Genomic DNA, 72,089 nt, shown 5'->3' on the forward strand with positions numbered 1-72,089 from the left:
CGCTGGCCTGCGGAGCGGGGCTGAAGGTCGGGAACTTCCCGCTAGCTGAGGGCGGGTGTCGAAGCTCCTTTCTATGATCTGCGCCTTTGCTAGGACTGCCGAATATGTCTCGAGCTCCATCACCAACAAGTGCTGTCTGATCGCCGGGCGGAGACCCCACTGGAATTTCCTGGCCTTTCGGCCCTCATCCAACAATGTCTCCGGGGCATGTCGGCCCAGCTCCAGGAACTTGCGGGCATATTCCGACACTGTCATATTACCCTGGACCAACTGAGCAAATTCCATTTCCTTTAAATGTTGGATGTGTTTAGGGAGATACTCCGCATGGAAAGCCGCTAGGAACTGCTCCCAAGTAACTGGTACAGGCAGGGTGGCCCGCTTGAGCTCCCACCAGCGTACTGCTTCCCCTACCAGCATGTAGGAGGCAATGGCAGCCCTCTGCTCAGGAATTACTCCCAAGGTCTCAAAGGCTCTCTCAGTCTCCGCCAGCCAGTATTGGGCCTCTTCGAAAGAGGATCCCCCTGAAAAAGTAGAAGGGTTCAGTCTCCTGTACCTCTCTATGAAGCCGGGGTCGATCAAGGAGGGAGCGGGGTCCCGAGGTAAAGGAACTGGGGCCGGCTGAGGGTGAACTGGGGGACCCTGTGGTGGCGCCTGCTGATGGGGTGGGGGCACTGGAATATGCTGTGGCGGTACCTGTTGGTACTGTGGCTGTGGTACCGGGTCGTACCGCGGCTGTGGTGCCGGGTGGTACTGTGGAGGAACAGGCTCCTGCCGGGGTGGCTCGGGATCAGCCTGCTGTAACGGGGGCTCAACCTGCGCTAGCGGAGGAGGTCCGGGTAACTCCCTTCTCTCCTCTTGTCTTCGCTGGGCAGCTACGAGAGCTTCCACCATCTCATATAATCTGTCCAAATCCTCCCGAAGTGAATTATCTTGTGCCGCTCGGTTTAGTGGGGGCCTTCCTCTCCTCATTTCTGTGTACCTGCATTTACAAGGAATGGTTGAGTAACGACCCATCGGTGAGTATTTTTTTTTTTGAAGGACTATAGTGTAAGGGATGGGTCCGAGGAAACGCGGCTCTGATACCAACTGTAACGGCCCCGGAAAATATTAAAATGAAATGAGTATTTAAATCATATCGAATGCGGAAGCGAGATCAAAATTTCATTTAACATCCCTTACACAAAAAACCAAACAAACGTACTTAAAATATAAAAGGTTAAACTAACTAAGAAAGGAAACTCGAAAATAAACTATGCGTATGACTACAGAGTCTCTAGGCATCCCCTTCGTCGTCCTCCTGCGGAACGGGCTCGGGAACCATGTCTTCCTGATCTGAAATGGTTAATTAAGGAGTGAGCTACACTAGCCCAGTAAGAACATCACGATATCTCACCGTCACGGAGATAAAGGTGGGTAGAAAACCACAAAAAGACCAATGGAGCATAATTTACAATAAACTCGTTTATTAACATGAAAACCTTTACCATCCACTTACCTTGGTGGAATTTATGAAAACAATATGAGAAAAACAATAACATCATCATAATCATTGAATAATCTAAGCTGTAAAACATAACACTTATCACGCCTCTTGTAATTCAATCATTGTACAACATATCCCTTTTTCTCATTTACCAGCCTGACTAGATATCCTGGGAGATGGTGGACGGACCGGGTCCGTAGGGAACCCTACCGGGATTGTGGTCTCACATGCCGGACGGGGTATGGAGATCTTATGGTTTTGGCGCCCATACCGGACGGGGTATGGGGACGGCCCGTTTCACCCTCATACCGGACGGGGTATTGAGGTTTATGATTTTGGCGCCCATACCGGACGGGGTATGGGGACGGCCCGTTTCACCCTCATACCGGACGGGGTATTGAGGTTCATGGTTTTGGCGCCCATACCGGACGGGGTATGGGGACGGCCCTGGAAACTGATTATGAATGTTAAAGGTTAACGGGTAGCGGAACCCCTATGGACCCCCATGGATACTAGTAGGCTGGTAAATGAGAAAAAGGGATATGTTGTACAATGATTGAATTACAAGAGGCGTGATAAGTGTTATGTTTTACAGCTTAGATTATTCAATGATTATGATGATGTTATTGTTTTTCTCATATTGTTTTCATAAATTCCACCAAGGTAAGTGGATGGTAAAGGTTTTCATGTTAATAAACGAGTTTATTGTAAATTATGCTCCATTGGTCTTTTTGTGGTTTTCTACCCACCTTTATCTCCGTGACGGTGAGATATCGTGATGTTCTTACTGGGCTAGTGTAGCTCACTCCTTAATTAACCATTTCAGATCAGGAAGACATGGTTCCCGAGCCCGTTCCGCAGGAGGACGACGAAGGGGATGCCTAGAGACTCTGTAGTCATACGCATAGTTTATTTTCGAGTTTCCTTTCTTAGTTAGTTTAACCTTTTATATTTTAAGTACGTTTGTTTAGTTTTTTGTGTAAGGGATGTTAAATGAAATTTTGATCTCGCTTCCGCATTCGATATGATTTAAATACTCATTTCATTTTAATATTTTCCGGGGCCGTTACAAATTTACAATTGTATTCTTATACGTAAACTCTTAAGGAGTAATTGTTTGTTGATTAATTTACTTCAGCAGCAAATTCTTAGGCACGATCAATTGAAATTCAAATCAGTTTAAACAATACATTTTTTTTTTTAAAAAACTTTCTTATAATCTTTTAAAAAAATTTAAATATTTTATTAAATTAATTATCAAAAACATTTAAACTAAAAGAAAAAAATAATTAATTATTTATATTTTAATATTACTGAAAAGGAATAATCTCACCAAACATATAAAATCAGCACTATTAATTACTAGTTACCTACACAATATACTTGGCATTTGTTTTTGTTTTTATTTTTTTTTATAAGAAATACTATTTCAAAGCACTCTCTTTGCAAGATGAAGAGAAACAAACAAATTGGCACATGATGAACCACACTTTGACTAGCTACAATAGAAATAGTCTCCTAGATAAAGTGTTGTGTAATACAAATTAATTATAAAAAAATAACAATAACTATTGGAACCTCAACTTAGTTGCTACCATCAAAATTATAAATAGATATGAAATGGTTGAGGAGTTTTCTCACAACAGTTGTTATGTTATACAATATAAAACTAAACTCTATATTACTCACTTTCTTAATTAATTTGTTTTAGAAGACATCAATAACATGACTCTCCATGGAAAGTTAGAAGCTCATGTAGAGATTAAGGCCCCGACTGAAAAGTTTCATGAAATATTCACTCACAGACCTCATTATATCTCCAACGTTAGCATCAACAATGTTCATGGCTGTGACTTCCACTCCCGACTTGCCAAACTAGAAATTTTGATTTTTGCAGGGGGTGATCTGACTGAATGGATCAGTTGGGTGGAGCAATTCTTTGATTACCAAGCCATCATCGACGAATAGAAAGTGCAGCTAGCGTCTTTCTACCTGGAGAGCAAAGCCAACCAGTGGTGACAATAGCTTTGCCGAACTTATTAAGAAGAAAGGAAGTTGGTGACATGGACTGGGTTTGTAGAAGAACTTTGGGTTCGTTTTGGGCCAATAGAGGCGGAAGACTTTGATGAGGCATTATCTAAAATTAGATAGGTTGGCCCATTGAGAGAGTACCAAAAAGAATTCGAACGGTTTAGCAGTTGAGTCCAAAGTTGGACCCAGAAAACTTTAATTGGAACCTTCATGGGCGGGCTTCAGCCTAAGATAGTAGATGGGATAAGGATGTTCTAGCCCAGGACCTTGAAGGATGCAATAAACCTGACCCGCATGCATGAGGAGCAGTTGGATCGTCAAAACAGGTTGGACTGGGCAGGGCGAACTCAACTTGACCCACGAGCACGCTCTCTATTTGACCAGACCCTGTGAGATCTAACAGCAACAGTCATCGCTTCCAAACGGTTATCCTGGGAAGAAGCACAACGCCGGGGAGCACAAGGTCTGTGCTTCCACTAAGACGAAAAATTTGCCACAGATGATGTCGATCCCAACTATTACTTTTGGAAGTTGATAAGAGGAAGAGGGTGCTAAACAGGTGAAGCCTGGCTGAGCGAAGAGACAAGGTTGCTCACAAAGGGGGGAGTGGTGTTTGGATTACAGGTCATTAGTGGAGTTAGAATCGGTTAGTTCATAGTCATTTTGATTTCCTATTTATTTTTCTGTATTGCCTATATTTGTTTACTATTATACTGCGCGTAACTCAATTGATGATTTTTAGGGTCTTTTTGGTTATTTTGTTATTTGTTTCCCTTGCATTGTGTGCTGGTATTCTGGTTATTAGTTATTTAGCTGTATTAAACTATATTGTTATTTAAGTGGATGGTGAATATAAAATGAGATAGAGTTATTGCATGGTTAATTGTTATGCTGATGAAAATCTGTATAGGGAACCCTACCGTAAACGTTACCTCAGTTGGACGGGGATGGGAAGTCTCTTACGAGTAAGGTTTAGGAGATATAGTTCACTTTCATATCAGATGTGGTATCAAAATGGAGGCATGTTTAGCATTGATACCGAACGGGGTATGGGGACGGCTGGTTAACTGTTTAATTGGATACTGGGTTCACGAGTAGGAGGATATCCCTATGGATTCCCAAAGGTATCGATAAGCAGGTAAAAATGTAAAATGATCGTTTCTTGTTATCTTTTATGTGATAAATAATAGTACATGAATATGAGTTTTCATAATTTGTTATTGAGAACGACTTGTTACACAAATATAGAATAAATAATTTTCTTTATAGTAAATAAATTTACATTAAATTAAGGGCTCCATTGGTTGTTTTTCTGATTTATACCAATCTTTAGTTTTCCGTATATGTGATTAGTGTGATATTTTTACTGGAATAGTGTAGCTCACCCATTCATTAACTATTTTAGATCAAGAAGACCAAGATTCAGATCTCAATCAACAAGGTGTTTTAAATAGTTCACCACCCAGACTCCCTTCAAGAGTCAGTGAAGGTCGTACTAGGATTGCTTAGTTATTTATTTTTCGTTTATTTCTTTGATTTTTATTTGTTTTTTTAGAATGAACATTCATGTAGCCCTATTGGGAATTCTAAAGTATTGTGTAAGGAATCTAAACCATAACTCTATTATTTTGCTTCCGTATTTAATTTATGATTTTATTTCTATTTAAGTTCTGGTATCTTTATAGTTGGTATCAGAGTTGCGTTTCTCGAAACTATTTCTTACACAAAGACTTAAAAATATCAAATACAAAATTATCACTCAACATTTCCTTGTGAAATGCAGGTACAGATAAATGAGGAGCGGAAGACCCCCACTAAACCCAGCAGCCCGAGAGGATTCGTTTCGAGAGGATATTGACCGACTATTTGAAATGCTAGAGAGACTCATCACTGCCCAGTAGGCCTAGAAGGAAAAGAGGGAGCTACCTGATCCTCCTCCGCTCCCACAATTTAAGCCACCCCTACAGTAGGAGGATCTTGAGCCACTCCGGTACAACTTTGCTCCTCCACAGTACCATCCGGCACCATCACAGTATAGTCTGATGCCCACACTGCATCACCTGGCACTACCACAGTACAATCTGATGCCTCCACTGTTTCATCTAGTACCATCATAGGGTCATCCGGTCCCTCTTCAGTATAATCAAGTCCCTCTTTCACAGGACCTAGTTCCACCCATGATGGACCCAGGCTACATTGAGAGGTACAAAAGACTAAACTCATCTATTTTTGCAGGGACATCCTCATTTGAAGAAGTTGAGTACTGGTTAGCTGAGACAGAGAAGACTTTCACGACTCTTGTGGTGGTTCCCGAATAGAGAGTTATACTTTCCACCTACATGCTAGTGGGTGAGGCAGGTCGCTGGTGACAGCTCAAGTAGGCCACCCTGCCCATTCCAATCATTTGAAAACAGTTCCTGATGGCCTTCAATGCAGAGTATCTCTCAAAGTATCTTTGACATCTGAAGGAAATGGAGTTTGGACACTTAATTCAGAGTGATATGACTGTGTCAGACTATGCCCGAAAGTTTCTAGAGTTGGAAGAGTATGATGTTTGAAGGCAAAAAGGCAAGAAAGTTCGAGTAGGGCCTCCATCCTGAGATTAAACAACAGTTGTATATGTTCGAACTCAGTATTTACTCAGCTGTTCTAGCCAAGACATAGCTGGTGGAGAGAAACCTTCACATTTTTTCTCAAGCAGTGGGGAACCTTAGGCCCTCGGTTTCATACTGCAGATCAGTAGCCACTGCACCTGTTCAGCAGAATAAGAGACCTAGGTCAGTGACTCAGGCTCCTCCTCAAATTTTAATAATAGGACGCGGTAGGACTTGCCAGCACTGTTGCAAGGATTATGGGGACCGACCCTACTATCGTTTTAACAATACTTGCTGTATATGTGGGAGTGCCCAACACTACACGAGAGAGTACCTGATGAATCAAAACCATATTAGACCTCCTATCCATGGCAGAGCTTACAACCTCAATTAGCAAGATGCCGAAACCAATCCAGACGTGACACATGGCAAACATAAGAAAAAAATTTGCATTTGAGAGATTTTGGTAGTCCGAGACTTCCTGGATGTGTTTCCTAATGAACTACTCGGACTGTTAGTTGACAGAGAAGTTGAATTCACTATAGATCTTCAGCCAGACACCTAGTCTATTTCCATTGCCCTTTACCGTATGAGTCGTGTTGAGATGGAAGAGTTGAGGAAACAGATCAATGAATTGCAGGATAGTGGATTCATTCGACATAGTATGTCCCCTTGGGATGCTGGAGTCACATTTATAAGGAAGGAAGATGAGATGTTAAGGTTGTGTATTGACTACAAGGGACTGAACAAGGTCATGATCAAGAACAAGTACTCCCTCCCTAAGATCGATGACATTTTTGATTAGTTGCAGGGTACCCAAGTCTTTTCTAAAATAGACATGTGTTCAGGTTACCATCAGGTAAAGATCAAGGAAAAAGACATTCCCAAAATAGCTTTCCAAACCAAATAAAAACACTACGAGTTCCTGATCATACCATTTGGAGTAACCAGTGCACCAGCCATCTTTATGGATTTGATGAACAGGGTTTTCAGACAATTCTTGGATCAATTCTTCATTATATTTGTTGATGATATCTTGGTCTATTTAAAAAGTAGAGAGGAACACGCTCACCATCTGACTCAGGTTTTGTAGGTTCTCAGAAAAAAAAAATTGTATGTAAAGTTGAGTAAGTATGGATTCTTGCTCGAGCAGACTACCTTCATAGGACACATCATATCAATGGATAAAGTGTTAGTGAACCGTAAGGCAGTTCTTGGTTGGGAGAAATTGACATCAGTCAAGAAGATTCGTAGCTTTTTGAAAATGGTAGGTTATTACCGCAGGTTTGTTGAGAGATTTTATAGTCTAACTGCTCATTTGACTCGACTCATAAAGAAAAACGTCAAGTTTGAGTGGAACGAGAACTGTGAAATGAGCTTTTCAGAACTAAAGAAGTTGTTGACTACTACACCCGTGTTAGCCTTGCCGAGTAGGATAGGTGGATATACAGTTTATAGTGATGCCTCCTACCTGGGGTTGGGTTGTATTCTGATGCAGCATGGGAATGTCATAGCCTATAGACTTAGGCAGTTGAAGAGTTATGAGAAAAACTACCTTACCCACGACTTAGAACTTGCCGCGATTATCTACGTCTTGAAGACTTTGCGCCATTACTTGTATGGAGAGACTTTTTAGATCTATACCGACCATAAGAGCTTGAAACATATATTCACTCAAAAGGATCTCAACATATGTCAGAGATGATGGATAGAACTCCTCAATAGCTACGACTGCAACATTTTGTACCACTCGGATAAGGGCAATGTGGTAGCCAACACACTTAGTAAAAAAAGTGCAGATATGTTAGCTTACCTAATAGTTTTAGAATGCAGAGTAATTGGGGCCACACAACAGATACGACTTCAGGACCTGAAGAGAGTTACATGTTTGACTCACCTAATTGTTTAACTTGAGTTGATCCAAAGAATAAAGGAAGACCAATCCGCCAATTCCACTTTAGCAGCTTTGAAAAATGCAGAGTAGGGAGTAAATTCAGAATTTCGAGTCTCTGCCGATAGGACCCCAAGTTCACTTCTCAGTTCTGGTCTAGTTTTCAGTAAGTTATGAGAACGAAACTGTCTCTTAGTACCGTATTCCACTCTCAAACCGATGGACAATCAGAAAGGACGATTCACACACTAGAGGATGCTTCAAGCTTGTATTCTTGATTTTGGGGGCCATTGGGATGATCATTTATCCTTAATAGAGTTCACCTACAATAACAACTACCAGACAAGTATCAGCATGGCTCCGTACGAGGCGTTGTATGGTCACCCCTGCAGATCACTGATATATTGGGAAGAGATGAGTGATAGAAAATTATTCGGCCTATATATTATGGAGGAGACTACAGCCAAAATAGTTAAGATTATGAAGAACATCTAGACAGCTCAGAGCAGACATAAAGGTTATGTGAACACTCGAAGGAGGGATTTAGAATTTAAGGAAGATAATTGAGTGTTCCTCAAGGTCACCTATTTCAAAGAAATCAGTAGGTTCAGCAAGATAGAAAAAATAAATCCCCAGTTTATTAGGTCATTTGAGATCTTAGACAGAATTGGTACTGCAGCCTACAAACTGACAATACCTCCAGAGCTATCCAAGGTCCATAATGTGTTCCATGTGTCCATACTATGTAAATACAACTAAAACTCCTCTCACATCTTGGCCCACGAGCCCCTTTCACTCTAGGAGAATTTATCCTATGAGAAGATATCAGTGGGCAGTATAGACCAAAAGAGCAGAGTACTCTGCAACAGGAAAATTTCCTTTGTTAAGGTCTTATGACAGAATCACACACAGAGAGTAGCCACATAGGAGTTAGAATCAAACTTTAAAGCCTAGTATTCCCAACTATTTGATTAAGTAAGAGGGAGATAAATTTGAGGGATCAAACATGCCACGCAGATGATTCGTATGCCCAGCGATTGAATTGTTAAGGATCGATCTTGCGCGCGTGGACGGCTCAGATTTTTTCTCCCTTTAAACATGATCGAACGGTCAAGATCAAATTATGATGAACGATCTAGATTCATTTCTTTCTTAAATGCGATGGGACGATCGAGATCAAATGTGATGAATGACCTAGATTCGTTTCCTCCTTAAGCGCGATCAAACAATCGAGATCAAACGCGATGAGCAGTTTAGATTAATTCAAGATGAGTATAAGTATTTGGCATCAACTGAATCCGAACCCTAGCTTCCAGCCTCCTGCCGGAGAAGAAGAACCAGTCGCCGAATAAGGGAGTCGACCACCGACCAATATCGTACCAGAGCCACCTCCGACTGCCAAAGAAGGTAAAAATTCTTCTACCTGCTCGAAATTCGATTCTGAGCACTCCTATGGTCATATCAGAGCAAAACGAACGGCGGGTGAGCCAAAAACTGCGAGCAAAGTCCAGCTGCGCCGCTGCAAGTAAAACTTGCAACCTCCTCCGATGAGCCCATTCCTGTTTTTCATTTTGTGCGATTTTTTTGGATCAATTGAGGCCCCTAATGTATTTTTTCACAGGGATATATATAAAGACGGCCGAAACTGACAAAAATCGGCCAAAAATGGCTAGGCCAAGGTAAACTGTCGCCGCGAGTGGTGGTGTCGTCGCGGGAGCACGGCGGTGCCGCCGTGCTAAAACCTTGAAATTGGCTATAAAGAATGTTTAACACTGATTTTGGATTTTTGGGGTATGTTTAGGTATGTGAAGTGTGTTCTAATCCCCGCAAAAAAATTCAAGAAACTCGAAGACCGATAGTAAGTACAGTAGAAAGTTTGGTGTTTTGTACACTGATTCGGGTCAAGATCTCTCACCCTTTTTTTATTACGGCAAATTGAGACTTATATTTAATAATTGTGAGTTTTTATGAAAAATTAGAGAATCTTAAAAATAATTACAGGTCACTAGTGGAACCGAAATCGGTTAGTTCACAGTCGTTTTGATTTCCTATTTATTTTTCTGTATTGCCTAAATTTGTTTACTATTATATTGTTTGTAACTCAATTGATGGTTTTTAGTATCTTTTTGGTTATTTTATTATTTGTTTCCCCTGCATTGTATGCTGGTATTTCGGTTATTGATTATTTGATTATGTTAAACTATATTGTTATTTAAGTGAACAATGAATATAAAATGAGATAAGATTATTGCATGGTTGATTATTATGCTAATTAAAATCTGTATAGGGAAGACCTATTGGGTACCCGGAAAAGAGTAGACGGGTTCAATACATAAGAAATCCTATCGTGAACATTACCTCAGTTGGACGGGGCTAGAAAGTCCCTTACTAGTAAGGTTTGGGAGTTATAGTTCACCTTCATACCTGATGGGGTATCGAGGTGGTGGCATGTTTGACACCCATACCGGACGGGGTATGGGGATGGCTGGTTAATTGTTTAATTAGATATTGAGTTCATGAGTAGGAGGACATCCCTATGGACCCCCAGGGGTACCGGTAAGCGGGTAAAAATATAAAATGATCATTTCTTGTTATCTTCAATGTGATAAATAATAGTGCATGAATATGAATTTTCATAAGTTATTGTTGGGAAAGACTTGTTACACAAATATGGAATAAATGACTTTCTTTATAGTAAATAAATTTATATTAAATTAAGGGCTTAATTAGTTATTTTTTTAATTTTTACCAATATTTAGTTTTTCGTATATATGATTAGTGTGATATTTTTATTGGGTTAGTGTAGCTCACTTATTCATTAATTATTTCAGATCAAGGGAACCAAGATTTAGGTCTCGATCAATAAAGGGGTTGTGAATAGTTCACCACTCGCATTCCCTTTAAGAGCCAGTGAAGGTCGTTCTATGATTGTTTAGTTTTTTGTTTTTCGTTTATTTCTTTGATTTTTGTTTATTCTTTTAGAAGGGACATATCCGTAATCCTGTGGGACATTCTAAAATATTGTGTTAGAAATGTAAACCCTAACTCTATTATTTTGTTTATGCATTTAATTTATAAATTTATTTTTATTTAAGTTTCAGATATTTTAAAGCAATAATTTCTCTTTGGGCTTTCAAAATTTCAAGGCACCACCACATAAAGAAAATTTTACTACATTATACGTATATAAAAGTAACTTTTGCAGATATTTTATTTTTATTTTTAAAATAAATTTTAAATGTAAGATATGATTTAGATAAATAATTAAATATAATTGATAATGATTTAATCTATTTTTAATTAGTCAAAAAATAAATTTATTATATTTAAGTTGTTTAAATATTAAAAAATGATATCGTACTTGAAAGTGAGGTGTAAACCCCTCGCCATAAGGACTACAATTAATACATACAATTAATACTCTGTACGTCTGCACTCAGGTGTGTGTATGTGTATATATATATATATATATATATATATATACAATATATATACATACATAAATTCCTTCTTAAGTCTCTTATATTAACTATTGAAAATTAAAATCATGACTCCTTTAACATTACCATCATGTATTGCCTTACCCTTACATCTGAAGATCATATCCTCTTGATTACTTTGTTTTTCGCTTTCACGTAATCTTCTGGTGTCCTTTGGATCTATTGAACCTAATGAAATTATAAAATATGCAGAACAGAACATACTGCATCGGGAATTATAGTATTTGCATAATATACTTACACCTTAAATCACTCCTCAGAACCTTTAAATGCTTTACACTCTTATTTTTAACTTCCTATTTGAACTGAAGAAATTTGACTTATATTCACATCAGTCTCGTATGATCATAAAAAAATAGAATACGTTATTTGTTGTTGTTTAAGATAAGACTACAAATATTTACATGCACTAACTCCTTGCCACAACTCAAACAAGAACTTAACATTTATCTAAAAATAAGATATTAAAAGTGGAATTGAAGTTAAACATTATTTATCAATATGAGATATTAAAAGTATATAATAGTTTGAGGTAATTAGTACTTGTACTTTTTTTAAAAATATTGATAATTAATAGTGAAATTAACTATAATTTTTTTTAGTAATAAATATATATATATATTTATAGATTAGGTAATATACAAATATTAATCATAATATAATAAAAATAATTTCAAATAATAATTCCAATTTAAAAATTTTGTTAGTGGAAAAAAACATAACAAGTTCTTCAGTTAAAAAATTGTTGTTGAAATTCATGTATCTAATGCTGAAATGAGAGCTGAGGTTAAAAAATAACTAATTATTAAAAAAGCAAAAATAAGTGTTGGAACTATGACTTACCTTTGTGGCAACTATAAATGGATGTGAAATGGATGAGCATCAAAACTCAGTTTCTTAGTCTGTTGCTAGAAGATATCAACAATGAGTTTGCAGGGTAAGCTAGAAGCTCATTTAGAGATTAAGGCTTCAGCTGAAAAGTTTCATGAGATATTCACTCATAAGCCACACCATTGTTCCAGCGCCAGTCCCGGCATAGTTAACAGCTGTGATTTACATGAAGGTGATTGGGGCACAGTCGGCAGTATTATTTGCTGGGATTATGTTCATGGTACGCTACATGCTTAGAACACATATGTAAATATTATAATATTATATTATATTATATACATACGCTAGTTTGACCTTCTCTGTCTTTTAGTCGCCAGTTTCCTTGCAAAGTTATCTTGTTTATTTGTGCAAAAAGCATCCATGATATCTTATCTTCCTGTTAATTAACTACCTTTTTTTATTGCTTCTTTTTAGTTATGTTCTTGGGTGCAGTTATATGGTTTTTTTTCCTGCTACTTACTCTTTTCTACTAATGAGTTTTTTCTATTTTTTTTTTTCTGAGAAAAATGTATATTAATTTATTTGTTTTTTGTGTTAATGTTACAGATGGGAAGAAATGTATTGCAAAGGAGGTCATTGAAGCCATAGATTCTGAAAAAAACTTTATTAGATTCAAGTTGATTGAAGGAGATCTGCTGAAGGAGTACAAGAGCTTCTCTTTTAATATCCAAGTTACCCCAAAACAAAATGGTGAAGGCAGCATAGTTCACTGGCTTCTGGAATACGAGAAGATAAGTGACAAAGTTGCACATCCAGAAACATTGCTTGCTCTTGTTCTGGACTTGTCCAAGGACATTGATGCTCACCTGACCGAGCAAGCATAATATATATATATATATATATATATATATACACATATATGTAGCATGCTGTTTGTGATCTGAGGGAACTTTGTGTGTTTATGTTCTTTAAATTATTATAATAATCCATGTCAAATAAATTATAGCTTGTATTTGCATGTGTGGTGTAATCATTTTCCTAATGATGTCAATTTCCCCTTGTTTGGAGTTTCATCTTTGTAACTACTTAAAGATTTCATGTCTTAAATAAATGATGATATGTACACCTCGTTAATGTTCATATGTATTGATGCCTATGAATTTATATATATAACTGAACAGAGGTAAACTTTGGAAGAAACAGAAGTGTAAGCAGAAGAAAAATATAAAAGAACTTCTTCTGGTTTCATTCTGAAGGAGGGATAAAAGACTACTCCTTTAGTTACAAAAGAATTGATCAACTAAACAACATTGCATCTGTATGCTATTTATATGAATGCTATTTATACAGATACCTCTTTTTCCGTATAGAACAGTTTAACAAGTTTAAACAATAATGTTGTCTACCGTGGTACAGACAGAGCAGAATATACACCATATATTATTTCGCTAGATGTTGATCTTTTTGACAGGAATATATATATATATATATATATATATATATATAATAGAGTGCAGAAAAATTCCTGAACTAGAACACAAGCAGATCCACGACATAAAGCACATCCATAGAACTGTAAAAATAAGCCAAGCAATTTCATCGCTCAATCTCGTGAGACTAATCCATTGCCTTAATAGAGCATTGAAAACGTAATACGAGCTTCTAGTTTATGCAAGTATAATATTAATAATTGCTAATCATGCAGTACAAAGAATTTACATCTGGCTTTACACGTCATGCCTGCGAAAATACAATTAGTATAAAAACTATATAATTAATCATGGTTTTCTTTAGAAAATTCAAATGTAGTTAATATCCTAGCAAAAAAAAAAACATCCAAATTAGTTTCCATGTTGTAAGGGATATGTTTTCACAGTAGCAGACTGTGAATATGAAAATATAAATTGTTGTGTGCCTCTTGCTCATTCTCTCTATCTTTCCTCTCTTAGGATTCATACACTTAGTTCTAATTAATAATATTATTTTTCAGAGTTCTTGTATAGTTCTAATAAATTAGCCAATATGATGTAGAATACAGGATCAACAACTTAAATCTTATAAAAACCTTTCCTATTTACTCCCTTATCAATAGAATGATAAGAACTATGATTATTGAAAAATTAAAAGAATAGAAATAGAAAAAGTACCACAAGGGATACCTTAATAAATTGATCAAACTCTTTACTCAACAAGAAGGATGAAGACATCTTATTAGTTGAAATAACCTTTATAATTTTATTTATTTAAACTTGAATGATTACAATTAAAAATTGAAAATATATTTATAGAGTAAAATCATAGACGATGTAAGGAAATAAATTTCCTAAACAATTGTAGAAATTAAATATTGCTTTAACTAAAAAATTAATAACAATTAATTTTTTTGACTATTAGAGTAGATATGATATGACAACCCAGAATTTAAAAGAAAATAAAATTATAAATTAAATGCGAAAACGAAATAATAGAGTTAGGGTTTACATTCCTTATACAATAATTTAAAATATCCAATAGAACTACGTAAATGACCCATCTAAAAGAAATTACGAAAAATCAAGAAATAAATGAAAAGTAAGCGATTATGTGTCCTAAAACAACCTTCACTAGCCTCTGAAGGAAATCCGGATGGTGAAACTATTCACAACTTCTTTGTTGATTAAGATTTGAATTTTGGTCATCTTGGTCTGAAATGATTAATGAAGGGTGAGTACACTAGTATAGTAAGAATATCACACTACTCACCAATAAAGAAATGAATGTTGATAAAGGTAATAAAAATAACTAATGGATCTCTTAATTTAAGTAAATTCATTTATCATTAATAAAACTATTTATTGCATACTTACCGTAGTGAGATTTTCAAAAACGGACTTGTAAAGGTAATAACACAAACATAATCATAATCTCATATTCAATTAGGTAGAACAATAACTTTCCCCTTTTTATTTGCCCACTGGTATCCATGGGGGGTCTGTTGGGATGTCTCTACTACGTGTGAACCATTATTCAATATTGTCAACTAATTGGCCGTCCCCATACCTCGTCCGGTATGAGAGTAAAACGGGTCGTTCCCATACCCTGTCCAGTATGAGTGCCAAAATATCAATTCTCGATACTCCATCCGGTATGATGCAACGTTCACGGTAGGGTTCCCTATATACTCGGTTCGTTTACCATCTCCCAAGATATTTAGTAAAGCTACCATTCGTTCATTCACTTAGTCAAGGAATTTTTCGTTCATATCTAATTTTCAATTTCACAATTTTTTTATAAATCACGCAAGATAAGCAATACATATATCAAGAAAGTACAATTGAATCATCTTACCAACTCTAGTGTATTATTATGCATTTAAAACTGTAAGATCAATCAATCAGTTAAAAAATGACAAATAGTAATAAATAAACGGTTCCGGTTCCATTAGTAACTTGTAATTAATTATCAAAGTTTTTAAATTATGCAAAATACTGTATTATTTATCATTAGACTTTAATTCCATAACAGAGAATAAGGTAAGAGATTCTTACCTGAATCGGTGTATAAAATATTAAACTTTCAAGTGCGCCTACTGGTGGTCCTCAGGTTTTTAGAATTTTCTTTCAGAGATTAAAACACGCAAGTATCTAGAAATACTTCAAAAAATCTAAAATCGATGTTAAAAACCTTTTATGACCAATTTTAAAATTTTGGCACGGCGACGCTGCCGTGCTTCGATGATGACACTGTCGTCCGCGGCTGCAGTTTGTCTTGGACTGGCCGTTTTTGGCCAGTTTTGGCCAATTTCGGCTGATTTTATACTCATCATTGCGAGAAAATATGTTAAGGAGGCTTAGTTGCCCGGAAAAACAGAATGGTGATTACGATGGTGAAAAAATTACATGAAACGAGAATCAGAAAGGGGCTCACGGAGGTAGTTTTTAATTTTTCTCGCGGTGGTGCCGCCGGACGTTACCCGTGGTTACACTGCCGAGCTTTACCCGCGGTTTTCAACTAATATACCGATCTTTTTGCTCCAATCTGACCATAGGGGTGTTCAAAATTAAATTTTGAGCGAATGAGAAATTTTTTACCTCTTTTGGCGGTCGGAGGTGGCTCCGACGTGGCGGGGGGCAGCGGTCGGCTCCATTCTTCGGTGACTGGTTCTTCTTCTCCGGCGGGGGCTAGCGGCTAGGGATAGAGTTCTGTGTGAAGTGAGATATTTATACCCGTCTCCATTTAATCTAAGCTGTTCATCGTGTTTGATCTCGACCGTCCGATCGCATTTAAAGAGAAAATAAATCTGAACCGTTCATAGCTATTTGATCTAGACTGTACGATCGCGTTTAAAGAAAAAATAAATCTAGACCATTTATTGCGTTTAATCGCGATCGTTCGATCGCACCTGATGAGGGAATAGATCCGGACCATTCACGCGTGCGAGAACAAATCTGGACCATCCGATCACGAGTACGCAGATTACCAGTGTGGTCTCCCACGTGGCATCGAGTTAGCATGCCTTGCCACGTAGCGCCCTCCGGTTCGTCGGAGCCACTGACTAGGCGGTCCTACGTGGCACATTTTTCTTAAATTGCATTTTGACCTCCAGTTTCTGATTTTTCTTTCAAAAATACCATTCAAACCCAATTTTTCACCCTTTTTCCCAAAATTATTTTCAATTTCATTATCCATCTATTTTTTCCTAATTTTACCTTCAATAAAAATTTTTAAAATTAATCTCGAGCTAAGTTTTGGGCCTGGATATTACATATGATCTACCCTTTTGGAAAATTTTTAATGGAGAATATTTTAATTGATTGTAGAAAAATTAGAGAGAAAATGTAATACCCAGCTGGTGCCCAGCTGGGTATAAAATAAAAAATATATATATATACAATTAATTATAAATTAAGAAAAAAAAAAGAAGAGTGTAGAGAGAAGAAGAATAAACCAAGTGGCAAATATGTATGTATATATTTATATATATGTAATGAAAGAGCAGAAAAAAAAAGAAAAAAAAAGCGAAAAAGAGCTGAGTTCGAGTGGGTGAGAGAGGAGGCTGAACTAAGTAAGGATTGGGGCCGAGAGAGTGAAGTGAGAGGAAGAGCCTTGGCCGCATGAGGAGAAAGAGTGAGCGGCAGTCGAAGAGGTGAGACGCAGTGGAAGGAGAGACATCGCGGGAAGAAGAGGAAGAAAAAAAGGAAAAGAAAGAAGAAGAGAAGAAGAGAGGTAAAAAAAGAGGAACAGAAGGAGATGAAGACAGAGAAAAGTCCGGGTCGGGTAAAGAAAGAAAGAAGAGAGAGAGAAAAGAAGAGGAAGAAGAAGAAGAAAGGAAAAAAAAAAGAAGAAAGAAAAAAAAAGAAGAGGAGTTGCGGGAAAGGAGGAAGAAGAAGAAAAAAAAAAGGAAGCCACAGGAAGAGGAAGAAGAAGAAAGGAGAAAGTCAGAAAAAAAAAAGAAAAGAGAAAGAAAAGAAAAGAAAAAAGAAAAGAAGAAAAAGGAGAAAAAAGGAGAGAAAAAAGAGAAGAAAAAAAATTAATGAAGGAAGAAAAATGAAAGGGTGGCGACCAAATATGATGTTGCGCGCTGCATACGGCGACGCACATTGATTCGATCATTAACGCTTGACATTTTCGATAACATGTGTATGATGGCGCGTGGTGACGTTGACGACCGAGACTGTGTGTTCCAAGATAAAATATATTCCTAATTTTGCGTAATATGGTTTTTAAAATTATTAATACTTTAATATGTGTTTCTATTATAAATGAAAAAAATTATCCAAACAGTATTTGAATTTTCGATATGACTATACATCGAGTTAGAAAGGATTTCCAAAACTTTCTTGATCACACTATAGGTAAAAATTATTTGTATTCCATACGGATATATAAACTATATGTTTATGTAAATGTGTATATGTATAGTGCACTGTGTATGAATGTTTAAATAAATGTGTAGTATAATAGGAATATAATTAGTATGTCTAATTTGTATTTGTTTGTGTTCATGTGTGTGTGTATATGTAAAAATATACAATGAATGTGATATAAATTGATAAGAATAGAATTGATAAAAACATAACTAATAAGAACAAATACGTGAATAAATATGTATATTATATGTTGTGTGTGATTGTATGTACGTGTTTAAGTATGAACGTGTGCATATGTATCTGTAGAAATTATGTTTATGTGAATATTAATATATATTATGTTTGAGACATATAGTGAAGATACATGTCTGTATTATAATATATATGTGTGTGTATTAATATGTGTGTACATATGTTATGCATGTGACATGTATAACCAGTGTGTGCGTGTGGAATTTGGGTACACTGCACTTGTTGTGTGATCTGGTGCAGATATACGACACACTGTACTTTCTGTGTGATCTAGTATAGTTTCACAAAAAATCTGAATATCCTGTGCTTACTGTCCGATCTGGTACAAGATGACTCATAAAGTGATTTGAGAAATGTATGGTTCTGATGTGCATAATGATATCGTGAATTATCTGTGTGTTTGTGTTTAATTATGTATAGAAATTAAGATCTTAAGCAGGAAATAAGTGAATTAAAAATGAGAGAGATTTGAAAAGAGTGTAGAGTGTAAGGACCTTGAATGCCTACTCGTTTAGTCTGAATCAATGAAGGGAAGGTGCGTCAGTGGTTGAAGTTCAGCGGGTATGTTGAACCTGCACATGGATAGAGTTTGAAACCTAATTTAGACGTGGATAGGAATTTGTGAGTGTGAGTCACCTAGCAAATGTAACTGCTATGCCTATTGTGAAATTTATGTGTGTATGCTATCCATACGATGAGAGGATCCATTTTGCCTCTTCTTGATGAAGATATAAACGATATCGCACGATGAAACCTTAGATGTGATATTCTGAAAGTATTGTTATATTTCGAGTGTGAATGTGATTTGAAAGGAGAACAAGAATTAGGTCATAAGAGTGAGGATTAGAATATGTTTTGTGTGATGATTTGTTTTGTTGTGTATTTTGATTGTGATGCTTGTTTGACGTTTTCTTTGATAATAAAAATTATTATATATTATATATTGCGTGAATGTATGTACGTAAGTCTCTGTTATAAATTTTTTTTTCTTACTGAACTCGTGAAGCTCACCCCAATTCACCCTCATCCAAATCAAATTAGAAGAGAAATAAGTCCAATATCAATAGAAGATGGTGAAGAAAACTTTGTTAGTTTCTATTTTAGATTTATAAATTAATTTAAATGCCTTAATTATTTGTAAACAAATAATTATCTTATCACAAAGAATGCGTATTAAAGTGTAGTTTCGCTGCATATTTAATATTTATATGTTCTACTAGTTGAAAATATTGTGCTAACGTTTGTACCCACCAACATTGGGGTTCGAGCTGTTATAGGTGATATCAGAGCACACGTTTCTCGGAACCAACCCTTGTAACATGAGGCATAAGAACCTTAGGAGGCATAAGACCAACAGAATTTAGGAGAATGACTCTTAAGAAATGTTTCGGACTTTCTCTAAAATGTTTTTCAAATAAAAAATAGGCAAACAGTATTCACAAACCTAGCGATACACATAGGTTATTTTCTGGCAAACTTAGAACTCAACCAATTAGGGGTTCACCATGAAGTTAACAGACGATGATACTTAACCAACCACCGTTGTTAAACTTCATAGGTGTTAAGGAAAACTCTCAGAGTCTTAACCTTTTATTGACCTATTGACCCCGTAGAGTCAAATGACAGCAATCAAGCTCTTAGAAAAAATATTTAATTTCCTTTAAGATAAAAAAGTAGTTCTTAGGAGGATGGGGGGGGGGGGGTGGGAATTTCCCAAATGAGAGAAAAGTTACCCGGAGTGAGAAACACTTTCCCATTGGGAGCCAATGTCCCAACTAGAAGACAAATTCTCATCCAAGTGGAAGCCTAAGGAATTTCACCGATGCTACCACAAAGGTCACCGTATCATTGTTGATGGAGAAAGTCGATGTCCATAGTTGCACTATTAGGTAGTGTTCGTAGATAACTCATGGACCCTCGGTGAGTGTATGCATGAAATCATTAGGGTCAGTGAACTTTGCTTAGTCATTGTTTATACCAATGAGTTGGAAGGTTCCTGTTGGTCTCCAAAGATTTTGGAGGCAGCCAAGTAAGGCGCAGTAGCTAATGTGTAACGGCCCCTGGAAATTTAAATGAAATATATGTATTAAAAATGTCAAATGCGGAAGCGTAATAAAAATTTTTATTAACATCCCTTATACAATAACCAAAACGTACTCAAAACATGAAAGAACAAACTAACTAAAAGAAATACTCGAGATAAGAACTATAAATATAGCTATGGAGTCTTTAGGCGTCCTCTTCACCGTCTTCCTGCAGAACGGGCTCGGGAACAATGTCTTCCTGATCTAAAATGGTTAAATAAGGAATGAGCTACACCAGTCCAGTAAAGACATCATATTATCTCACCGCCACAGAAGTAAAGGTGGGTAGAAAACAAAAATGACCAATAGAGCATAATTTATAACAAATTCATTTATCAATAATAAAATCCTTTACTGTCCACTTACCTCGGCGAGATCCATGAAAATAACATATGAAAATAATAACCTTATAATATCATGAAATCATACACACTTTATAACATAACATATATCACACCTTTACATTTTAATCATCAGGAAACAGATTTCCTCTTTTACCAGCCTACTAGTATCCCTGGGGATCCATAGGGGGTCCCCGCTACCTGTGACCCATTAACATTACAACCTGATTCCAGGGCCGTCCACATACCCCGTCCGGTATGGGCGCCAAAATCATGAACCTCAATACCCCGTCCGGTATGAGGGTGAAACGGGCCGTCCCCATACCCCGTCCGGTATGGGCGCCAAAACACATAAGGTTTTCACACCCCATCCGGTATGAGAGATCACGTTCTCGGTAAGGTTCCCTACGGACTTGGTCCGTCCACCATCTCCCATGATATCTAGTCAGGCTGTCCACATTTTCCACTTATCAATTCACATAACCTTTTTGCCTTTTTTCTTAATCTCAATCATCCAATCATACAAAACATATAAACCAGTAATTGACACCAAATAAGACAATACAGTACCGGGTTCACCATAATACAAACCATAATAAAAGAAACATAATTCATGCATACGAGACCATAACATAATTACATCAAACATCATGCTGCATTTAATACTGGAAATTAGATCAAACAATAACAGACCAACACTGTATCAGACTCGGGCTCCATTGGCAACCTTAATCAATTATACATCTATAAAGTCACAAAGTACCATTTAATTATTTATTTAGCTTTAATACCGTGATAGGAAACAGGGTGAGGGGTCCTTACTTATTTCGGGGTCTAAAATCGACTCTACAGTGCACCTACGGGCTGTCCCTAATTTCTCTGAATTTTTTTTGAAAAATTAAAAAGCACTATCAGTACCTGCACGTGACCCAAAAAATCCCAAATCAAACCAAGGGCCCCTTTCGGCCAATATCAGAATTCCGTTACGACGGCTCCGCCGTGCTCCGGTGCGGCGGCGATTCGCCTCGAGTTGGCCGTTTTCGACCAAATTCGGCCACACTTGCATCGGTCCCTGTGATAGAAAAATCCTAGGGCCCTCGGTGGGCCAAAAAATCACAAAAAACTGAGACTTACTGACGGCGGTGCTCTCGGGTGCGGCGGCTCCTCCGGTGTGAGTCGCATTTTGATGTTTGGCTCTGATCAACTTGTAGAGAAAAGAACGGTGATCACAATGGTATAAAATTTGCATCGAACGGAAGCCGGGAAGGGCCTCATTGGAGGTAAAAATCGAGGAGGGGCGTTGCAGCGCCGCTGGGCTTCGACTGGGTTTTTCGACTGTTTGGCTGGTGGTTTGGCTCCAGTTTGGCCATAGGCGGACTCAGCATCGAAAAACGAGCAAGGAGGAGAAAATTTACCTCGATCGGCGGTCGGGAACTTCCCCGGTGCGGCGGCGGGTGGCGGCGGCCGGGTCCTCCGGCATCTGGTTCTTTTTCTCCGGCGAGGCACTGGTGGCTAGGGTTTTTGTGTTCAGGTGTGGGTGGGTTATTTATACCCTTTGCCTTTTAATCTCAACCGTCCATCAAGATTAAATATGAACCGTTCGATCGCGATTTAATTGGAATTTGATTTGGGCCGTCCGTGCGCACGTTTGATCTGGGCCGTCCGTGAGCGCGGGAACGGATCTAGACCATCCGACCGCGCACACGCGGATCGCCCACGTGGCCCGTTCCCTGGTCAGCGTTGCCTTGCCACACAGCGGTTCCTGGTTGGCCGGGGCTGCTGACCGGGCCGCTGACGTGGCTGCTGAGGTGGGTACTGACGCGGCACAATTTTTCTAAATTACGTTTTGACCCCCGGTTTCCGATTTTCTTTTCAAAAACACTCCCAGAATCTAAATTTTCACCCTTTTTTCCCAAAATCAATTTCAATTAAATTCAAATAATATTTTTACCCAATTTTATTATTATTATTATTATTATTTTCATTAAATTAAATAAAAATCAAATAAATAAAAATAAAAAAATAAAATTTTATTTTACTTGGGTGTTACATAATGGCTCTGCTCAAAAATCATATAATCACACGGTTCTTCATGGATTGAGAAATGTAGTTATGAACTCTGTCAGGGAATGAAATTGTAGGGAGACCATTTTCCAAATTGATAACCATGTCCTCATCCTTAATCCTAAGTTCTTTTATTCTCTTCTCGGAATTCCTAGTGTTTGTAAGTTTATTTCGAAATGAGATTCTTTCGTGACTTCAGGTACCATTGTCCTTCATTCTATCTCTTTCTACTTCCACACAATTCTCTTCTCGGTAACAACAATCTCCATGTCTTTCACCTTATCCATTTCTTCATCACCTGTAGATTATGCCTCTTCATCGCCATTTGTTCCTAAACCGGAGGCTTTCTTCCTTATCTTTAACTTTTTAGTTGATCGTGTTGATAGTAACTTAGTTATTTGCTGAAGATATTTTATTTTTACAGATTTTTATAGTTATTGCTTTGATGGTTCCTAAGTTTTAGCATTTCAGTTTATGTTAGTGGGAGTATTATTTCATATTTTATAGGAATTATGAGTTAGTTGTTTACTGATTGTAATGGCTATTTATAGGCTAATTTACTATCACTTTAGATAAACTTTTAAGTTTAGTTTCTGTCTTCTTATTCTATCAATCGTATTTCTACAATCTATTATATTTGAGTCAATAGTGGTATTAGAGCCGCAAGTTTCTGGTTCGTATAAGAAAAGTAGTAGATTTTCTTTTGCTAAAATTATTATTGTCAATGCATTTGATAATTTTGTACAACTTACAATTCCTCACTTCAATGGTCACTATGATTATTGGAGCACGTTGATGGAAAATTTCCTCATATATAAAGAGTACTGGTAAGTCGTTTTGGAAGGGGTTCCAGAATCAGCAATTGGAACAACTGTGTCTGATATGTAAAAAATAGAAATTGAGGGATTAAAGTTGAAGGACCTCAAAGTAAAGAATTACTTATTCTAGACTATTGATCGTTCGATCTTTGAGACCATCTTATGCAAAAATATCTCTAAGAAAATTTGGGATTCAATAAAAAAAATCCTATTGGGGAGGTTTCTCAAATGAGAGCAACATTCTTTAAATAAGAAAAATCCCTTAGGTGGAAAGAAAATATCTCGAGTGAGAAAATTTCCCAATATGCAGAAATTATCAAAAATAAGAGAACTCCCTAAATAGATATACTCTACCTAACAAATTCTAATCCTGATAAAGAGCCAAATGGCGATTTAAATTTTTTTAAGAATTTTCATTGTATCCCTCTAGGGAAAACAAATACTCTCACTGTTCCAAAATTCTTTTCCAATTTCGTTTAAAGACTCTAGTAGTGGTTCTGAATCCTAGAAAAATAAATAACTGGATTCGTAAGAAATAAACTGTCATTCTAGGAATTAAAATCAAACAACATCTAATTTGAATTCTCATTTCTAAGAGTTCTAGTACTCTTAGAAAAAAAAAAATTTGTAGGTGAGGGGTATGGTTGTAGGAGTTGTCCTCACATTCAACTATTCGAAAAATTTTCAATATCTCTCATCAAAGTAGTGCAACGGAAGCGTGATGAACCACCATCACCACTTGATTGGAACCTAAGTTCTTAAATGACCGTGCTTATAAAATTAAATTCTTAAGAAAAAAGAAACAAAGTCCCTAAGGAAATGTTCTAAAAACAGAATCATTACAACGATAATTTTTTTTTAAAAAAAGCTCCCTTACAATAAAAAAGAATATAAATATTATTGGGGTACGAAAATACCCTTAAACCTATAGACCTTCACTAGTAAGAAATTGAAAAAGAAAACATCAGAAGATAAAACAATTCTGTTAAAGAATATGTCATAATCACTCTAATCTATTGACGAAAGTGTCAATAGAATACATGGATAGGTATTTCATGTTCTTGCAAATGAAAATTTAAAAGATAAATTTTTTAGGAGGAGAGAAGGTTCCAACCCAAGAGAAATTTCTCCAAGTGAAAAAGATTCCCCAATAAAGATAAGCATATTCTTAACGAGAGAAAAATTCTTTACAACATGAAATATTTTCCCAAGTAGGGAGGTAAGTGATTTCAATTTTGTGATGTTTAATTTGGAGGACCAAGTTATTTTAAGGGAGGGAGATTTGTAATATCCAGCTGTGCCCAGCGGGGTATAAAAGAAAAAAATATATAATAAAACATATATACACAATTAATTATAAATTAAAAAAAATGTAGAGAGAAGGAGAATAAACCAGGCAACAAATATGTATATATATATGTAATGAAAGAGTAGAAGAAAAAAGAAAAGGAAAGAAAAGAGATGAGTTAAGTTCGAGTGGGTGAGAGAGGAGGCCGAGTTGAGTGAGGATTGGGGTCGAGAGAGCGGAGTGAGGGGAGGAGCCTTGGCCGTGTGAGGAAGAGGAGTGAGCAGCAGTCGAGGAGGTGAGACGCGGCAGAAGGGGAGACGTCGCGGGAAGAAAAGGAAGAAGAAAAGGAAAAGAAAGAAGAAGAAAAAGAAGAGAAGAAGAAAGGAAAAAAAAGGGAAGAGGAGAAGAATGAGAAGAAGACAGAGAAAAATCGTGGTCGGGTAGAGAGAAAAAGAGGAGAGAGAGAAAAGAAAAGGAAAAAGAAGAATAATAATAATAATAAAGGAAAAAGAAAGAATAAAGAAAAAGAAGAGGAGTTGCGAGAAAGAAGGATGAAGAAGAAAAAAAAAGCAAGCTACGAGAAAATAGGAAGAAGAAGAAGGAAGGAAAAAGGAAGACAAAAAAAAGAAAGAGAAAAGAAAAAAAAAATGAAAAAAAGGAGAAAAAAAGAAGAAAAAAAATTAATTAAGGAAGAAAGATAAAAGGGTGGCGACTAAATATGATGATTTGATCATTAGTGCCTGACATTTTCCATAACACGCGTATGATGGCGCATGGTGACGTTGGGAAACCTAAGAAAGAAATTTACATTCGAGAGATTCTGGTAGTCTGAGAGAAATTTACTGCCAGTTGACAGAAAAGTTGAATTCACCATAGATCTTCAGTCAGACACCCAGCCTATCTTAGTTGTCCCTTACCGCATGAGTCATGTTACGATTAAAGAGCTAAAGAAACATATAAATGAATTGTAGAATAGTTGGTTCATCCGACATAGTGTGTCCCCTTGGGATGCTGGAGTCACATTTGCAAGGAATGAAGATGAGACATTAAAGTTATGTATTAATTATAGGGGACTAAACAGGGTCACGATTAAAAACAAGTATGCCCTCCCCATGATCGATGACATTTTTTATCAGTTACAGGGTGCCCAGGTCTTCTCCAAATTAGACCTTTGTTCAGGTTACAATTAGGTAAAGATCAAGACAGAAGACATTCCTAAAATAGCTTTCCGAAGCAGGTACGAACACGATGAGTTCCTAGTCATGTCATTTGGACTAACCAATGCGCCAACCATATTTATGGATTTGATGAACAAGATTTTCAAACAATTTTTGTATTAGTTCGTCGTTGTATTTATTGATGATATCCTGTTCTATTCAAAAAGTATAAAGGAACACACTCACCATTTGACTCAAGTTTTGCAGGTTCTCAGAAAAAAAAATTGTATGTAAAATTGAGTAAGTATGGATTCTGGCTCGAGCAGACTACCTTACTTGTAACACCCAAAATTTTTCTTTATTATTTTGTTATTTATTTTTATTTTATTTTAATTTTTATTAGAATTTTTGTTTAACTTTATTCTATTTTAATTTTTTATTTATAAGGTTTTAATTTAATTTAAAAGAAATAAAAATAAAAATAATAATAAAATGGGGTAAAATTATTTTTTGGATTTAATTGAAATTGATTTTGAAAAAAATGGGTGAAAATTTGGATTTTGGGGATGTTTTTGAAGAGAAAATTGAAAACCAGGGGTCAAAACTTAATTTAAAAAAATAGTGCCACGTTAGTAGCCACGACAGCAGCCCGGTCAGCAGCCCCGGCCAACCAAGACATGTCGTGTGGCAGGGACGCTGACGCGGGAAGCCACGCAGGACGGGGACATGTTGGCGATCCACGTGCACGCGATCAGGCGGCCCAGATCCGTTCCCGCGAGCACGGACGGCCCAAATCAAAGGCACGCGTGGACGGCCCAGATCTCACGTGTGCGGACGACCCAGATTTGATCATGCACGGACGACCCATATCGTATCGCGATGGACGACCCAGATTTATTTCTAATTTAATCGCGATCGGACGGTACAGATTAAATCATGATGGATGGCTCAGATTAAAATGGGAGGGTTATAAATAATCGCATCCACACCCAACCCCAAACCCTAGACGCCAGAACCCTCGCCGGAGAAGACGACCCAGCCACCGGAGGAACCGGCCGCCGCCACCCGCCGCCGCACTGGAGGACTTTTCGGCAACCAAACGAGGTAAAAATTTCTTCTCTTGGCTCGTTTTTTGATGTCGAACCTCTTTGTGGCCAAATCGGAGCCAAACCACTAGCTGATTGGTCGAAAAACACTGCCGAAGTCCAGCGGCGCCGCCGGATTTCCTCGATTTTTGCTTCTGATGAGGCCCTTCCCGTTTCTTGTTTGATGTAATTTTTATACCACTGTGACCACCGTCCTTTTCTCTACAGGTTGACCGGAGCAAAACACCAAATCGCAACTCGCGCTGGAGGAACCGTCGTACCTGAGAGCTTCACCACCGGTAAGTCTCGGTTTTCTGGAATTTTTTAGCCCATTGAGGGTTCTAGGGGTGTTTTATCATAGGAACCTATGCAAGTTTGGCCGAATTCGACCGAAAACGGCTAACCCGAGGTAGATCGTCGCCATAGGCGGCGGCACCGTCGCCGGAGCACGGCGGATCCGCTGTGCCAGAATTCTAAAATTGGCCGAAAGGGCCCTGGGTCTGATTTGGGGTTTTTTGGGGATATGTGCAGGTACCGGAAGTGTGTTTCAGTTTTCGGAGAAAAATTCAGGGAATCTAGGGACTGTCCGTAGGCGCAGTGAGAACCCGATTTCAGATTCCAAAACAGGTAAGGATCTCTCACCCTATTTCCTATCATGGCATTAAAGCCTAATAAATGATAAAACGGTATTTTATGAATTAATAGATATATATAATTGATTAAGGTCGCTAATGGAGCCCGAATCTAGTAAATTTTCGGTCAGGTGTTGTTTGATTTATTTTACAGTTTTGAATGCAGTATGGTATCTGATGTGTTTATTCTATGGTTTCATATGCATGAATCACGGTTTCAATTATTATGCTTTGAATTATTGTGAACCCGATGTTGTGTTGCCTTGTTTGGTGTCTATTACTGGTTTACGTATTTTGTGTTTGATTAGATAATTGAGATTAAGAAAAATGGTAAAAAGGTATGTGAATTGATAATGGATAATGTCTACAGCCTCACTAGATATCCTAAGAGATGGTGGACGGACCGGGTCCATAGGGAACCCTATCGGGAACGTGGTATCTCATATCGGACGGGGTATGGAGACCTTATATGTTTTGGCACCCATACCGGACGGGGTGTGGGGACGGCCCGTTTCACCCTCATACCGGACGGCGTATTGAGGTTTATGCTTTTAGCGCCCATATCGGACGAGGTATGGGGATAGCCCTAGAATTAAGTTATTAATGTGAATGGTTCACGTGTAGCGGAGACCCTCTATGGATCTCCATAAATACTAGTCGGCTGAATAAAAGGGGATAATTATTGCCTGATGATTGAAATACAAAAGCATGATATGTGTTATGTTGCAGAGTGTGCGTGATCTTATGATATTTATGATGTAATTGTTTTCATAAATTGTTTTCATGAATCTTACTGAGGTAGGTGGACAGTAAAGAGTTTTATTATTAATAAATGAGTTTGTATAAATTATACTCTATTGGTCGTTTTTATTTTCTACCAACCTTTATTTTTGTGACAGTGAGATAATGTAATGTCTTTACTAGGCTAGTGTAGCTCATTTTTTACTTAACTATTTCAGATCAAGAGGATTTGGTTCCCGAGCCCGTTCTGCATGAAGACGGCGAGTAGAAGCCAAATAATTTATTTATTTTCCTTACAGTATTCTTTCATAGTATTTCCTTTAAGTTAGTTTATTCTTTCATACTTTAATTTGTTTTGGTTATTGTGTAAGGGATGTTAATCATAATCTATTTTATTTCGCTTCCACACTTAGAATAAATATATACACATTTCCTTTTGATTTCCGGGGTCGTTACATTCCTAGGGCACATCATATCAAGAAATAGAGTGTCAGTGAACTCCAAAAAAGTTGAGGCAGTGCTTGGTTGGGAGAAATTAACCTCAGTCAAGGAGATTTGTAACTTTCTGTGAATGGAAGGTTATTACCGTAAGTTTATAGAAGGATTTTCTAGTCTAGCTGCTCATTTGATTCAGCTCACAAAGAAAAACGTCAAGTTTGAGTGGAACGAGCACTATGAAAAGAGCTTTTCAAAACTAAAGAAGAGGTTGACTATTGCACCCGTGTTAGCCTTACCGAGTGTGACAGATAGATATACAGTTTATAGTGATGTCTCCTACCTGGGATTGGGTTGTGTTCTGATGTCGCATGGGAATGTCATAGCCTATGGGTTCAGGCAGTTGAAGAGTCATGAGAAAAACTACCCCACCCACGACTTAGAACTTGCCGTGATTATCCGTGCCTTGAAGACTTGGCACCATTACTCTTATGGATAGACTTTTCAAATCTATACCGACTTTAAGAGCTTGAAATATATATTCACTCATAAGGATCTCAACATGCATCAAAGACGATGGATAAAACTCCTCAATGACGATGATTGCAATATTTTGTATCACCCAAGCAATGGCAATATAGTGGCCGACGTATTTAGCAGAAAAAGTACAGATATATTAGCTCACATAATTATTTCAGAATGCAGAGTAATAATAGGCCGCACAATAGATACAACTTCAGAACCTGAAGAGAGTTACATGTTTGGCTGACCTGACTGTTCAACCTGAGTTGATCCAGAGAATAATGAAAGCCCAATCCGCCGATTCTACCATAACAACTCTCAAGAAAGATGCAAAATAAGGAGTAAATTCAGAATTTTGAGTCTCTGTCAATGTGTTGCTCAAATTTTAGGACAGGGTGTGTGTTTTATGTGACAGTAAACTTAAAAGGGACATGATGACAGAGGCTCATAGCTTAAAATTTTTCATGCATCCTAGAAGCACTAAATTGTATCAAAATATACAACCTCGATTTTAGTGGAACGGGATAAAAAGAGAGATGATCGTCTTTGTTTCCAAGTGTCTAGTGTGTCAATAGGTCAAGGCATAGCATCAACGCTCAGACGGGCTATTTCAGCTATTACTGATTTTAGAATAGAAGTGCGAACACATCACAATGAATTTCGTGACAGGATTGCCTAGGACACGTTCGGGACATGATGTCATTTAGGTAATTATTGATCAACTCACAAAGTCTTCTCACTTCTTGGCCATCAAGATGACTGACCCATTGGACAAGGAAGCAAGAATGTATATCCAAGAGATAGTTATGTTACATGGAGTGCTAGTGACAGTAGTATTCGACAGGAACCCGAGGTTCACTTCTCGGTTCTGGTCTAATTTTCAGTAAATCATGGGAATAAAACTGTCTCTTAGTACCGCATTCCACCCTTAGACTAATAGACAATCAGAAAGGACGATCCACACACTGGATGATATGTTCTAAGCTTGTGATCATTTACCTTTAATAGAGTTCACCTACAATAATAGCTACCAAGCAAGTATCGGCATGGCTCCATACGAGGCGTTATATGGCCACCCATATAGATCGTCGATCTGTTGGGAAGAGCTGAGTGATAGGAAATTGTTCAGCCTAGATCTTGTGGAGAAGACTACAACCAAAATAGTTAAGATCAGAAAGAATATTCAGACGACTTAGAGCAGACAAAAGAGTTATGCGGACACCTGGAGGAGGGATTTAGAATTTTAAAAAGGTGAGCGAGTATTCTTCAAGGTCATCCCTTTCAAGAGAATCAGTAGGTTTGGTAAAAGGGAGAAACTAAATCCCAGTTTATTGGATCATTTGAGATCATAGATAGAATTGGTACCATCAACGGACTGACACTACCTCCAGAACTATCCAGAATCCATAATGTGTTTCATGTGTCTATGCTACACAAGTACAACTCGGACCCCTCTTACATCTTGGCCCACGAGCCCCTTTCACTCTAAGAGGATTTGTCCTATGAGGAGGTACTAGTGGGCATTGCAGATCGAAAGAGCAGAGTACTCCGCAACTGGAAAATTTCTTTTGTTAAGGTCCTATGACAGAATCACACACAGAGAAAGGCCACATGAGAGTTAAAATCAAACTTCAGAGCCCAGTATCCCCAATTACTTGATTGAGTGAGAGAGAGATAAATTTGAGGGACCAAATTTCTTTTTAAGGGAGAAGAGTTGTTATACTCGGGCCTGGAATTTGGTCCGGGATTAATTTTAATAATTTAAATATATAAAAAATTTATTTTTAAATTAACTTATTTTAATTTTAATGAAAAAATATGTTAGAGTTGAAATGAAAATAATTTTGAAAAAAAATATTAAAATTTGGGTTCGGATAGTATTTTTAAAAGAAAAATCAGAAACTCAGGGTCAGAGTACAAATAAAAAAAATTTTACCATGTAGGACTGCCCAGTCAGTAATCTCGACGAACTGAAGTACGCCACATGGTAAGACACACTGATGTCGGTGCCACGCAGGCGATCATGTGCCTTGTGATCGAATGGCCCAGGATCGATCCTGCGCGCGTAGACAGCCTAGATTTGTTCTCCCTTTAAATGCGATCAAACAGTCGAGATCAAATTGTGATAAATGGTCTTGATTCATTTACTCCTTAAACATGATCGGATAGTCAATATCAAATCGCGATGAACGGTATAGATTCATTTCTTCTTTAGACGCGATGAACGACTCAGATTAACGTGATGTGAGTATAATTATTTCTTATCACACTGAACCCGAACCCTAACTGCCAGCCTCTCGCTGGAGAAGAAGAACTAGTCACTGGAGAAGGGAGCTAACCACTAACCACCGCCGCATCGGAGCCACCTCCAACTGCCAAAAAAGGTAAAAATTCTCATACTCGCTCAGAATTCAATTTCGAGCACCACTGTGGCCATATCAGAGCAAAATAAATAGCAGGTGAGCTGGAAACCACGGGCAAACCTCGCAACCTTCTCTGATGAGCTCTTTCCCAATTCTCGTTTCACGTGATTTTTAGACCATTATGTTTACCATCTTTTTCTGTGCAGGTTGACCGAAAAAAAAAATCTCAACCGCAAAGGAGAACCAACAGAGCCGCCGCACCAGAGGTCTCCCCTATTAGTGAGTTCAGTTTTCTACGATTTTTCGGTCAACCGAGGCCACTGACATATTTTTCTGTAGGAATACGGTAAAAACTACCCAAAAATGGTCAAAACCAACTAGGCTGAGGTGAACCACTACCGTGGGCAATGGAGCTGATGCCGGAGCACGGCGGCATCGCCGTGCCAGGACCCCGAAATTGGCCAGAACAAGTTTTAGACATTGATTTTGGATTCCTATGGTATTTTTAGGTACATGACAAGTATTTTGAATTCTACATGGATAATTCAAGAAATTCTGTACCCATTAGAAGACATAGTAGATAGCGCAGCGTTCCAAAACACCGATCTTGATAAGGATCCCTCACTATTTTCTCTGTTACAGTAAATTGAGACTTAATAATTAATAATTATGTATTTTTGTAAAAATTAGAGAACCTAAAAATAATTATAGGTCACTACCGGTTAGTTCACAGTCGTCTTGATTTTCTATTTATTTTTCTGTATTGCCTATATTTATTTATTATTATATTGTGTGTAACTCAATTGATAGTTTTTAAGGTCTTTTTAGTTATTTTATTATTTATTTCTCCTGCATTGCGTGCCAGTATTCTAATCATTGGTTATTTGTTTGTGTTTAACTATATTGTTGTCTAAGTGAACTGTAAGTATAAAATGAGATATGTTTGTTGCGTGGTTGATTATTATACTAATAAAAATCTATATGGAAAAGACTTACTGGATACCTGAGAAAGGGCAGATGAGCCCGATACATAGAGAACCCTACTGTGAACGTTACATCAGTCGGACGAGGCTGAGAAGTCCTTTACCAATAAGATTTGAGATATATGGTTTACCTTCATACCGAACAGGGTATCAAAGTGATGGAATGTTTAGTGCCCATTACCGGACGGGGTATGGAGATAGTTGGTTAATTGTTTAATTGGATATTGGGTTCACGAGTATAAGGACATTCCTATGGACCTCTAAGGGTCGAGTAAAAATATAAAATGATCGTTTATTATTATCTTCTATGTGATAAGTAATAGTGCATGAATATGCGTTTTCATAAGTTATTGTTGGGAAAGACTTGTTATACAAATAAGAATAAATGACTTTCTTTATAGTAAATGAATTTACATTAAATTTAGGGCTCCATTAATTATTTTTCTGATTTTTACTAATATTCAGTTTTCTATATATATAATTAGTGTGATATTCTTACTGTGGTAGTATAGCTTACCCATTTATTAACTATTTAATATCAAGAAGATCAAGATTCAGATCTCGATCAATAAGAGAGTTATGAATAGTTCACCATCCGTACTCCCTACAAGAGCTAGTGAAGGTTGTTTTAGGATTGCTTAGTTATTTATCTTTTGTTTATTTTTTTAATTTTCGTTTGTTCTTTCAGAAGTGATATTTCTGTAATCCTATTGGCATTCTAAAATATTGTATAAAAAATGTAAACTTTAATTCTATTATTTCGCTTCCGTATTTAATTTATAATTTTATTTTTATTTAAGTTCTGAGCTTTTACATTAATTATTTAAAAAGAAGATATAAAAATCTTATTTATTATAAACGTAATTAAATAGAATGTTTTCTTAAAATATAAATAATTATATGAAAGTTGGCTACTATTACAAGCGCTGCAATTTTCAATAAGTAAGAGAGATGATTATATTTATTATCTATTATATGCATAAGTAATTTTTGCAAAAATATAACACATTTTATTTTAATTTTTAAATGTAAGATATAATTTTAAGTAAATATTTATATATAATTAATAATAATTTAGTTATTTTTAATTAATCAATTTATTATATTTAAGTTGTTTAAATATATATCTAGCGACGCACGAGTAATGATGGTCGTACTTCAAAATTATTTTCTTATCGTGAAGTGGGGAGTAAAACCCTCACCCTAAGGCACTACAATTAATACATATAATTTCTCCGGCCTATGAGATGATTGTCATCGTATGTGAGGACACAGGTGATACACACACACACACACACATATATATATATATATATATAATATACGTAAATTCCTTCTTAATTCTCTTATATTAATTATTGAAAATTAAAATCATGACTCCCTCTTAACTCTACGATCATGTGCTGCCTTACCCTAATATCTGAAGATCACATTCTGTTTATTATTATTATTATTATTATTATTATTATTATTATTTTGTTTAATGTAATCTTCACTTTTCCTTTGGATTTATTAAGCCACCAAAGTAACTTCATTAAGTCACAAAATATGCAGAATATACCCTCAAGGATAAAACATACTGGAAGGGAATTATACTATCTGCATATGTACTTACACCATTACTCCTTAAATCAGTCATCAGAAACTTTAAATCCTTTCAGCTCTCTCTTTTTAACTTCGGCTTTGAACTGAAGAAATTTAAAAGGTACTTCTAATTTTTGCTTCAGCTTATATATACACACACACACACACATGCCATATAATACTTGAGCTCAAAAATTAGTTTGAGATGATCTTTTTTATTTATAAAAATTATATAAATAATTTATTTTATTTTATTTAAATTATTAAAAAAAATAAAATAAGGATGAAATTAAAAATAATTTTGAAAGAAAAAAGTAAAATTTTGAATAAATTTGAGTATTTTTAAAAGAAAATTTGAAAATATGGGACAAAATCGTAAAAAAATAAAAAATTAGTGATGTGGGACAATTCAGTCAGCAGCTACGAAGAATTAGAGCACGCCGCGTGGCAAAACACACTGACATCGATGTCCGCAGGCAATTCGCATGCCCAATGATCCAACGGCCCCGATTGCGTCTCGCGCACACAGACAACTCAGATGCATTCTCTCTTTAGACGCGATCGGACAAGATTAATCACGATGAACGGTCCAGATTTTTTCACACAATCAGCCTAAATAAGCAACGATCCGACAACTCTCCTCGCTCCACGTCGACGTGGAGCGAGGACCCAAATCGACACAGGATAAGTATTTAAACATCGCGTCTCAGGAAACTCTAACCCTAGCCACACCTGTCCTCGCCGAAGAAGAAAAATCAGACGCTGGAGAAGAAGACCAACCCCATCGCTGCCGCACTGGAGCCACTGCCGACTGCCAGAAAAGGTTAAATTTTTTTATTTTCGCTCGGAATTTGATTCCGAGTCTCCCTGTGACCATATCGGAGCAAAAGGGATGGCGGGTGAGCCAGAAACCACATATACACTCGAAAGGTTATTTTCAAGATTTCATCGTACAATACCGTTTATGTCATCATTGAGGAGAGGTAAAATGAATCCCCCCATTGCATGGATAACACACATATACAAATCTTATAATTGCTACTGCAGGTATATTTACTAAGTGACCTACACTCACAAATACATATCCACGTTTGGATTAGGTTTCAGACTTTATCCATGTGCAGGTTCACCATGCTCACTCAACTTCAGCCACACATACACACTTCTGTCCTCAATTCAAACTAAACGAGAAGGGCATTCAGGGTCCTTAGTTTCAGACTTTTACACACCATCCTTGTATGATCATCAAATAACAAAAAAAAAATGTTTCTTGTTGTTTAAAGTTTGCGTCAACATAAGACTACAAATATAAGCATGCACTAACTCGAATGAAACTTAAACCCTCTAAAAAATGTTAATGGGAGGTAATAAATTTTGTCAAAAATGCATTCTTTACAAACTTTTTTCTTTTTAGCAATCTTGGGTAATACAATGGTTATATTTTTATCTTTCAATAACTTTAACCCTTTATAATTTAGATGCTCATAACTTAAACACTACAGGCATGATTTATTATGTGCTTGTCTCTAAAATGTACCTTTTTCCTTAATTGCAATATGAGAGGGGATGTCTTATCGTAACTCGTTCCAATTTTCATTATTATTATATTTGTCTTTTTATCTGTAGTTGCGTAATTATTGTTATCTAAAATCAATTTCTATAATATTCTTGACTATCTTGTGTTTTTAGTTATCTCTAAGCTTAACTTTAGACTTGAATTATTTGTCCATGTAACACTCCACACTCGATATAAGGTGCAAATCCTGCTCATGCCATTTTCATTGCTGTGGGTCCATATATATACACATGCATAGCCCAAAATTTATAATACAACATAACATCTCATGTGATATATATACAGTAACTATATATGTAGAACATGATGTCAAAATTTAGAGTTTAATAAAACAAAATGAAAATTTCTCAAATATGTACAAAATATACAAAATATGAACCCTTTTTATAGGTTTTACTTGTTTGGCAGCGGTCCTGCCTCTTCTTTCTCATATAAAAAATATCAGGGTAAAATTTAATAAGTTTCACCAACTCAAGAAGTATTTTCGTCCTTTCAACATAGATAAGATTTCATGCAAAATACACAGTATGAGAATGCAATAGTGATATTTCAATGCAAAATTCGTCTATTATTTTCCCCACTTCACATGTTTCTGATCGAATTTCTAAATTCTTTCGAGTATCATATACAATCCTCAAATGTATATCCACATACTCTCGAGAGAACGTAGATACACTCGAATATTAATTATCATCTCAAAACATAATTACATACGCATGAAAGATCATATATACACTCGAAATGTCATTTCTAAGATTTCATCACACAATACTGTTTATGTCGTCATCGATGAGAGGTGAAATGAATCCCCCCATTGCATGGATAACACACAGATATAAATCTTACAATGGCCACTGCAGGTACGTTTGTTAAGCGACCTATACTCACAAATACCTATCCACGTCTGGATTAGGTTTCAGACTCTATCCATGTGCAGGTTCACCATGCTCGCTGAACTTCAGCCACACATATACACTCTCGTCCTCAATTTAAACTAAACGAAAAGGGCATTCAACTGATCGTTTCACAACCATAATTGTTTCTTTTCCTTTCTATTTTTACCTTCTTATTGTATTCATTTTCTTTCTCAACTTTCCACTTAATTAGGAATTTTTTTTACATTCTAAATTTATTTATCATCATAGTCCAAGTATTCGTCTGTCTTTGGGTTTGTTTTCTAGTTTTATCTCCTCATAAATTTCCAATAGCTTAGGTTCACTGGTTATAGTTCGGATTTTGTTTTTCATCAAAAATCGGGTCAGTATCTGTTCAAATCTAGAGTACACATAAATTAATAAAATACATGCAATTTCAAAAATTCGAATCCAGGTTCAAAATCAGAAATAATTATACTCCTACGTAATAGTCTTTTCAGATATGCCTAAACGTCCTAATTCCCTGTACGCGCACGACACAAAGTAATTAATAAAATTTTAAATACTAAACAAAATTAATTTAATCAAATTTACGGGTTTCAATGATAACCTAATGGAAAATCCTGAAAACATCGGGATCCTTACCCCAAAATTATAAAATTCTATCATTTACATCCTAAATCTAATTTTATTGATTTATTTTACATTGCTTTTATTTTCTTTAGATGGATATTACAGTCCAGCTATATGAAATCTAATTATTTTTTGTCATATGATTACTGCATTCACTATTAACGTACTGAATGTCTTTGTTTCCTTGTTAAGCCATCATGCATGAAAATGTCACATCTTGTTGTGTATTTTTGTCTTCTTCTAAATAACTTGTAATACTTTATAATTTATTTTTGAACAAACGATCTCTATACGAGTAATATGTTGTTTCTACATATTTGACATCTAAATATCATTCTCTAGTTCAATGACTACATTAATTACAAATATAGCATTAAGATTCAACATTATCTCTAAAATTATTTTGGTAGAAATTGTTCTTTCTACCTCTTCCTCGGGCTATGAAATTTTCTCCACATTCTCTGTCATGTATACTAAATTTTTTTTTATTGAGACTTTTTTTCTTTATGATTTGCCAATCCAAGTTTAAAAATATTCACTTTTAATTGAAACACCCTTGCTCAATATTTGAGTAGAGAATCTTTTCATTTTTTATCTAGAAACCTCTAGTAGCTCGTCTAATGTAAATCTTAATAAATGTTTAGATTCTTAAATTGCAGCGATTATATATTCATACTTTACTAAAAGATTTTTTAAATATATTTTTAACTTTTTTTTTATTTTTTAATATATCTCCATAACTTCTAATTACATCAATTATTACATAAATTTTAGAAAAAAATTCTCGCAAATCTTTATTATCTTTAACGAATAAATTGCCAGATTCTCGATATAAATTTTAGAGTCTCATGGAGATTATTTTTTATTACCTTTAAATTGTTTTTCTAAAAATATACATGCATCTTTAAAAGTATGTGCACTGAAAATTTGTTATATATCTCTTGGTGTAGAAAACTCATGCTTTGACATCTTTGATCATCTTTTCTTTGCCCTCTTTCTTTTTTGCTGGCATCTTATTGGGTTTTAAATGTACTATGGGGGTTTATATGTGTAAATTACTATGCATTAAAGATTATCAAAATAAGTGGGTCAAGTTAAAAAGTAATCTGATACGGTTAATAGTATATTAGATCTTAATGCATCAAATTAAAGTATGAACTTTATTTTTATGTGTAGAGATCAAATCTGTAATTCATAATTTTGTGATTAGTCAAATTAGTAATATAAAAAATTTATAGGCAGAGTTTGCATACAAATAAGCGGTTATGGTCTCCAAAATATACGTATGATTTTTTTATTCTCATTTTTTATTATTAGAAATAGAGAGTGTGAGAACTCAAAAAGCTACATGTTAATTTAAAATATCTATCGCAGAACGTACTAATTTCTTCTACTATGAATTCAGATACACTTCTATTACAGATATAATATATTTAATTTGATATGAATATAATTATTTAGAATTCAAATATAATTTTAAAATCCTGACAAGTGGTATAAGATTCCTCTTATATTATATCTTTGATATTAAAATTACTTTTGGATTCAGTTTATAGATTTTTTGCTGTAATTTTTTGTTGGATTCAATATTTAATGTTCAGTTTTTGTGATCAATTTTTGAATAAATATATATAATTTTTCTGATGATTTTGTTTTAGTTTTGATTTTTAGATTAATTTTTAAATAAAATAATTATGAACTCATAAACATTTTTTTTTACATTTGTTTTTGAGTTTTATGGATTCGGATCTATTTTTTGAAAATTATAAAAAAATATATATAAATATATAGGTATATATATATATTGCAGAAGTAGAAAAGCACGAAGAAAAGGGGAGGTCGATCAGCCTCCCGATCGCGACGTGCAGAGTGGAAACGTCGGCCATGGTTGCTGTATGAAGGGAGAAGAAGAAGACTATAAAAAAAGGGCGTTTTGATTTGGGCTGCGGCCTACAACACACAAAGAAAAGGACAACAAAAAAGACGAAAGAAAAAGGAAAAGGAAAAGTGGAGGCCCGCGTATGGGTGGGCCCATGACCCAGACGGGTTCAGGCTGGGCCAACCCGATCCAGACTTGACCTGATCCAGTCAACATTGATCAGTCAATGGTCAATGATCAACAATCAACTTAATTGACCAATCAACGGTCAAACTGTTGACAAAATTCAAAACTTTTTAATTTTTTTTTTTATTTTAAAGGATATTTTTTTAGATAATTTTAAGGATATTGTGATTTTTTTTTTTCATTTTATAATATAAATTCAGTATAATTTTGAATTTAAATATTAGTATATATGTATATTTTTTTAAAATGAATCGATTTACATAATATATCTTCAAAGTGACATCTTTTTTGTTAAATTAATTTATTTTAAAATATAAACGGCTATATGAGTGTAATTTATGTAAATGTTAATCAGCTTAAATGAAGATTAATGTTTAACATGATTGTATTACTACCGGTGGTAATAAATATACAATAGTTATTTAATTTTGCATTCCTATTATCTGTGATATCAGAAAAGTTATATGTTTAAAATATTATAATAATGCATATCAAATAAATTATAGCTTGTATTTTGCATGTGGTGTGCAATCATTTTACAAATGGTGTCAATTTCCCTATGTTTGGAGTTTCATTTGTGCAACTGCTTAAAGATTTGATGTCTAAAATAAATGATGAGTGCGCACCTCTTTTAATTGGAAATTTTATATGTATTCATGTCTATAAATTTATATATACATATATAACTTTGTTTACCCTAATATAAAAAGACCATCAATGTATACCATCTATTATTACTCCACTAGATGTTGATTTTTTGACTGGAAATGTGTATATATATATATGTAACAGAGTGTAGAAAAAGTTCCTAAACTATAACACAAGCAGGATCTAGGAGATAAACATCCATGGAATAGTAAAAGTAAGCCAAGCAATTTCGTCGCTCCATTTCATGAGGCTAATCCCTTGCCTTAATAAAGCATTGAAAAGACATAATATGAGCTTGTAGCTGGTATTTTGGTTTATACAAGTACAATATTTATAATACTCGGGTCTGAAATTTGGCCCGTAATTAATTTTAAAATCGAAATAAATATATAAAAATATAATTTTAATTTTATAATTTTTTATTAAATGTTATATTATGAAAAAATAGGTGAAATTTTGAGTTCTCCTTTGGAGTTTCTGGGGTCGTTACAGTTGGTATCAGAGCCGCATTCATCAAAACCATTCCTACACAAAATCCTTAGAAAATACTAAAAACAATGAACTATCACTCAACTGTTCTTTGTGAAATGTAGGAACAGATAGATGAGGAGAGAAAGACCCCCACTAAACTGAGTAGCCCGGAAGGGTTCACTTCGAGAGGATGTTGATCGGCTATTTAAAATACTGGAGAGACTCATCACTGCCTAGCAGACCCGGGAGGAAAGGAGGGAGCTACCTGACTCTCCCCCATTGCCACAGGATGAGCCACCCCGCTACGACCCTGCTCCTCCACGGTACTATCTAGCACCACCACAGTATGATCAGGTGCCCCAACTATAGTACCACCTGGCACCACCACAGTATGGCCCGGTGACCCAATCACATCACCCAACACCACCACAATACAATCTTGTGCATCTATCGTATCATCCAGTACCACCACAAGGTCATCTAGTCCATCCTCAGCACAATCTAATCCCTCTTCCACGGGACTCAGTTCCTCCTATGATGGACTTAGGCTACATTGAGAGGTATAAAAGACTAAACTCATCTACTTTTGTAAGAGGATCCTCCTTTGAAGAGGTCGAGTACTGGTTACCTGAGATAGAGAAGGCTTTCACAACTCTTGGGATGATTCCCGAACAGAAAGTCATCCTTACTACTTACATGCAGGTCACTAGTGGCAATTCAAGCAGGCCACCCTGCCCGTTCCAGTTACTTGAGAATAATTCTTAACGGTCTTTCATGCAGAGTACATTTCAGAACATCTTCGATATCTGAAGGAAATAGAGTTTGCACACCTGATCCAAGGTGACATGACTGTATCATAATATTCTCAAAAGTTATTAGAGTTGGGGCAGTATTCCCCTGAGAGCATGACGGATGAAGGTAAGAAGGCAAGAAAGCTCGAGTGGGGCTATCTTGAGATCAGACAGCAATTGTATATGTTCAAGCTCAATACTTACTCAGTTGTTCTGGCCAAGGGACAAGTAATGGAGAGAAACCTTCGCATTTTTCCTCCAATAGTGGAGAACCTCAAGTTCTCGACTTCACACCACAGACCAACACTTATTGCACCTGTTCAACAGAACAAGAGATTTAGGCTGATAACTCAGACTCCCCCTCAAATTCCAACAACAGGACATGGTAGGACTTGCTAATACTATGGTAAGGATCATGGGGACTGACCTTATTATCACCTCAATAAAACTTGCCGCATATGTGGGAGTGTCCACCATTATGTAAGGGAGTGCCCGAGGAACCAGAACCAGGTCAGACCTCCTATTCAGGACAGAGCTTACAAGCTTACTCAGTAAGATGCAGAAGTCAACCCAGACGTGGTACAAGGTGCGTACATTATCTGTAATCATCTTGCACATGTTTTAATTGATACTAGTGTCTCACATTCATTTATTTCACATGTTTTTACATCAAACTTAAATGTATTACCTGAAAGACTTGAGTTTGTGTTGTTTGTGTTTACTCTTGGGAGTAGTACACTACTTGAGGAGGTTATATACAGAGCCTGTGTCATAGATATAGTAGATAGAAAATTGAGTGTGGACCTAATAGAGATTGACACAGAAAACTTTGATGTAATCCTATTAATGAACTGGCTAGCGGCGTATTACACCACCGTAGATTATTTTCATAAGAAGCTTGTATTCAACCCTCCTAATGAGAAGTCATTTACAAATTAATAAAATTCTTTAACATTTGTTCCCTCATGACAATTTTTCTATTATCAAGTGTTTTAACCCGGCTATTTTCTCTAACTAGGCAAACCCAAGAAAGAAAATTATATTTAAGATATTCTCGTAGTCCAAGACTTTCTGGATGTGTTCTCGGATGAACTACCTGAACTGATAGTGGATAGAGAAGTCGAATTCGCCATATACCTTCAGCCAGACACCAAACCTATTTCAGTTGCTCCTTACAGCATGAGTCATGTTGAGATGGAGAAGCTGAGGAAACATATCAATAAATTGCAGGATAGTGGATTCATCCGACATAGTGTGTCCCCTTGGGGTGCTGGAGTCACATCTGCAAGAAAAGGAGATGAGACGTTGAGGTTATGTATTGACTACAGAGGTCTGAACATGGTCACGATCAAGAACAAATACCCAATCCCTAGGATCGATGACCTCTTTGATCAGTTGAAGGGTGTCTAAGTTTTCTCCAAGATAGACCTGCGCTCAGGTTACCATCAGGTAAAGATCAAAGCAGAAGACATTATCAAAACAGCCTTTCGAACTAGGTACAAACATTATGAGTCCCTGTTCATGCCATTTGGAGTTACCAACGCACCAGCCATCTTCATGGATTTTATGAATAGAGTTTTTAAATAATTCCTAGATTAGTTCATCATTGTACTCATCGATGATATTTTTGTTTATTCAAAAAGCAGAGAGTAACATGCACAGCATCTGACTTAGGTTTTGCAGGTTCTTAGGGAAAAAAACTGTATGCAAAGTTGAGTAAGTGTGGGTTTTGGCTCGAGCAGACTACCTTCCTATGACACATCATATCAAATGATGGAGTGTCAGTGAATCCCAAAAAAGTTGAGGCAATGCTCAACTAGGAAAAATTAACCTCGGTTAAGGAGATCTGTAGCTTTCTGGGAATGACAGGTTATTACCGCAGGTTTGTGGAAGAGTTTTTTAGCCTAGCTACTCTTTTGACTCGCCTTACAAAGAAAAATGTTAAGTTTGAGTAAAACAAGAACGGTGATAGGAGTTTTTCAAAACTAAAAAAATGGTTGACTACTGCATCTGTATTGGTCTTGTTGAGCAGATCGGGTGGATATATAGTTTATAGTAATGTCTCTTACCTAGGGTTGGGTTGTGTTCTGATGCAGTATGGGAAGGTCATAACTTATGGGTACAGACAGTAAGAGTCATGAGAAAAACTACCCCACTCATGACTTAGAATTTGCCGCAATTATCCACGCCTTGAAGACTTGACACCATTACTTGTACGGGAAGACCTTTCAGGTTTATACCAACCATAAGAGCTTGAAACACATATTCACTCAAAAGAATCTCAACATGTGTTAGAGAAGATGGATAGAACTCCTCAAGTACTATAATTGCAACATCTTGTATCACCTGGGTAAATGCAACGTGGTAGCCGATGTACTCAGTAGAAAAAGTACAGTTATATTAGCTCACTTGATGGTTTCAGAATGCAAGGTAATAGGGGTCGCACAACAGGTACGACTTCAGGACCTGAAGAGAGTCACATGTTTGATCCACCTGACTTTTCAACCTAAGTTAATCTAGAGAATAAAGGAAGCTCAATCTGCCGATTCGACCCTAGCAACCCTAAAAAAAGATGTAGAATAGGAAGTTAATTCAGAATTTTGAGTCTCTGCCGATGGGTTGCTTAGATTTTATGACAGGGTGTGTGTTCCAAGTGACAGTGAGTTGAAAAAGGATATCATGACATAGGCCCATAAATCAAAGTTTGCCATACATCCCAAAAGCACTAAAATATATCAAAGTATGCGACCCTAATTTTGGTGGAACGGGATGAAAAGAGATGTAGCTGACTTTATTTTCAAGTGTTTGGTATGTCAGTAAGTTAAGGCAAAACATCAATGTTCAGGCGAGCTACTTCAGCCATTACCAATTTTGGAGTGGAAGTGGGAACATATCACAATAAATTTCGTGACATGATTGCCTAGGGCACGCTCAGGATATGATGTTATTTGGGTAATTATTGACTGGCTCACCAAGTCTTCCCACTTCTTAGCCATAAGGATGACCGGCTCCTTAGATAAGCTAACAAGAATGTATATCCGGGAGATAGTCAGGTTACATGGAGTGCTAGTGACAATAGTGTCTGACAGGGACTCCAGGTTCACTTCTCAATTCTGGTCTAATTTTTAGCAAGTCATGGGAACGAAACTGTCCCTTAGTACTGCATTCTACCATCATACCGATGGACAATCAGAAAGGATGATCCGTACACTAAATGATATACTCCGAGTTTGTGTTCTTGACTTCGGGGGCCATTGGGATTATCATTACCTCTGATAGATTTCGTCTAAAATAACAGCTACCAAGCAAGTATTGACATGGCTTCGTACGAGGTGTTGTATGACCGCCCATGCAAATCACCAATCTGTTGGGAAGAGGTGAGTGATAAAAGATTGTTTGGTCCAAATCTTGTAGAGGAGACTATAGCTAAAATAGTTAAGATTAGAAAGAACATTCAGATGGCTCAGAGTAGGCAGAAGAGTTACTCGGATACACAAATGAGGGATTTGAAATTCGAAAAAAGTGATTGGGTGTTCCTTAAAGTCACTTCTTTCAAGGGAATCAGTAGGTTTGGCAAGAAGGGGAAATTGAATCCTCGATTTATTGGGCCATTTGAAATCTTAGACAGAATTAGCACCGCTGCCTATAAACTGACACTGTCTCCAAAACTTTTTAGGGTCCATAATGTGTTTCATATATCCACGCTACACAAGTACAACCGGGACCCCTCACACATATTGGCCCACGAGCCTCTTTCACTCTATGAGGATCTGTCCTACGAGAAAGTATCGATCAGTATTATGGACCGAAAGAGCAGAGTACTCCACAATTGATAAATTCCTTTTGTTAAGGTCCTATGGCAGAATCACGCACCGGAAGAGGCCACATAGAAGCTAGAATCAGATTTCAGAGCCCAATATCCCGAGTGTTTGATTGAGTAAGAGAGAGACAAATTTGAGGGACTAAATTTCTTTTAAAAGGGGGGAGAGTTATTGTAATACTCGGATCCGAAATTTGGCCTAGAATTAATTTTAAAATCGAAATAAATACATAAAAATATAATTTTAATTTTTTAATTTTTTAAAAAATGTTAAATTAGGAAAAAAATAGATGGATGGTGAAATTGGAAATAATTTTGAAAAAAATAGTAAAAATTCGGGTTCTAGGGGTCAAAACATAATTTAACAAAATTGTGTCACGTAGGACGCCCAGTCAGTAGCTCCAACGAACCGGAACGCACCATGTGGCAAGGGACATTGATGCGGTGCCACGCTGGTGATCCCCGTGCTAGCGATCGGACGGCCCGAATTTGTTCCCGCACGCACGGAAAGTCAGGACGGTCACGATTAAACGAGATGAAAGGTGCAGATCCACTTTCTATTTAAATACGATCGGACTGTTCAAATCAAATTGCAATTAATGGTCCAGATTCACTTCTTATTTAAACGTGATTGGATGGTCTAGATCAAACGCGATCGGACGGTCCAGATCAAACGCGATGAACGATCTAGATTAAAAAAAAACAGATATAAATAACCCTCTTTACACGAAACTCTAACCCTAGCCACCAGACCCCCCTGCTAGAGAAAAAGACCCAATCGTTAGGAAAGGAGCCGATCACCGTCCGTCGCTGCGCCGGAGCCACTATCGATCGCCAAAAGAGGTAAAAAAAAAAATTTCTCGAAATTCGATTTTAAACATCTACATGACCAAATCGAAGCAAAAGGATTGGCGGATTGGCCGAAAACTGCGAGCAAAGCCTGACGGCACCGTCACAGAAAAAAACAAAAATCTCCTTCAATGAGGCCCTTCCCGATTCCCGTTTTGCGCAATTCTTCCACTATTATAATCACCATTCCTTTTTCTATAAATTGATCGAAGCAAAACACCCGACCGCAAAGGTGAAGCGGTGGATTTGTTGCACCAGAGAACTCCACTGCCAGTAAACTTTGATTTTTTGATTTTTTTTTTGCCAACAAATGCATCTTAACAGGTTTTTTTGCAGGGATGGGTATAAATCTGGCCGAAATCAGCCGAAAACTGTCAACTCGAGGCAAACCGTCGTTGCGGGCAGCGGTACCGTCGTCGAAGCACGTCGGAGCTGCTGTGCCGAAATTATAGAATTGGCCAAAAAAGGTTTTTAATACTGATTTTAGATTATTTTTTGGGTATTTCTAGGTACTTGAAGCACGTTCTAATCCCCAAAAGAAAAATTCATGGAACTCAAGGACCGCCAGTAGGCGCAGTCAAAAGTTTAACATTTCAAACATTAATTTGAGTAAGAATCCATCACCTTATTCATTGTTATGGAATTGAAGTTTAATTATAAATAATACAGTATTTTACGTAATTTAAAAATATCCATAATTAATTAAAGGTTACTAATGGAGACGGAACCAGTTATTTACTACTGTTTGTTGTATTTAGTTGATTGGTTGATTTTACTATTTCAAATGCATGATAATACACTGTAATTGGTATGATGATGCAACTACGTTTTCTTGATACATCTATGGCTTGTTTTATGTGATTACAGTTCAATTGAAAAATTGAAAATTAAAGGTAAACAAGAAATTATTTGATCAAGTGAATGGATGAACGATAGCTTTACTAGATATCCTAGGAGATGGTGGATGGACCGGGTACACAAAGAACCCTACCGTAAATATTGCCTCATATCGGACGAGGTATTGATAATTGGTAATTTGACACTCATACCGGACGGGGTATGAGGATGACCCGTTTCACCCTCATGCAGAACAGGGTATTGAGGGATGGTATCTTTTGGCGCTCATACCGGACGGGGTATGAGGACGACCTGTTATTTGAAATATTGAATAAAAGTTTACGCGTAGTGGAGACATCTCTATGAACCTCCATGGATACTAGTAGGCTGATAAAAGATAAAGTTGTTGTTCTGACTGATTGAATACAATATTTGGATATTATTTATTTTATTGACTCTATAGATGGTTTTTTTTTTTTAAAAAAAAAAATCTCGTTACGGTAAGTATGCGGTAAATGATTTTATTTATGATAAACGAATTTACGTAAATTAAGAGGTCCATTAATTGTTTTTATAATTTCTACCAACCTTCATTTCTGTATCGGCGAATAGCGTAATATTTTTACTGAGTTAGTGTAACTCACTTTTTCATTAACCATTTCAGATTTAAAAAATCAGAATCCAGAACTCGATCCACAAGAGGGCTGTGAGTAGGACGTTCAGTTTTTTTTTTTTTACTTTTCATTTATTTATTTGATTATTGATTGTTTTTTTAAAATAGTTATTCTCGCAACCCTATTTAGTACTTTAAGTTATTGTGTAAGAAATGTAAACCCTAACTATTTATTTCACTTCCACACTAAATTTATAATTTACCTCATTTGGAATTTTCGAGATCGTTACAATATTAATAAATGATGGTCATGTCATTACAAAGAATTTACATCTAACTTACAGATTATATTTAGTTTAATAGACTTAGTTTACAATATATCTAATTTACAATAAATAACTATATATTTAGTTTTAACAGACCAGCTAATGGGAACTAGTTTACAATACAATCAAGCAAACTACCTCTATCAAGATCGGTGGTTACATCGGCACTTGCGAGTCATAAGTATCTGGCTCTACCATTGTGCTAGTTTCCATCTTCCTGTATCTTGCTGCAAAACTATATGTTGTGTCCCATCTGCTCACATAGAAAACAATGTGGTGGGAGACACTCGTACCAAAATATGACCATGATATTTATTAGAATTCTTCTGGGTATTAGGTTGTCTAACATCCAAAGACATTTTCACCGGCAAAAAGTGTCCTTTTCTCCCACTACTTACATTGGATCACCCATGTAGAAAAAGATATAGGGAAAGGATAAAGAAAATGGGCCAAAGTCAACCGAACCCATGCTTTTCCTTTTTCTTCCCTTCTCCTTTCCTATATCCTTATCTGTTTTCCACTTGGGTCAGGCCTAAAAAGGATTCAGCCCTTTTTCCTTTTCTTTTCTTTCCCTCCATTTTTCATTTCTTTCCTTGGGCCTAATGTGTTGCCAGGGTTGAGAAAGCCCAACTACGCCGTCGTTGGGGTAAAGTAATTAATGCTCTCCTTAAAACGCCACCGTTTTAGGGGAAGGCATTTTAAACCTTCCTCGTTCGTCTTCGTCGACAGACTTTGTTTTTTTCTGCCAGCTTCTTTTGCAGGTGGGAGGGGGCATGTGGAGCTTTTGTGATGATGACGACGAACGCTAATGGGTGATGATGAAGATGAAGTTTGACTTGCGGTTTTCTTCATCAAAGGAAGCTGCAGTAGAAAAAGCCATGAAAGGAAAACTAGCAACACTTATATCAGACTCTTACCAAAAAATACAAAAGTCTCATAAGGCCACAATCAAATAGAAAGACAAAATAGATAGACCAGTCCCAAGCATTCGAGAACAGAATAAGCTTTTAATCGTATGCGACTTAGCAAAAACCCTATTTATATGTAAAAGTTTTTTTAAAATTATATTTTGTAATGTAGTACATAGCATAAATTTAACAGCATATAATCTATATAATTAAATTTAAAAATTAAAACTAAGGCTCCATTTAAAACAATATGTATACTATTTTTAGAAAGAATACTGTAAATACTTACAATCATATGGATGATACCATTGTCTTTTTTTTTTTTCAAAGAAAATAAATGTTTATTTTCTTAGTTATGATTGTTTTTATACTTTAACATTTAATTTCGGTAAGAGATTGTTTAAATATTATATTTTGTGAAATTATTAAAAAATCATGAATTAATTTTCTGACCTACATTTTAATGACTCGTAATCTAAATAAAATCAATAGTGTTTAATTGTATTAAATCATTTAAAAGTATGTAATAGTTCATTTTAAAAAATACAGCACATTCCATTCCTAACTTTATTACAAATACTTACATCATCTCATCATACACCTACATTCTCAAAATTAGATAAATTTTTTGAGTTTGTAAACATAATCTCAATACTTTTATACACTATATGACCTCTGCATGAGTCAAGGGTCTAGTAATTACTTTAACTGATTTAAATCTAATTGTAAAATTTTCTACTCTGAAAGAATACAACGGGATAAGCTACACATACTCAGTAAGAATTATTTAACAAGATAATCTACAAATTGTCATTCGTATAGGTGGACATTCCTGTAATCTACTCCCAAGAGCATCTAAATTTATATTTCCTTTAATTTCTTAAAAGTTTGTGTGCTTTCTTTGTAATTACCTAAATGTGTTAGTGTCAAATCTAATATTTTCAATATTATTGCTCATTTACATTTATTCCACCTAATAATTAAATTTTTTTATTGGGATATCAAATAATATAGAATTATTATAAGTTTCAGATTTTCAATTATTATACTCACCCTATAATTTATTCTCACTTCTCTCCTAATAAACACAACAATCTTAGTGTTAAGAACTTGCAAATGTAAATAACTATTTAACATACCCTTCATCTCTTGTATTACAAATGAATATTAGTGTCTCATCGTACGATGTCGTTTACATTATTATCAAGATGGAATATCCAATACTACCATTAACACGTGGACACAAATCACCAATAAATGTCAATGGAAACTATACGATACTACCAACAGAAGAGGCTCACACTCGACCGTAACAACCACACACACACCCGCCCCTCTGCTCACCTAGTATGATACAATATATTACACGCTCTATGGGACGAACTCACCACTCGACCGCAGCTAGCCATACACACAAACATTACTACCCTAAAAACACAACCATTGCAGTCATTAATTATATTCTCACTAATACAAAATGACTAAAAACATAATTATATTCGTATAAAATCACACAATAAGTATAATGTACATTACCAGCAATAATCTCTCTTGTCTACGTAAAAAAAGTTTCATCAATCATATCGACCATATCATGACCACCACACGGACACAACCCTCATTGATAAATGATTAAATGGTATACCAATTTAAACATATCACATTCTCACAACTTATGTTTTATTTTTCATCTCACTTTACTTGCATTTTCTTAATATCTTTCTAAATCCTCCTTCCATGAACCCTCATTTTGTATTCGTTTATTTATTTTATGTTATTTAACTAATGCTTCCTTTCTTCCTTTCTTCCGTATACTTTTCTGTTTAAATTTTGCAATACCCTTATCATTCCTACTATTGTCTTATTCTAAATATCTCATAATACTCTTTATTTACTTCTAATTAATTTTATCTATCTCTTGTTTAGTCTTAAATTGTATTTTTGTAACAATCGTTGCCTAAAGAATATGCATGAGGCTTCATTGCATATAATGTTCCTTGTTATTGTCTATCTAACATTTTATCATCATTGCCAACCTTTTTATGTACCAAGGCCCAAACCTACTGTCAAATTTAAAACTAGTCAAGTCCAATATATATATATATATATATATATTAACCCATTTTAAATCATCCTTTCCATTAGTTTTGAATTCTTTGGGCTACTAGCCCACTGTCCCTGTTCTAAGCCACTTTTCTTTTATTTTTACTGGACTTCAATTTTGACACAACTCATTTTTCCGTTATTAGCCTGGCCCATTTGTCATGTTATTCTTAAATTTTATCTTGGATCCAGGCCCACATATAGATCCATTTTCTTACTTGTCACTCGGCTAAGTCAAATTAATGTTCACTGTTTTTAAAGGGTTTTTTTAGCTTTATAAAGTGAATTAAGTTTATTCGTTTGGGCTTTTCGAAAATAGGCCCTCTTATTTCTTGGACTCGGCCCACTCATTTTTTTAAAGGATCCTGGACTTCCTGCTAGGTCAGGATTACTTCCCCATGTTTAGCCCGTTTGCGATTCGGCTAAAGCCCACTATCAATCCCAAACTCAGCTCACTGGGAGCCCAAAACTAAACCCAGAGCCCGACCCCTTGGAGTCTTCTCCTTCGCCGCTCTATTGGTTTCCCAAACCATCGTCCTCACCGACTACTCCTGGTTCTTTCTATTCGCATGAGATTCCAATGAAGATCACAATTGATATACATCCTAATAACGACAATAATAAATCCCCTACCTCTTCTGATTTCAATTTTATCGTACCATTCAATTAAAACATGATTTAGATTGCACTAATCACGATCTATGTTAGCAGGTTAGATGAAACTCACACTAGGGTCTCGGTTAGGTGTTTTGTTCGTGGTGGTGTTGGCTCCTCTCTACCGTGACCTGCAAGCACGTACTAGGTTGGAAAGAATGGATTCCCTAAACACCACTAGCTCATAGATTCTAAATGAATATACCCTTACCGGACGAAAAGATGCTCTCCGGTCGAGGTGATGCCGGAGTCCGTCGCACTCTTCCTTACGCGTCACCTTCTCTCTCCCCGATCAACCCCTCATCTCGGGGCTCCCTCTCTCTTCGTGTCTCTCGGCCTGCGGTTTTCCCTCTCCTAGGGTTTTGACTCAATGCAAGAACGTTATTTATTTGGGGCAGGGGTGGAGGAGAGCCGTTTGATCTAGGGATAGTCCTACAGCCGTCCGATTTATGTCTCTCATTAAGGGTAACTTGGACATTTCCTGTGCGTTACATGCCTACTGAAGCATCGTCATAAATTTCGAAGATCCTCCCTACAATATGATCATTTTTTAGTTTTCATTTTCATGTATTAGCTTCTTTTCTTTTGACTTATTGTCTTCTAAATCTGATCTAACCTTCACATATAATAGAGTTGATATGGATATTTACCATTCATTTTATATATAGCTAGTTTTTTTTATAACTAGTTTTATAATATATATGTAACCATCTCGAAAATCTAAAATGAAATATATAATAATTTAAGTGCGGAAGTGAAACAAAATATTAAGGTTTACATCCCTTACACAATAATTTAAAAGTACTAAATAATATTACAGAATGAATTATATAAAAAAAATACGAGAAATAAAAAAAATAATAGAAAATAGTAAATATCTAGCATCTACTCGCAATTTTCTTGCGAATCGGATTCTGAAACCAAGTCATCTTGATCTGAAAGGGTTAAATAAAAGATGAGCTACACTAGCCCAGTAAAGATATCACACTATATCATCGGCACAGAAGTAAAGATTAATAGAAAATTAAAACAACCAATGGAGTACTAAATTTAGCAATTTCATTTATCAATCATAAAATTATTTACTACTCACTTACTATTGTGGAATTTATGAAAACAACCTATAGAGACAATAATACTATATAGATCATAACTTCATGAACAATCAGCAATATAAAATATATCATAAATTCATATCCATTAATAATAAACTAAATCATAACCGTTTTTCATTTCAGCAGCCTACTAGTATCCATGGAGGTTTGTTGGGGTGTTCTCACTACACGTGAACCATTTTCCTTAAGAATGTCAATTACAGGGTTGTCCCCATATTCCGTCCGGTATGAGCACCAAGACATTAAATCTCAATACCCCGTCCGGTATGAGGGTGAAGCGGATCGTCCCCATATCCCGTCTGGTATGAACGCCAAATTACCAAGTCTTCATACCCCGTCCGGTATGAGATAACATTCACGGTAGGGTTCCCTATGTACCCGATCCGTCTACCATCTCTCAGGATATCTAGTAAGACTGTCATTCTATCTGTTTATTTGATCACACTCATTTTTTATTTTTCTTTAGTCTCCATTACTAAATCAAACATAATCACATAAATAAATAAACATGCATTCGATAATGCAATCATGTCTCAAATTCTAAAATCAAACAGTGGTCAGGTATGACAGTAATACATGCATTTAAATCATAAAATAGATAAATAAGATACTATCATACTTTTATATTATAAAATAAATCACAGAGAACAATGTCTAGTTTGGGCTCCATTAGCAATTCGTAATTAATTATGCACATCTATTTAATTTGTACAAAATACCGTATTATTATTTATTCAAACTTTAATTTTTATGATAGGAAATAGGGTGAGGGGTCCTTACTTGATTTGATGCCGAAAAGCTAAACGGTTACTGCGCATACGGACGGTCCTTGGGTTCCCTAAATTTTTCTCCGAGAACTGAAATGTACTTATAATACCTACAAATGTTTCAAATAAACCCAAAATCAATCCCAGGACCCGCTCAGCCAATTTTAAAAATCCGGCACGGTGGCTCCGCCGTACTCCAACGACGGCACTGCTGCCGCCTCGAGTCAGTCGTTTTTGGCCGAATTCGGCTGATTTTTTATCGATTCCTGCGAGCACACATGCTAAAGGGCCTCGATGGGCCAAAAAATATGAAAAATCGAAACTCACCAGCGGCGGGGCTCTCCGGTACGACGGCTCTTTTGGCTCACGTTGCAGTTGGGTATTTTACTTCGGTCAACCTGTAGAAAAGAAAATAGTGATCACAACGGTGAAAAAATTACGCGAAACGAAAATCGAGAAATGCCTCATCGGAAGCGGTTTGTGGAATTTTCTGCGGCAGCGCTGCCGGGCTTCGCCAGTGTTTTTCAGCCAATTGGCTAGTCTTTTTACTCCGATTTGGTTATGAGTATGCTTAAAATTGAATTTCGTGCAAACTGAAAATTTTTTACCTTTTTTAGCAGTCGGAAAGGGTTCCGGTGCGGCGGCGGGTGGCGGCGGTCGGCTCCCTGGCGGCTGGGTCATCTTCTCTGGTGAGGGGTTCTGGCGGCTAGGGTTAGAGTTTAGGTGCGGATGAGGTTATTTATACCAATCCACTTTTGATCTGGGTCGTCCATCGCGTTTGATCTGAACTGTCCCATCACGATTAAATAGGGAGTGAATCTGAGCCGTTCATCGCGGTCCAATCTGGGTCGTTTGTGCGCGATTCACTTTGGGTCGTCGATGTGTGCGGGAACAGATCTCAACCGTTTGATCGCGCGCACGCAGATCGCCCACGTGGCTTCCCCCCCATGGCCTCCTGCATCAGTGCCTCTGCCACTTGGTGCGTCCTGGTTGGTGGGGGCTACTGACCGGGCGTTTGACGTGGTGCAATTTTTTAAAATTGTATTTTGATCCCCAATTTTCATTTTTTTTTGAAAATATCTCTCGAACCCAATTTTTCACCATTTTTTTTCAAAATTATTTTCAATTTAATTCTTAATAATTTTTACCCATTTTTTATTAAATTAAAATAAATTAAACAAATAAATAATTATATTTATTAAAAAAAATGAAAAAAATTTTGGTGGGTATTACATTATATTAAGCATGGTGTTCTTTTCCTGTTAATTAAAAATATATGAATATTTTTTTCTATTTTATTTTTGAGTTTTAAAGGATATCATTATATAAAAAATATTCAGGAAGAAGTTATAAGATTTTCTAAGGTGAAAAAATAATCAATTTATACATTGTATATTATTCTTTGATTATCACATATTCAATAATTACTAAAATAAATTATTTTAATTAATTAGTAATATCATAATTTATATCATATATTTATTTATTTTTATTACTATTTTTATGTATTTAATAAATTTTCATTATTTGTTAATTTTAAAATGAGTATGTAAAGGCCCCGGAAATTAAAAGGAAATGTATAAATTTATTTTAAGTGTGAAAGCAAAATAAAATAGATTATGATTAACCCCTTACACAATAATCAAAACGTATTAAAGATATGAAAAAATAAGCTAACTAAAATAAATACTATGAATGAATACTATAAGGAAAACTAATAAATCTTTAGGCTTCTACTCACCGTCTTCATGCGGAACGGGCTTGGGAACCAAGTCCTCATGATCTGAAATGGTTAAGTAAAGAATGAGCTACACTAGCCCAATAAAGATGTCACACTATCTCACTGTCACAGAAATAAAGGTTGGTAGAAAACAAAAACGACCAATTGAGCATAATTTATAACAAATTCATTTATCAATGATAAAATCTTTTACTGTCTACTTACCTCGGTGACATTCATGAAAACAACTTATGAAAACAATAACATTATAAACATCATAAGATCGTGCACACTCTATAACATAACACATATCATACTTTTGTATTTCAATCATCAGGTAACAAATTTTCTCTTTTATCAGCCTACTAGTATCCATAGGGATCCATAAAGGGTCCCCGCTATACGTGAACTATTCATCTTAATTCCAGGGCCGTCCCTATACCCCGTTCGGTATGAGCACCAAAACCATAAACCTCAATACCCCGTCCGGTATGAGGGTGAAGTTGGCCGCCCCCATACCCCGTCTGGTATGAGCGCCAAAATATTTAAAGTCTCCATACCCCGTCCGATATGAAAAAAATAAGCTAACTAAAATAAATACTATGAATGAATACTATCAGGAAAACTAATAAATCTTTAGGCTTCTACTCACCGTCTTCTTGTGAAACAGGCTTGGGAACCAAGTCCTCCTGATCTGAAATGGTTAAGTAAAGAATGAGCTACACTAGCCCAGTAAAGATGTCACACTATCTCACTGTCACAGAAGTAAAGATTGATAGAAAATAAAATCGACCAATTGAGCATAATTTATAACAAATTCATTTATCAATAATAAAATTTTTTACTGTCTACTTACCTCGGTGACATTCATGAAAACAACTTATGAAAACAATAACATTATAAACATCATAAGATCGTGCACACTCTGTAACTTAACACATATCATACTTTTGTATTTCAATCATTAGGTAACAAATTTTCTCTTTTATCAGCCTACTAGTATCCATAGGGATCCATAAAGGGTCCCCGCTATACGTGAACCATTCACCTTAATTCCAGGGCCGTCCCTATACCCCGTTCGGTATGAGCACCAAAACCATAAACCTCAATACCCCGTCCGGTATGAGGGTGAAGTTGGCCGTCCCCATACCCCGTCCGGTATGAGCGCTAAAACATTTAAAGTCTCCATACCCCGTCCGATATGAGAGACCCTGTTCCCGGTAGTATTTCCTATGGACTCGGTCCATCCACAATCTCCCAAGATATCTAGTGAGACTGTCAACTTATCCATTTATAAATTCACATACCCTTTTTATTTTTCTTAGTCTCAATTACCCAATCAACATGAATACGTAAACTAGTAACGCATACCAAACAAGGCAACACAACGTCGAGTTCACAATAATTCAAACCATAATATATTAAACAGTGATTCATGCATACGAAACCACAGAATAAACAATCCAATACTATACTGCATTTAGACTGTAGAATACATCAAACAGGAACAGACCGACAAATACATCAGGTTCAGGCCCCATTAGCAATCTTAATTAATTATACATATCTATTAATTCATAAAATACCGTTTTATCATTTATTAAGCTTTAATGCCGTGATAGGAAATAAGGTGATGGATCCTTGTTTCGGAATCTAAAATCGGGTTCTCATTGCACCTACGAATAGTCCCTAGATTCCCTGAATTTTTCTCCATAAATTGAAACACACTTCCAGTACCTGCACATGTCCCCAAAAATTTCAAATTAGACCTAGAGCCTATTCGGCCAATTTTGAAATTCCGACACGGCAGCCTCGGCGTGCTCCGATGATGGTGCCGCTGCTTGCAGCAGCGATCCGCCTTGGGTTGGCCATTTCCGGCCTTTTTGGCCGAATTCGGCCAAACTTGCATTTGTTCATGTGATAAAACATCCCTAGGGCCCTCGGTAGGCCAAAAAAATTCAAAAAACTGAGACTTACTGGCGGCGGAGCTCTCGAGTGCGGCGACTCCTCAAGCGCGAGTCGCGGTTTGGTGTTTTGCTCCGGTCAACCTGTAGAGGAAAGGACGGTGGTCACAGTGGTGTAAAAATTACATCGAACGGGAATCGGGAAGGGCCTCATCGGAGGCAAAAATTGAGAAAACCCGTGGCGGCGCCACTGGGCTTCGGCGGTGTTTTCCGGCCAATTGGTCGGTGGTTTGGCTCCAATTTGGCCACATATGGGTTCAGCGTCGAAAACCGAGCCAATGGGAGAAATTTTACCTCGTTTGGCGGCCGAAAAGTGCTCCGGTGCGGCGGCGTTTGATCTGGGCCGTCCGTGCGCGTGGGAACGGATCTCAGCCGTCCGATCGCGCGCACGCGGATCGCCCACGTGGCCCGTTCTGCGTGGCCTTCTCGCGTCAGCGTCTCTGCCACGCGGCGTGTCCTGGTTGGCCGGAGCTGCTGACCGAGCTTCTAACGTGGCGCAATTTTTTTAAATTGCGTTTTGACCTCCAGTTTTCGATTTTCTTTTCAAAAACACCCACAGAATTCAAATTTTCACCCATTTTTTTCAAAATCATTTTCAATTAAATCCAAAAAATAATTTTACCCCTTTTTATTATTATTAAATTAAAACCATATAAATTATTACATAATAAATTAATTATTAAAATAAAAATAAAATCAAAATAATTCTAATAATAATAATAAAAAATTTAGGTGTTACAGAGTATATATAAATAATAAATTAACTATTAACATGAATATGTTAAGTAGACATATAAATTAAAAAGAATTAAATTAAATTATAAATAATTATTTATAATAATAAACTAATATTAATTAAATACATAATTGATAAAATAAATTATTATTTTTAAAAATAATTAATGTTTTGTCGATAACTTACGTGAGTAATTTGATTTGGTAAGATTTATATATAATATAACATAGTGTAATGATAGAATTAAGTACGGCTCCCTAGTTGGATTTGCTGACTAGGCAAATTTATCTAAAATATATATAAAATCAGCAAATTATATATGAGTACTTATTAGATTGGTAGAATACAATATACTTTTTTTTTTTTCCCCCTAAAGTTAATAATATTAATATTTAAAAGAAAAATATAAAAATCATCATCTTCTACTTGATGTTTAGAATCAATTAAAATCCAACGGTTTGGACTGCAATAATTTCTCTTTATGCTTTCAAAAATATAAAAACACCACCAAAAGAAGAAATTTTAACTACGTTGTCAACCTCATTTAAGTTACAAACGTAGTTAAATAGAATGTAGAGAAAAGTTTTAAATTACCTACATTAAGTAATTATCTGAAAGTTGACTATGATTATTTGCACAGTAATTCTAGAGATATGATTATATTTATTATCTATTATTTATAAGTAATTTTTGCAAATTTTTATTTTTATTTTTTTTAAAAAATTACATGTAAGTTATTATTTAAGTAAATGATTATACATAATTAATAATAATTTATTTTATTTTTAACCAGTCAAATAAATTTATTATATTTAAGTCGTTTAAATATTAAAAAACTATATAATATATGCCTCATGAGGTCTATTTACAAATTATTTTCTTATTGTCAAGTAATGTGTAAACTCCTCACCTTAGGCCCTACAATTAATACATATAATTTCTTTTGCTTGAGAGTTGATTGTCACTGTACGCCAGGAATCATGTGTGTGTGTCTATATATATATATATATATAAATTCCTTTTTAAGTCTCTTATATTGATTATTGAAAACTAAAATCATGGCTCCATTTAACAGTACCATAATCCATTGCCTTACCCTTCCATCTGAAGATCACATCCTGTTGGTTATTTTGTTTTTTATTTTCATGTAATCTTCTCGTTTCCTTTGGACTTCTATCTCCCGTTTTCATGCATATATATATATATATATATGACAGAATAGAATTTGTATCTTTTTAAATATCCGGCTTATGGTTTTATGACAGAATTAAATTAATTGTCGGCTTCAAATTCAATTAAATTAGTTTGGTGATTAGACAAATCACTAATAATAATCAATATAATATGTATATAGTTAGAGTTATTAGACTCACAATTCTAAAAAAAATACATAATATATTTACACCTAAATGATCAAATTAACATCAAAATCTGGTGATTGTATATACATATATATATATATATATGTACAGCTTCTAACATTTAAATATATATTATGGTTTTAAATATATTTTCTAATAATGATTTTCAACCAGACATGCAAATTCATCAACTGAAATTACATTCATAATCTTTTTAAATAATATTTTAAGTTATTTTTTTGAATAAATTTAGATAATTTTCTAGGTTATTAAAATTTTATACAAATTTTTTAATTTTCATGTAATAGTGGAGAAATTTAATTACTAATATGGAATCATATTATTTTAATTATTAATTATTATATAATCACGTTATTTATCAATTGAATTTTTATAATCTTAGATATGTAAAAGTGCATTAGGAACAAAATTTTATTTATTATAGGTATTTACAGCTAATTATGGGTTTTATTACAAAATCACTTATAACTGAACTAAACATAGTAATGATGTGTTAATAAACTATTCTGAGTTGCAAATTAACAACGTAATTTACTTATAATTGTATTTGATTATTACATAACAAGTAATATATTAGTGTTTGAATTAATTAAAAATTTACTAAGACGGTATTACCATTTATATAGAATTCAGATATCATAATAAATAAAGCTACCAACAACTACTATCAGAATCAAATACACGATTACACTATTATTATATGTTTTAGGAAATAAGTCAAAAGAATCTTATTAATTTAATTAATTAGTCAAAATATTTATTTAAAATTTAAAATTTTAAAATATCTAAATAAAATGTATAACCATTTCAATTTTTTCAATTAGAAAATATAAAAAAAAAAGAACTACAACCGCTCTCATCTTCTTCTCCAGAACTGCCAAAGCTTTTCCAGATTTTTCTTCTTTCATAATTCCCATTTTGTTTTTCACTCTCATTCTGCATTCTTCTTTTCTTTTTCTCATTGTCGGTGCTCACTATCATTCTGAATTCTTCATAATTGCGGACTTCAAGTTACAAATTAATTTTTATACTTAACTCTGTCGATCCTATTCCAAGAATAACTTCACAGAAATGAATAAAATGAATAATTGTAATATTCGGGTTCAGAATTTAGTCCGAAATTAATTTTAAAGTTTAAAAAATATATAAAAATATAATTTTAAAATTAATAAATTTTTATTTAATGTGAAATTAGAACAAAAAAAAAAGTTGAGAATGAAATTAAAAATAATTCTGAAAAAAATGGATGAAAATTTGGATTCGAAATGTATTTTTGAAAGAAAAATAAGAAACTAATGGTCAAAACGTAATTAAAAAAAATTACGTCATGTAGGACGACCCGGTTAGCAGCCCCGACGAACCAGAGTGCGTCGCGTGACAAGGTACGCTGACTCGGTACCACACGGGAGGCCATGCTGGCAATCCGCGTGCCCGCGATCGGATGGTCCGGATGCATTCTCGCGCGCGTGGACGGTTGCAATTAAACGCGATGAACAGTACAGATTCGTTCCTTCTTTAAACGCGATCGTACGATCGAGATCAAATTGTGATGAACGGTGCAGATTTATTTCCTCTTTAAACGCGATCGGATGGTCGAGATCAACTGCGATGAACGGTTCAGATTTAAAGGAGACGGGTATAAATATCTCGTATCACACTGAACCAAAACCTTATCCGCCAGCCTCCCACTAGAGAAGAGAGCTGACCACCGCTCGCTACCCGCCGCTGCCCGGAGCCACCTCCGACCGCTAAAAAAGGTAAAAATTCTCCTATCTGCTCGGAATTTGATTCCAAACATCCCCATGGCCAACTCAGAGCAAAACAAAAAAAAAACAGCGGATGAGCTAAAAACTGCGGGTAAAGCTTGGCGATGTCGTTGCGGGAAAATTTCAAAACCGCCTCTAATAAGCTCTTTCTCGTTTTTCGTTTCGTGCAATTTTTTCACCATTGTGTTCATCGTTCTATTTTTTACAGGTTGATCGAAGAAAGACGCCCAGCTGCGAAGGTGAGTCGGTGAAGCCACCGCACTGAAAAATCTCGCTGCCGGTAGGTTTTTATTTTTTGACTTTATTCGACCAATCGAGGCCCCCTAATGTGTTTTCTCATAAGGATGAGTATAAAACCGGCCGAAACCGACCAAAACTGACCGAAAACAACCAGGCCGAGGTAAAGTACCGCCGCGAGCAGTGGTGCCATCGTCGGAGCATAGCAGTGCCGTCATGCTAGAATTTTGAAATTGGCTGAAAAAAATTTTTAATACTGATTTTGGTTTTTTTTGGAGTATTTTAAGTACGTAAAGCATATTTTAATCTCTGCAGAAAAATTTAGAAAATCTGGAGACCACCAGTAGGCGTAACTAAAAGTTTGGTATTTTAGAGACCAATTCATGATAAGAATCTCTCACCTTATTTCATGTTACGAAATTGAAGTTTAATTATCAATAATACGGTATTTTACATAATTTAGAAAATTTCAAGAATTAATTACAAGTTACTAATGGAGATAGAATCGGTTATTTATTATTGTTTGTCTTGTTTAATCGATTGTTTGATTTTACATCTTTAAAAGCATGATAATATACTGGAATTAATAAAACGATTCAGTTGTGTTTTCTTGATGCATGTATTGTTTATCTTACGTTGATTTACGATTAAATTGTGAAACTGAAAATTAAATGTAAATAGAAAATTGATTGGTTAAGTGAATGAATGAATGGTAGTTTTACTAGATATCTTGGAAAATGGTGGACGGACCGGGTACATAGGGAACCCTACTGTGAATGTCGCCTCATATTGGATGGGGTATCGAGGATTGATATTTTTGGCGCTCATACCGGACGGGGTATGGGGATAACCCATTTCACCCTCATACCGGACGGGATATTGAGGGATGATATTTTTGACGCTTATACTGGACGGGGTATGAAGATGGTCGGTTAGTTGATAAGGTTGGATGTTGGTTCACGCGTAGTGAGACATCCCTATGAACCTCCATTTATACTAGTAAACAAATAAAAATAAAAAGTTGTTATTTTTGCTTACTTGAATATGAGATTATGATGTTGTTGAGTTATTATCTCTATAAGTCAGTTTTGAAAATCTCGCAACGGTAAGTATACAATAAATGGTTTTATTTATAAAAAAATAATTTACTTAAATTAAGAGCTCCATTGGTTGTTTTTATAATTTTTACCAACCTTCAGTTTCTATATCGGTGAGTAATGTAATATTTTTACTGGGTTAGTGTAGCTCACCCCTTCATTAACTATTTCAGATCAAGAGAATCAAGATCCAGATCCCGATCAACAAGGGGGTTATGAATAGTTTCACCATCCGGACTCCTTCAAAAGGTAGTGAATGTCATCTTATGATGATCAGTTGTTTACTTTTCGTTTATTTATTTGATTTTCGTTTGTTCTTTTAAAAGAGACATTCTCGTAACCCTATAGGGTATTTTAAACTATTGTGTAAGGAATGTAAACCCTAACTCTATTATTTCGCTTCCATATTCAATTTATGATTTTCTTTTCTTTTAAGTTCCGGACCTTTACAATAACTAATAAATTGAAACCCTTCAAAACTTTTTTCTGTAAGGTTTTGATTTTCATAAGATCACGAATCTCACATGCATTTAAATTCTTATTATTGAAGATCTTTTAAGTTTTTAGCTAACCATAAAAATCTTAATATAATTTTCGAAAAAAAACTGTAATATAGAACAAGATTACTATGATTGTATTCTTACCATGAGGAGTCCCACCCACTCCTTGTCATAGCTCAAACAAGAACTTAACATTCATCTAAAAATGAGATATTAAAAATATAATTGAATTATTACTTCTTAAAAATTATTAATAACTATTAGTGAAATTCAATTAACCTTTTCTTTTGGGTAATAAATGCATACAATTTTTTAACCGCAATACTAAATAAATAATCTCAAATGAAGAAACTCACGAGAACATAATTCTACTCATACTCGCGACTTTTTGTAATAATTTTTTTTTTCAACTATTTAGTTAAATAATAGTCGGTGAAATCCAATGTAATTTAATACTTCATATAGTATCATATTACAGAAAATCAAACTTGAGATTAAAAAATAATTAATTATTAAAAAAATAAAAATGAGTGTTGGACCCACAAGTTACTGCCATTACACTTATAAATGGATGTGAAATGGGAAGGTGTTTTCCCATAGCAAAGGCATCAGTGCTCAATTTCCTAGTTTGTTTATGAAAGATATCAAACAATGAGTCTCCAGGGCAAGCTAGAAGTTCACGTAGAGATCAAGACTTCAGCTGAAAAGTTCCATGAGTTATTCACTCATAGGCCACACCATGTTTCCAATGCCAGCCCGGATAAGATTCACGGCTGTGATTTACACGAAGGTGATTGGGGTACCGTCGGTAGTATTATTTGTTGGGTTTACAATCATGGTAAGCTGCACGCTCACGTATACATAACACATACATAAATATTATAATATCATATTATATATTACACACACACACACACACGCTGGTATGACTTTCTCTCTCTTCTAATCGCCAGTTTCCTAGCAAAGTTATCTTGTTTGTTTGTGGAAGAGACGTTCCTTGTAACGGCCCCGGAAACATTAAAATGGTATGAGTATTTAAATATATCAAATGCGGAAGCGAGATCAAAATTTCAGTTAACATCCCTTACACGAAAAACCAGAAACGTACTTAAAATATAAAAGATTAAACTAACTAAGAGAGAAACTCGAAAATAAAACTATGAGTATGACTATAGAGTCTCTAGGTATCCCCTTTGTCGTCCTCCTGCGGAACGGGCTCGGGAACCATGTCTTCCTGATCTGAAATGGTTAAATAAGGAGTGAGCTACACTAGCCCAGTAAGAACATCACGATATCTCACCGTCACGGAGGTAAAGGTGGGTAGAAAAACACAAAAAGACCAATGGAGCATAATTTACAATAAACTCGTTTATTAACATGAAAACTTTTACCATCCACTTACCTCGGTGGAATTTATGAAAACAATATAAGAAAAATAATAACATTATCACAATCATGGAATAATATAAGCTGTACAACATAGCACTTATCACGCCTTTTGTAATTCAATCATTATACAACATATCCTTTTCTCATTTACCAGCCTACTAGTATCCATGGGGGTCCCTAGGGGTCCCGCTACCCGTTAACCTTTAACATTCATAATCAGTTTCCAGGGCCGTTCCCATACCCCGTCCGGTATGGGCGCCAAAACCATAAACCTCAATACCCCGTCCGGTATGAGGGTGAAACGGGCCGTCCCCATACCCCGTCCGGTATGGGCGCCAAAACCATAAGATCTCCATACCCCGTCCGGTATGTGAGACCACAATCCCGGTAGGGTTCTCTACGGACCCGGTCCGTCCACCATCTCCCAGGATATCTAGTCAGGCTGACCCCATCATACAATTATCAGTCTATACAATGTTTCATTTCCCTTTTCCTCAATAAGCATCATCAATTCACATTTAAACAAGCAAATCGTAATTCATGCCGAACAGACAACATACAGTATCACTTCTTCAGTCATTCAACCCATAATTAATAAAACAGTAATATATGCATTCGAAACTATAAAATGAACACATCAAACCCCATAATGCATTTAAAGCTGTAAAACAGACCAAATAACAGTAAATCATCAATTACACTAGACTCGGGCTCCATTAGCAACCTTAAGCAATTTCACACATGCGTTAATTCAGGAAATACCGTTTTTATCATTTTGAACTTTAATACCGTGATAGGAAATAGGGTGAGGGGTCCTTACTTGTTTTCGGGATCCGAATACGATTCACAGTGCGCCTGCAGGCCGTCCCTAATTTTCTCTGAATTTTTTTCGGGGAACTGAAACACACTAACAGTACCTGCACGTGTTCCAAAAAAAATCCAAATTAGGCCCAGGGCACCTTTCGGACCAAATTGCAACTCCGGCACGGCGGCTCTGCCGTGCTCCGGCGACGGCGCCGCCGCTGGCGGCGGCGAGTCGCCTCGGGTTGGCTGTTTTCGGCCGTTTTCGGCCGAATTCGGCCACGCTCGCATTGGTCCTTGTCAGAAAACAACCCTAGGGCCCTCGGGGGGCCAAAAAATCACGGAAAAACGGAGCTTACCGGCGGCGGCGCTCTCGGGTGCAGCGGCTCTCCGGCGAGGTTCGTGTTTTGGTGATTCGGCTCCGGTCAACCTGTAGAGAAAAGAATGGTGATCACGGTGATATAAAAATTGCATCGAACGGAGGCCGGGAAGGGCCTCGTCGGAGGCAAAAACCGAGAGGGGGCGCGGCGGCGCCGCTGGGCTTCGGCCGCGTATTCCGGCCGTTTGGCCGGGATTTCGGCCTCGATTTGGCCATAGGAGGAATCAGCGGGGAAAAACGAGTCGGGGGTATGAAATTTACCTCGATCGGCGGTCGGAAATTTCCCCGGTGCGGCGGCGAGTGGCGGCGGGTGGCGGCGGTCGGCCTCTGGTTCGTCTTCTCCGGCGAGCGGCTGGCGGCTAGGGTTTTTGGTCTGGTGTGGGGGTTCTATTTATAACCCCTTGCCTTTTGATCACAGCCGTTCATTTCGTTTTAATCTGGGCCGTTCGTTTTTTGATTGAATCTGGGCCGTCCGTGCGTTTGAATCTGGGCCGTCCGATCGCGCGATTGATCTGGGCCGTCGGATCGCACCCACGCGGATCGCCAACGTGGCTCCTTTCGGAGTGACGCGATCTTGCCACGTGGCAGGCCCTGGTTGGCCGGGACTGCTGACCGGGCCTGCTGACGTGGCTGCTGACGTGGCCCCCCCTCTTTTTTTTTTTTTTTTTTTTTTTTTTTTTTTTTTTTCCTTCTCCTTTCCGGGTGCTACATTCCTGATATCTTATGTTGGTGTTGATTAACCACCTTCTTTTTTGCCTCTTTTTAGTTATGTTTTTGGTGCAGTTTTATGTTTTTGTTATGCTACTTACTCTCTTATATCAATGAATTTTTTTCTTTACCTTTTTGGGAAAAATGTATATATTATTTATTTGTTTTTTGTGTTAATGATACAGACGGGAAGAAATGTTTTGCAAAGGAAATTGTTGAGGCCGTAGATGCTGAAAAGAACTTGATCAGACTCAAGGTGATTGAAGGAGATCTGCTGAAGGAGTATAAGAGCTTCTCAGGCACTCTCCAAGTTACCCCAAAACAAAATGGTGAATGTAGCACCCGGAAAGGAGGAAAAAAAAAAAAAAAAAAAAAAAAAGAGGGCGGCCACGTCAGCAGTCCCGGCCAACCAGGGCCTGCCACGTGGCAAGACCGCGTCACTCCAAAAGGAGCCACGTTGGCGATCCGCGTGGGTGCGATCCGACGGCCCAGATCAATCACGCGATCGGACGGCCCAGATTCAATCGCACGGACGACCCAGATTCAATCAAAAACGAACGGCCCAGATTAAAACAAAATGAACGGCTGTGATCAAAAGGCAAGGGGTTATAAATAGAACCCCCACACCAGACCACAAACCCTAGCCGCCAGCCGCTCGCCGGAGAAGACGAACCAGAGGCCGACCGCCGCCACCCGCCGCCACTCGCCGCCGCACCGGGGAAATTTCCGACCGCCGATCGAGGTAAATTTCATACCCCCGACTCGTTTTTCCCCACTGATTCCTCCTATGGCCAAATCGAAACCGAAATCCCGGCCAAACGGCCGGAATACGCGGCCGAAGCCCAGCGGCGCCGCCGCGCCCCCTCTCGGTTTTTGCCTCCGACGAGGCCCTTCCCGGCCTCCGTTCGATGCAATTTTTATATCACCGTGATCACCATTCTTTTCTCTACAGGTTGACCGGAGCCGAATCACCAAAACACGAACCTCGCCGGAGAGCCGCTGCACCCGAGAGCGCCGCCGCCGGTAAGCTCCGTTTTTCCGTGATTTTTTGGCCCCCCGAGGGCCCTAGGGTTGTTTTCTGACAAGGACCAATGCGAGTGTGGCCGAATTCGGCCGAAAACGGCCGAAAACAGTCAACCCGAGGCGACTCGCCGCCGCCAGCGGCGGCGCCGTCGCCGGAGCACGGCGGAGCCGCCGTGCCGGAGTTGCGATTTGGGCCGAAAGAGGCCCTGGGCCTAATTTGGATTTTTTTTGGAACACGTGCAGGTACTGTTAGTGTGTTTCAGTTCCCCGGGAAAAATTCAGGGAAAATTAGGGACAGCCTGCAGGCGCACTGTGAATCGTATTCGGATCTCGAAAACAAGTAAGGACCCCTCACCCTATTTCCTATCACGGTATTAAAGTTCAAAATGATAAAACGGTATTTCTTGAATTAACGCATGTGTGAAATTGCTTAAGGTTGCTAATGGAGCCCGAGTCTAGTGTGATTGGTGATTTACTGTTATTTGGCCTGTTTACAGCTTTAAATGCAAAATGAGGTTTGATGTGTTCATTTTACAGATTTGTGTGCATATACTACGTTTTTATTAATCATGGGTTGAATGACTGAAAAACTGATACTGTATGTTGTCTGTTTGGCATGAATTACTGTTTGCTTGTTTAAATGTGAATTGATGATGCTGATTGAGGAAAAGGAGAATGAAAGATTGTGTAGACTGATGATTGTATTATGGGGGTCAGCCTGACTAGATATCCTGGGAGATGGTGGACGGACCGGGTCCGTAGGGAACCCTACCGGGATTGTGGTCTCACATGCCGGACGGGGTATGGAGATCTTATGGTTTTGGCGCCCATACCGGACGGGGTATGGGGACGGCCCGTTTCACCCTCATACCGGACGGGGTATTGAGGTTTATGGTTTTGGCGCCCATACCGGACGGGGTATGGGGACGGCCCGTTTCACCCTCATACCGGACGGGGTATTGAGGTTCATGGTTTTGGCGCCCATACCGGACGGGGTATGGGGACGGCCCTGGAAACTGATTATGAATGTTAAAGGTTAACGGGTAGCGGAACCCCTATGGACCCCCACGGATACTAGTAGGCTGGTAAATGAGAAAAAAGATATGTTGTACAATGATTGTATTACAAGAGGCGTGATAAGTGTTATGTTTTACAGCTTAGATTATTCAATGATTATGATAATGTTATTGTTTTCTCATATTGTTTTCATAAATTCCACCAAGGTAAGTGGATGGTAAAAGTTTTATTATTGATAAAAGGTTTTGTTGTAAATTATGCTCCATTGGTCTTTTTGTGGTTTTCTACCCACCTTTATCTCCGTGACGGTGAGATATCGTGATGTTCTTACTGGGCTAGTGTAGCTCACTCCTTAATTAACCATTTCAGATCAGGAAGACATGGTTCCCGAGCCCGTTCCGCAGGAGGACGACGAAGGGGATGCCTAGAGACTCTGTAGTCATACGCATAGTTTATTTTCGAGTTTTCTTTCTTAGTTAGTTTAACCTTTTATATTTTAAGTACGTTTGTTTGGTTTTTCGTGTAAGGGATGTTAATTGAAATTTTGATCTCGCTTCCGCATTCGATATGATTTAAATACTCATTTCATTTTAATATTTTCCGGGGTCGTTACAGTTGGTATCAGAGCCGCATTTCCTCGGACCCATCCCTTACACTATAGTCCTTTAAAAAAAAAAAATACTCACCGATGGGTCGTTACTCAACCATTCCTTGTAAATGCAGGTACACAGAAATGAGGAGAGGAAGGCCCCCACTAAACCGAGCGGCCCAAGATAATTCACTTCTGGAGGATTTGGACAGATTATATGAGATGGTGGAAGCTCTCGTAGCTGCCCAGCGAAGGCAAGAGGAGAGAAGGGAGTTACCCGGACCTCCTCCGCTAGCGCAGGTTGAGCCCCCGTTACAGCAGGCTGATCCCGAGCCACCCCAGCAGGAGCCTGTTCCTCCACAGTACCACCCGGCACCACAGCCGCGGTACGACCCGGTACCACAGCCACAGTACCAACAGGTACCGCCACAGCATATTCCAGTGCCCCCACCCCATCAGCAGGCGCCACCACAGGGTCCCCCAGTTCACCCTCAGCCGGCCCCAGTTCCTTTACCTCGGGACCCCGCTCCCTCCTTGATCGACCCCGGCTTCATAGAGAGGTACAGGAGACTGAACCCTTCTACTTTTTCAGGGGGATCCTCTTTCGAAGAGGCCCAATACTGGCTGGCGGAGACTGAGAGAGCATTTGAGACCTTGGGAGTAATTCCTGAGCAGAGGGCTGCCATTGCCTCCTACATGCTGGTAGGGGAAGCAGTACGCTGGTGGGAGCTCAAGCGGGCCACCTTGCCTGTACCAGTTACTTGGGAGCAGTTCCTAGCGGCTTTCCATGCGGAGTATCTCCCTAAGCACATCCAACACTTAAAGGAAATTGAATTTGCTCAGTTGGTCCAGGGTAATATGACAGTGTCGGAGTATGCCCGCAAGTTCCTGGAGCTGGGTCGACATGCCCCGGAGACATTGTTGGATGAGGGCCGAAAGACCAGGAAATTCCAGTGGGGTCTCCGCCCAGAGATCAGACAGCACTTGTTGGTGATGGAGCTCGAGACATATTCGGCAGTCCTGGCAAAGGCGCAGATCATAGAAAGGAGCTTCGACACCCGCCCTCAGCTAACGGGAAGTTCCCGACCTTCAGCCCCGCTCCGCAGGCCAGCGCCTACCATGCCTGTCCAACCCAGTAAGAGACCCAGGCCTGCCGTTCAAGGCCCTCCTCAGGCTATGGGGGCAGCTCGTGGGAAGATCTGCCAGTACTGCGGTAGGGATCATGGGGACCGACCCTGCTACCGCCTCAATAACACCTGTCGCATATGCGGCAGTGCCCAGCACTATGCGAGGGAGTGCCCTAGGAACCAGAATCAAGGGAGGCCTCCAATCCAGGGCAGAGTTTACAACCTTACCCAGAAGGATGCCGATGCAGACCCGGACGTGGTACACGGTAAACCCAAGAAGGAAGTTTGTATCCAAGAGATTCCAGTAGTCCGAGACTTTCCAGACGTATTTCCGGATGAACTGCCCGGTCTACCAGGGGACAGAGAGGTCGAGTTCACCATAGACTTACAGCCAGGAACCCAACCCATCTCGGTAGCTCCTTACCGAATGAGCCGCATCGAAATGGAAGAGCTAAGGAAACAAATCACTGAGCTACAAAACAGTGGCTTCATTAGACACAGCATTTCCCCATGGGGTGCCGGGGTTACTTTTGCAAGGAAAGGAGATGGAACGTTGAGGCTGTGTATTGATTATAGAAGGATAAACAAGGTAACAATTAAAAACAAGTATCCTCTTCCCCGGATTGATGACCTTTTCGATCAGTTGCAGGGTGCACAGGTCTTTTCTAAAATAGATCTACGATCAGGTTACCATCAGGTAAAAGTGAGAGCAGAAGACATCCCCAAGACGGCATTCCGAACCAGGTACGGACACTATGAGTTCCTGGTTATGCCGTTTGGGCTAACCAACGCCCCGGCCATCTTTATGGATCTAATGAACAGAATCTTCAGAGAGTTCTTGGATAAATTTGTCATCGTGTTCATCGATGATATCTTAATCTACTCAAAAAGTAGAGAAGAACATGCTCATCATCTTGCCCAAGTCCTCCAGGTACTCAGGGAAAAGAAGTTGTATGCAAAGTTGAGCAAATGTGGATTTTGGCTCGAGCAAACCGCCTTCCTAGGACATGTTATATCGAAGGAAGGGGTGTCGGTGAACCCCGAAAAGGTTGAAGCGGTACTTGGTTGGAAAAGGCTGACAACAGTTAAGGAAATTTGCAGTTTCCTAGGGATGGCGGGTTATTACCGCCGGTTTGTCGAAGGGTTCTCCAGTCTAGCGGCCCCTCTAACCCGACTCACAAAGAAGAATGCAAAGTTTGATTGGAATGAGAACTGCGAAAGGAGTTTTTCAGAATTGAAGAAGCGACTGACTACTGCACCCGTGCTGGCTCTACCGAGCGGATTAGGAGGGTATACAGTTTATAGTGATGCCTCCTATCTGGGCCTGGGTTGTGTCCTGATGCAGCATGGAAAGGTTATAGCATATGGGTCTAGACAGCTAAAGAATCATGAGAAGAACTATCCTACCCATGACTTGGAGCTTGCCGCAATCATACACGCCTTGAAAATCTGGCGCCATTATTTGTATGGAGAGACCTTTCAGATCTACACCGATCATAAGAGCTTGAAGCACATCTTCACTCAGAAGGATCTCAACATGCGTCAGAGAAGGTGGATGGAACTCCTCAAGGACTATGATTGTGACATCCTATACCATCCAGGTAAGGGCAACGTAGTAGCCGATGCCCTCAGCAGGAAGAGTGCAGGCACCCTAGCCCATCTGATGGTTTCGGAATGCAGGTCCATTGGGGCTACGCAGCAGGTTCGACTGCAAGATCTGAAAAGGGCCACATGTTTGAGCCACCTAGCAGTCCAACCCGAGTTAATCCAAAGAATAAAGGAAGCCCAGTCAATCGACCCCGCCCTAGTAAACCGCAAGAAGGATGCAGAACAGGGAGTGAACTCAGAATTTCAGATCTCTGCCGACGGATTGATTCGTTTCAAGGACAGAATGTGTGTCCCAGACGACAATGAATTAAAAAGAGACATCATGACAGAGTCCCATAGTTCAAGGTTCGCCATGCATCCAGGAAGTACAAAAATGTACCAAACTATGCGACCCCGATTCTGGTGGAATGGGATGAAGAGAGATATAGCCGACTTTGTATCTAAGTGCTTGGTATGTCAGCAGGTCA

The 72,089-nt window shown here is 37.3% G+C and overlaps 2 protein-coding genes and 2 long non-coding RNA genes across 4 annotated transcripts in view; 3 read left to right on the plus strand and 1 right to left on the minus strand.

Annotated features, from left to right (window-relative positions):
• Positions 1-12,373: 12,373 nt before the first annotated feature.
• LOC110820389 (MLP-like protein 43) lies at positions 12,374-13,470 on the plus strand. Its single transcript, XM_022049841.2, has 2 exons — positions 12,374-12,610; positions 12,937-13,470. The coding sequence occupies exons 1-2, from the start codon at positions 12,424-12,426 to the stop codon at positions 13,212-13,214; spliced, it is 465 nt and encodes a 154-aa protein (XP_021905533.1). The 5' UTR covers positions 12,374-12,423; the 3' UTR covers positions 13,215-13,470.
• A 21,036-nt stretch (positions 13,471-34,506) lies between these two features.
• LOC148270473 (uncharacterized) lies at positions 34,507-35,569 on the plus strand. The gene is made up of 2 exons (XR_015821682.1): positions 34,507-34,649; positions 35,005-35,569. It is a non-coding gene; the product is annotated as an uncharacterized LOC148270473 (long non-coding RNA).
• Positions 35,570-47,980: 12,411 nt separating this feature from the next.
• On the minus strand, positions 47,981-52,075 carry LOC110825366 (uncharacterized). The gene is made up of 3 exons (XR_002541769.2): positions 51,909-52,075; positions 51,771-51,828; positions 47,981-48,893 (listed from the first exon to the last, which is right to left on the minus strand). It is a non-coding gene; the product is annotated as an uncharacterized LOC110825366 (long non-coding RNA).
• An 11,478-nt stretch (positions 52,076-63,553) lies between these two features.
• LOC148270474 (MLP-like protein 43) overlaps positions 63,554-72,089 on the plus strand; it is a 12,375-nt gene continuing 3,839 nt past the window's right edge. The window contains exons 1-2 of the mRNA XM_088222982.1: positions 63,554-63,819; positions 66,444-66,593. Of these exons, the coding sequence (XP_088079108.1) occupies positions 63,633-63,819; positions 66,444-66,593 (337 nt within the window). The 5' untranslated portion in view covers positions 63,554-63,632. The remainder of the gene's footprint in view (positions 63,820-66,443; positions 66,594-72,089) is intronic.

This window comes from Carica papaya, chromosome 1 (genome assembly GCF_054855325.1).
Source record: "Carica papaya isolate Zhongbai chromosome 1, ASM5485532v1, whole genome shotgun sequence".
Lineage (NCBI taxonomy): Eukaryota > Viridiplantae > Streptophyta > Magnoliopsida > Brassicales > Caricaceae > Carica > Carica papaya.

Excerpts from the sequence above, each read along its gene's own strand:
- LOC110820389 (XM_022049841.2), top strand. The coding sequence starts at position 12,424 with ATGAGTTTGCAGGGTAAGCTAGAAGCTCATTTAGAGATTAAGGCTTCA. Across the intron at positions 12,611-12,936 it reads TTGCTGGGATTATGTTCATG|ATGGGAAGAAATGTATTGCA; the intron begins GTACGCTACATG and ends TTAATGTTACAG.